This window comes from Triticum aestivum, chromosome 7A (assembly GCF_018294505.1).
Source record: "Triticum aestivum cultivar Chinese Spring chromosome 7A, IWGSC CS RefSeq v2.1, whole genome shotgun sequence".
Lineage (NCBI taxonomy): Eukaryota > Viridiplantae > Streptophyta > Magnoliopsida > Poales > Poaceae > Triticum > Triticum aestivum.
In genome coordinates, this window is record NC_057812.1 from 2831819 (window position 1) to 2903668 (window position 71850).

General features: G+C 46.1%; 4 protein-coding genes and 1 pseudogene across 12 annotated transcripts in view; 4 read left to right on the plus strand and 1 right to left on the minus strand.

Annotated features, from left to right (window-relative positions):
• Window positions 1-25, minus strand: part of LOC123148355 (disease resistance protein RGA5) — a 6552-nt gene extending 6527 nt beyond the window's left edge. For 3 of the 6 annotated variants that reach the window (XR_006473768.1, XR_006473767.1, XR_006473769.1), the window contains exon 1: window positions 1-25. This exon is cut by the window's left edge and continues 242 nt beyond it. The gene's annotated coding sequence lies outside the window, so the exon portion shown is untranslated. The other 3 variants (XM_044567744.1, XM_044567745.1, XM_044567743.1) reach the window with 3 other exon arrangements.
• Window positions 26-13978: 13953 nt separating this feature from the next.
• On the plus strand, window positions 13979-18783 carry LOC123148359 (disease resistance protein RGA4). 4 transcript variants are annotated; one of them, XM_044567748.1, is made up of 5 exons: window positions 13979-15004; window positions 15347-17493; window positions 17606-17734; window positions 17915-18084; window positions 18547-18783. In XM_044567748.1, the coding sequence occupies exons 1-4, from the start codon at window positions 14187-14189 to the stop codon at window positions 18052-18054; spliced, it is 3234 nt and encodes a 1077-aa protein (XP_044423683.1). In that variant the 5' UTR covers window positions 13979-14186; the 3' UTR covers window positions 18055-18084; window positions 18547-18783. The 4 variants fall into 4 exon arrangements, with proteins under 4 accessions (XP_044423683.1, XP_044423681.1, XP_044423684.1 ...); XM_044567746.1 differs by having other exon boundaries at window positions 13980-15004; window positions 17873-18084; XM_044567749.1 differs by having other exon boundaries at window positions 13981-15004; window positions 15347-17481.
• Window positions 18784-41775: 22992 nt separating this feature from the next.
• Window positions 41776-46391, plus strand: LOC123148354 (probable leucine-rich repeat receptor-like protein kinase At1g35710). The gene is made up of 2 exons (XM_044567742.1): window positions 41776-45585; window positions 45884-46391. The coding sequence occupies exons 1-2, from the start codon at window positions 41802-41804 to the stop codon at window positions 46237-46239; spliced, it is 4140 nt and encodes a 1379-aa protein (XP_044423677.1). The 5' UTR covers window positions 41776-41801; the 3' UTR covers window positions 46240-46391.
• A 2754-nt stretch (window positions 46392-49145) lies between these two features.
• LOC123150039 (F-box/kelch-repeat protein SKIP11-like) lies at window positions 49146-51942 on the plus strand (annotated as a pseudogene).
• A 10605-nt stretch (window positions 51943-62547) lies between these two features.
• LOC123148363 (LRR receptor-like serine/threonine-protein kinase FLS2) lies at window positions 62548-65623 on the plus strand. The gene is made up of 2 exons (XM_044567754.1): window positions 62548-65127; window positions 65270-65623. Exon 1 carries the CDS (start codon window positions 62573-62575, stop codon window positions 64460-64462), a length of 1890 nt encoding a protein of 629 aa, XP_044423689.1. The 5' UTR covers window positions 62548-62572; the 3' UTR covers window positions 64463-65127; window positions 65270-65623.
• Window positions 65624-71850: the final 6227 nt, after the last annotated feature.

The following is a 71850-nucleotide window of genomic DNA, read 5'->3' on the forward strand; positions in this document are numbered from 1 at the left end:
ATAATGAGCTTGTGTCTGTCGCTTGCTTTTAGGACTGTATCTTTCATCCTCAATAATGAGCTTGTGTCGCTTGCTTTTAGGACTGTTCCACCACAAGGACGACACCAAACGTGTCTGAACAGATTTAATTAGAGGAGCATGTCATTCAACGCTACCCGGCCAAAATCATACTGAATGAATTGTATTATTGGTTAAATTTAAAATATTTACACCGAAACATATGAAATTAAACAAAGTTTTAATGATAACAAACTAAAAAAAACTAAGCAATGTACCGGGCGATGACCTCCTAGGCATGGCCACCGGCACCTCCGTCGTCGTTCGGTCGGTCATCATCGCCGTTGTCTTTGTCGTCGCTGTCCTTCCAGCGGCTAAAGGCCTCTCAGGGTTCATGGAAGCCCTGATGAATTACCGTTGCGTGCCTCCACCTAGCAGCAATAGTTGGACACGGACTCCGGCACACGCCACCCTCAACTGCCCTTGTTGGCGAGGCGGTGAGCCAAGGGCTCGAACCTGGCCAACCCCTGTTCCAAGAGTTGGTCGCTAATCCAGCGCCAGCGGCGGTGGACATCTACGTGGTGGTCCTCGATTGATCCTTGGCCCAGTCCAGTAGTACGTACGATGCCGTGAACGCCGCCCGACGTGTCGTGTTGTGCCGCTTCCGGTGCGCTTCCTTGGCTTCTACCTTATCTGCTACTGGTAAGTGAGGACGTACGGAACGTCGTGATTGTTAGAGTTGTGTCGAATATAGTGTACAAGGTAGGTTACAGTTGGATTTGTAGTTGTATTGTGTTTAGATAGGATATGGAGTTGTGTCCTAGTAGGACACTTGTATCCTAGGCCTCTCATATATAGCGGGCTAGACACACGATGTAACCTATGCCAACATAATAGCACCGGAACGCAGGGGAAGCCGGCGGCATGTGCCGGTGTCCAGGGCGACCGGATGCGGTATTGTGACGGTGTCACGGGGAGGAGCGCCCGTAGTCAAGCCCCGGGGATGTAGCCATATCGGTGAAGCTCGTTAACAATCTCAATATCGTGCGCGTGTAATTGTTTGGTCCTCGGATGATCGACGATATGCCTTGGATTTATTCTAACAAGTGGTATCAGAGCAAGGTTGAAGAGGTCCGGAAGGCGATCGAGGTTGATCTAGAGGAGGAAGGAAGCGTCGACAAAAATCTGCAGGAGCGATCGTGATACGGGGGTGATCCTCGGTGAGTTGTGATCAAAGATGCAGAGTTGGTCGTGTTTTGTTCTTCAAGAAGCAATCGGACGCAAAAGGTCGGCGACTCGTGGCACGCAGGCACGAAACCTCGGACGAGATCGATCTGGAAGCGGGTAGCAGCGGAAACTGCTATGGTTGCATGGCTAGCATGGGTCGTAACAGGCGAGCAGGCGTTACGTACGAGTACGTGGAGGCGCTGGACTCCGAGGTACACGTACAGTGCAAACCGAGTTTGTTTTGGACAAAAAGAAACAGGGCCGAGTCCTTGTGTTCAACGTAGAGAGAGGCAACAACAGATCAAATCTACCGGAAGAAAAATCCATCACACGTGATAAGGTGATACATCGGAAAGCACACACAGGGCAAGGTAACAGCCAGTGTTGTAATTAGTGCCAGGGAGCTGCCCATCGCGTGAAGACCAAGAGGTCTTTTTTGGTTGGAGTTGTGCACGTAAGTGCTTGTGTACTTCGGCGTCGTGGGGACAGCTCGGGTATATTTTCACAGGGTTAGCCGTACAAAGAACTATGATGCTTATGGGTATCAGGTTTAAGGTGAAGAAGTTCAACGAAACTGAAAACCTTGGGTTATGGCAGACAAGGGTGAAATATTTGGCGGCACAATAGGGATGTTTGAAAGCGAGTCATGCCAGCTAAGATGGAATTATCATGTGATGGATGGAAATTCGCGGAAGACGATTTGGGAGCCTCGAGCGTGTCATACAGTCGAACAAGTTCGGCTGGGTTGGACTAGATAGTCTGATAGATCGATGCAAGTCGGTTGGTATAGAAGACGGTGTTGGGATCGGTGAAGACAACGTAGGAGCGTGATGTTAATGGTGACCTGCTACCGTTTGAGCACTGCATTGGTTTTCCCTTGAAGAGGAAAGAGTGATGCAGTAAAGTAGCGTAAGTATTTCCCTCAGTTTTTGAGAACCAAGGTATCAATCTAGTAGAAGGTCATGCTCAAGTCCCTTGCACCTACACAAACAAATAAGAACCTCGCAACCAACGCGATAAAGGGGTTGTCAATCCCTTCACGGTCACTTACGAGAGTGAGATCTGATAGAGATGATAAGATAATATTTTTGGTATTTTTATGATAAAGAGTAAAAGTAAAGAAAGCAACTAAACAGTAATGAAAATAACGGGAGATTAATATGATTGAAAATAGACCCGGGGGCCATAGGTTTCACTAGTGGCTTCTCTCAAGATAGCATAAGTATTACGGTAGGTGAACAAATTACTGTCCAGCAATTGATAGAATTGAGCATAGTTATGAGAATATCTAGGTATGATCATGTATATAGGCATCACGTCCGTGACAAGTAGACCGAAACGATTCTGCATCTACTACTATTACTCCACACATCGACCGCTATCCAGCATGCATCTAGAGTATTAAGTTCATAAGAACGGAGTAACGTTTTAAGCAAGATGACATGATGTAGAGGGATAAACTCATGCAATATGATATAAACCCCATCTTTTTATCCTCAATGGCAACAATACAATACGTGCCTTGCTGCCTCTGCTGTCACTGAAAAAGGACACCGCAAGATTGAACCCAAAGCTAAGCACTTCTCCCATTGCAAGAAAGATCAATCTAGTAGAAAAAGATAACCAATCATACATAAAAGAATTCAGAGAAGATTCAAATATTGTTCATAGATAATCTTGATCACAAACCCACAATTCATTGGATCTCGACAAACACACCGCAAAAGAAGATTACATCGAATAGATGTCCAAGAGAATCGAGGAGAACTTTGTATTGAGATCCAAAGAGAGAGAAGAAGCCATCTAGCTAATAACTATGGACCCGAAGGTCTGAGGTAAACTACTCACACATCATCGAAGAGGCTATGGTGTTGATGTAGAAGCCCTCCGTGATCAATGCCCTCTCCGGCAAGACGCCGGAAAAGGCCCCAAGATGGGCTCTCACGGGTACAAAAGGTTGTGGCGGTGGAATTAGGTTTTCATGGTCGCTTCTGATGTTTTGGGGGTTCGTAGATATATATAGGAGGAAGAAGTAGGTCGGCAGAGCCACAAGGGGCCCACGAGGGTGGAGGGCGCGCCTGCGGGGTAGGCGCGCCCCCTACCTCGTGTCTTCCTCGTTTGTTGCTTCACATCCACTCCAAGTCCTCTGGATCAAGTTTGTTCCAAAAATCACGTTCCCGAAGGTTTCATTCCGTTTGGAATCCGTTTAATATTTTTTTTCTGCGAAACACTGAAATAGGCAAAAAAACAGCAATTTGGGCTGGGCCTCCGGTTAATAGGTTAGTCCCAAAAATAATATAAAAGTGTATAAATAAGCCCATTAAACATCCAAAACAGAATATATAATAGCATGGAACAATAAAAAATTATAGATACGTTGGAGACGTATCAAGCATCCCCAAGCTTAATTCCTACTCGTCCTCGAGTAGGTAAATGATAAAAAAAGAATTTTTGATGTGGAATGCTTCTTAGCATAATTCTCAATGTAAATCTTTTTATTGTGGCATAAATATTTAGATCCGAAAGATTCAAGATAAAAGTTTAATGTTGACAAAAAAAATAATACTTCAAATATGCTAAGCAAGCAATTATGTCTTATCAAAATAACATAGTCAAAGAAAGCTTATCTCTACAAAATCATATAGTTAGGCTATGTTTCAATATTGTCGCACAAACGTTCTCATCATGCATAACCCCGATGACAAGCCGAGCAATTGGTTCATACTTTTTAACGCGCTTCAGCCTTTTCAACTCTTACGCAATACATGAGCGCAAGCCATGGATATAGCACTATGGGTGGAGTAAAGTATAATGATGGCGCTTATGAGAGAAGACAAAAAAGATAGAAAGTCTCACATTGACGCGGCTAATCAATAGGCTATGGAGATGCCCATCAATTGATGTCAATGAGAGGAGTAGGGATTGCCATGCAACGGATGTACTAGAGCTATAAATATATGAAAGCTCAACAAAAGAAACTAAGTGGGTGTGCATCCAACTTGCTTGCTCACGAAAACCTAGGGCATTTTGAGGAAGCCCGTCATTGGAATATACAAGCCAAGTCCTATAATGAAAAATTCCCACTAGTGTATGAAAGTGACAAACATAGGAGACTCTCTATCATGAAGATCACGATGCTACTTTGAAGCACAAGTGTGGAAAAAAGATAGTAACATTGTCCCTTCTCTCTTTTTCTCTCATTTTTTCTCCCTTTTTTTTCTTTTGGGCCTTCTCCTTTTTTTCCTTTTTTTCTTTGGCCACTTTTTTTAGTCCGGAATCTCATCCTAACTTGTGGGGGAATCATAGTCTCCATCATCCTTTCCTCACATGGGACAATGCTTTAATAATGATGATCATCACACTTCTATTATTTACAACTCAACAATTACAGCTCAATACTTAGAACAAAGTATGACTCTATGTGAATCCCTCCGGTGGTGTACCGGGATATGCGATGAATCAAGAGTGACATGTATGAAAAAATTATGAATAGTGGTTTTGCCGCAAAATACGATGTCAACTACATGATCATGCAAAGCAATATGACAATGATGAAGCGTGTTGTAATAAACGGAACGGTGTAAAGTTGCATGGCAATATATCTCGGAATGGCTATGAAAATGCCATGATAGGTAGGTATGGCGGCTGTTTTGAGGAAGATATAATGAGGCTTATGTGTGGTAGAGCGTATCATATCACGGGGTTTGGATGCACCGGCGAAGTTTGCACCGGCGAAGTTTGCACCAACTCTCAAGGTGAGAAAGGGCAATGCGCGGTAGCGTAGAGGCTAGAAAATTGTGAAAGGTTGAGAGTGTGTATAATCCATGGACTCACATTAGTCATAAAGAACTCATATACTTATTGCAAAAGTTTATTAGCCCTGGAAGCAAAGTACTACTACGCATGCCCCTAGAGGGATAGAACTGTAGCAAAAGACCATCGCTCGTCCTTGACCGCCACTCATAAGGAAAGCAATAAAAGAACACCTATGTGTCAAAATTGTCGCACAACTTTTACCATGCGTGCATGCTACGGGACTTGCCAACTTTAACACAAGTATTTTTCAATTTCACAATTACTCAACTAGCACACTCTAATATTACCATCTTTATATCTCAAAACACTTATCAAGTATCTAACTTCTCATAATATTCAATGAACTCAATATGGAAGATTAATTTCACAATTAAAGCAAATTACCATGCTGTTTAAGACTCTCAAAATAATATAAGTGAAGCATGAGAGATCAATAATTTCTATAAAACACAACCAGCGCCGTGCTCTAAAAGGTATAACTGAAGCACTAGCGCAAAAATATATAGCACAAAAGATATAAGTGAAGCACATAGAGTATTCTAAAAAATTCCGGATCATGTATGTCTCTCTAAAAAGGTGCGTACAGCAAGGATGATTGTGGCAAACTAACAAACAAAGAATCAAATCACACAAGACGCTCCAAGCAAAACACATATCATGTGATGAATAAAAATTTAGCTCCAAGTAAGTTACCGATGGTTGAGGACGAAAGAGGGGATGCATTCCGGGGCATCCCCAAGCTTTGGCTTTTTGGTTTCCTTGGATTTACCTTGGGGTGCCTTGGGCATCCCCAAGATTAGGCTCTTGCCACTCCTTGTTCCATAATCTATCAAATCTTTTACCCAAGACTTGAAAACTTCACATCACATAAAGTTTTTGGGATCGTGGAAACACTAGCACCCAAATCACACAAAGCATAACATTCATGATCTTTAATTTTAATTTTAATTGTAGGTTTCCATTCATCATAAAGTTTTCTAGGGATAGAAACTTCCAACTCAAGTTTTTCTTCATAAGACTGCATCAAAGCATCAACGATATGTTTAGTAAAAGCTTTATTTTGACTATAAGCATGCGAAGAATTTAGCACGGATTGCAACAAGGAAATACAATCTATCAAAGAGAAATTATCATAATTAAATTCCTTGAAATCCAAAATAGTGGGTTCATTGCTATCTAAAGTTTTAACCTCTTCAATCCCACTTTTACTAATTTTTGCATCAAGATCTAAAAACTCCGAATTTTTGGGACGCCTTTTAACTAAAGTTGACTCATCTCCAGTCTCATCATTATCCAGATTCATATTGCAAAACAAAGATTTAATAGGGGACACATCAATAGCTTTTAGATATTCATCTTTATTCTCATAAAAGTTAGAAGAACACGCTTTCACAAAGCAATCTTTCTTAGCACGCATCCTAGCGGTTCTTTCTTTGCACTCATCAATGGAAATTCTCATGGCTTTGAGAGAATCATTGATATCATGCTTAGGTGGAATAGATCTAAGTTTCAAAGAATCAACATCAAGAGAAAGTCTATCCACGTTCCTAGCCAATTCATCAATCTTAGGCAATTTTTCTTCAAGCAAAGCATTGAAATTCTTTTGAGAAATCATAAATTCTTTAACACTAGTCTCAACATCAGGGGGCATCTTATTAAAATTTCCATAAGAGTTGTTGTAGGAATTACCATAATTATTAGAGGAGTTACTAGGATACGGCCTAGGATTAAAGTTTCCTCTATAAGCGTTGTTACCGAAATTATTCCTACCAACAAAATTCACATCCATAGATTCATTATTATTCTCAATCAAAGTAGACAAAGGCATATCATTAGGATCAGAAGCAACACTCTTATTAGCAAGCAATTTCATAAGTTCATCCATCTTTCCATTCAAAACATTAATTTCTTCTATTGCATGCACCTTTTTACTAGTAGATCTTTCAGTGTACCATTGAGAATAATCAACCATAATATTCTCTAGGAGTTTGGTAGCTTCTCCTAAAGTGATTTCCATAAAAGTGCCTCCCGCGGCCGAATCTAAAAATTTCTAGAAGCAAAATTCAATCCGGCATAGAAATTTTGTATAATCATCCATAATTTCAAACCATGAGTAGGGCAATTACGTATTATTAATTTCATGCTCTACCAAGCTTGTGCAACATGTTCATGATCAAGTTGCTTAAAATTCATAATATCATTTCTAAAAGAGATGATTTTAGCGGAAGGAAAATACTTAGAGATAAAAGCATCTTTGCACTTATTCCAAGAATCAATATTATTTTTAGGCAAAGACGAAAACCAGGTTTTAGCACGAAATCTAAGAGAAAACGGAAATAGCTTCAATCTAACAATATCATTGTCCACATCTTTCTTCTTTTGCATATCACACAAATTAACAAAGCTATTTAGATGGGTAGCGGCATCTTCACTAGGAAGGCCGGCGAATTGATCTTTCATGACAAGATTCAACAAAGCAACATTAATTTCACAAGATTCAGCTTCGGTAAGAGGAGCAATCGGAGTGCTAAGAAAATCATTGTTGTTGGTATTGGCAAAGTCACACAATTTAGTATTATCTTGAGCCATCGTGACAAGCAAGCAATCCAACACACAAGCAAACAAGAAGCAAGTGAAAAAAAGAGGGCGAACAGGAAAGAGAGGGCGAATAAAACGGCAAGGGTGAAGTGGGGGAAAGGAAAACGAGAGGCAAATGGCAAACAATGTAATGCGAGGGATAAGAGTTTGTGATGGGTACTTGGTATGTCTTGACTTGACTTGGCGCACACCTCTGCGGCAACGGCGCCAGAAAGGGTGATGTAGTAAAGTAGCGTAAGTATTTCCCTCATTTTTTGAGAACCAAGGTATCAATCCAGTAGGAGGTCATGCTCAAGTCCCTTGCACCTACACAAAAAAATAAGAACCTCGCAACCAACGCGATAAAGGGGTTGTCAATTGAGGGAGTCCTGGATTAGGGGGTGTCCGGATAGCCGGACTATAACCTTTGGCCGGACTCCTGGACTATGAAGATACAAGATTGAAGACTTCATCCCGTGTCCGGAAGGGACTTTCCTTGGCGTGGAAGGCAAGCTTGGCGATACGGATATGTAGATCTCCTACCATTGTAACCGACTCTGTGTAACCTTAGCTCTCTCCGGTGTCTATATAAACCGGAGGGTTTTAGTCCGTAGGACGAACAACAACAATCATACCATAGGCTAGCTTCTAGGGTTTAGCCTCCTTGATCCCGTGGTAGATCTACTCTTGTACTACCCATATCATCAATATTAATCAAGCAGGAGTAGGATTTTACCTCCATCAAGAGGGCCCGAACCTGGGTAAAAACATCGTGCCCTTTGTCTCCTGTTACCATCCGCCTAGACGCACAGTTTGGGACCCCCTACCCGAGATCCGCCGGTTTTGACACCGACATTGGTGCTTTCATTGAGAGTTCCCTGTGTCGTCACTTTTAGGCCCGATGGCTCCTCAGATCATCAACAGCGATGCGGACCAGGGTGAGACCTTTCTCCCCGGACAGATCTTCGTATTCGGTGGCTTTGCACTGCGGGCCAATTCGCTTGGCCATCTGGAGCAGATTGAAAGTTACGCCCCTGGCCATCAGGTCAGATTTGGAAGTTTAAACTACACAGCGGACGACCGCGGAGACTTGATCTTCGACGGATCTGAGCCACAGCCGAGCGCGCCGCACTATCACGATGGGCATGATCTAGCTCTGCCACCGAACAGTGCCTTGGAGGCCGCACCTGTGTCCGCTCCGGCCCTTAGCTCGGAGCCGACCACACCAATCGAGGATGGGTGGTTAGACACCGCCTCGGGGGCTGCAATCTCTACGGCGATCAAGCCGAACACCAGCCTTGTCCACTGCGAAGCCCGTGACTCCAAAGTGCCGGACTCCTCTCCGGACTCCGAGCCCTCCGCGCCCCTACCGATCGAATCCGATTGGGCGCCAATCATGGAATTCACCGCCGCAGACATCTTTCAGCACTCGTCCTTCGGCGACATTCTGAATTCACTCTGGTCTCTCTCTTTGTCAGGAGAGTCCTGGCCGGACTATGACCGGCAGGATTGGGATGTGGACGATGTAGAAATTCGATCCCCACCCACCACCCACTTCGTAGCCACTATCGATAATTTAAACGACGTGCTCGACTTCGACTCCGAAGACATCGACGGTATGGATGACGATGTAGGAGACGAACATGAACCAAGGCCTATAAGGCACTGGACTGCCACCTCATCTCATGATGTATACATGGTGGACACACCCAAAGGAAGTGACAACGAGGAACATAGGGATGCAACGAGGGATCGTTCACTCGAAAAGCAATCAAAGCGGCGACGTAAGCGCCGCTCCAAGCCCCGCCTCGACAGAGATAGCAGCCATACAGACACAGCCATAGAGCAGGACGAGCTGGCGGACGACGAACATGCCTTCGAGCAACCGTCCGAACAGGGCAACTTGGATAAACAAACCGAACAACCCGTCCCCGGCGAAAACAGCATTCCGGAAGACCTTATGCCGGATAAGCTCATGGAGCAGAAGAACCTCCACAAAAGGCTCGTCGCCACTGCGCGTAGCCTGAAAAAGCAGAAGCGGAAGCTCAAAACTGCGGAAGATGCACTCAGAATCAGATGGAGCAAAGTACTCAACACCGCAGACAAATATGGCGGCAGTCGCCGCACAAAAAGCTATCCGAAGCGAAAGCTACTGCCTGAATTTGATGAGGAGGCCTTAGAGCCCCTACAGTCAAAAAATAAGAAAACCACCCGGTCGGATAGACGACCACATGGCCAGCATGGAGCGGCAAGCGGCGCCGCACACAAGCCGACACGCGATCCACTCAAGGGTTCGCATCAAAAAGATGGTCCAACCAGATCTATCTACGGGCCAAGAAAGCAAGTTCTAGTAAGCAATGCAACACAACAAATATCCGAACATCACGGCACACCCAAATACAGGGGTGCCGCACACCCCCTATGTTTCACCGATGAGGTTCTGGACCATGAATTTCCAGCGGGATTCAAGCCCGTAAATATAGAGGCGTACGACGGAACAACAGACCCTGGAGTCTGGATTGAGGATTATATCCTCCACATACACATGGCCAGAGGAGATGACCTCCACGCCATAAAATACTTACCCCTCAAGCTTAAAGGGCCAGCCCGACATTGGCTCAAAAGCCTTCCCGAAAACACCATTGGAAGTTGGGAAGAGCTCGAGGATGCTTTCCAGGCAAATTTCCAGGGGACCTATGTCCGCCCTCCGGATGCAGACGATCTCAGTCACATAACTCAACAGCCCGAAGAGTCAGCCCGGAAATTCTGGAACAGATTTCTTACTAAAAAGAATCAGATAGTCGACTGTCTGGACGCCGAAGCCCTAGCAGCTTTTAAGCATAGCGTTCGAGAAGAATGGCTCGCCAGACACCTCGGCCAAGAAAAGCCAAGAACAATGGCCGCATTAACAAGCCTCATGACTCGCTTTTGCGCAGGAGAGGACAGTTGGTTGGCAAGATGTAGCACCAGCGACCCAAGTACATCCGAAGTTAGGGATGGAAACGGAAAACCCCTACGCAGCAAGGACCAGCGCCGGAATAAGGGAAACAGCCCAAAGAGCACGGCAGTCGACGCCGGATTCAAAAGCTCGCGGCAGAATCAGAGAAAGCCACCCCTCAAGGATAACAGGGACGAGCTATCCAACTTAAACAAAATCTTGGACAAGATATGTCAAATACACAGCACTCCCGGGAAGCGTGCGAACCATACCCACAGAGATTGTTGGGTTTTCAAGCAATCCGGCAAACTAGACGCCGAACACAAGGGGCTCGACACACCAAGTGAGGACGATGACGAACCCCACAAGCAGAGCACCAGGAAACAAAAGGATTTCCCACAAGAAGTCAAAACAGTAAACTTACTTCACGTGACGAATAGAGTGGCGCCAACAGAGATACGCGCCATATGGCCTATCCCAAAGGAGCCTCGCCAATGGTTGTTAAAACCGATCACCTTCGACCATTAGGATTACTCTAGAAGTATCCGGAATGCAGGCTGGACTGCCCTGGTATTAGATCCAATAATCGACGGACTCCACTTTACAAATGTCCTGATGGACGGTGGCAGTGGTCTAAACCTGTTATACCAGGACACCATCCGCAACATGGGGATAGACCCAACAAAAATTCGCCATAGCAAAACCTCCTTTCAAGGGGTAACACCAAGCCCGGATGCCCATTGCATGGGTTCTCTCCGGCTAGAAGTATGTTCGGCTCCCCCGATAACTTCCGTCGCGAAAAGCTAACTTTCCATATCGCCCCATTCTCAAGTAGCTATCAAGCACTGCTGGGACGCGAAGCTTTCGCCCGCTTTAACGCAATACCGCATTATGCATCTCTTACGCTTAAGATGCCCGATCCACGAGGCATCATCTCATTAAAGGGAAGCATTGAGTGTTCCTCCTGCGCGGAGGATTGCGCGGCTGCCTTGACAGCCCCACAATAAAGCGGCTTCACCAGCCAAAGCACCTAAACGGGCCGTCAAGACAACGGACACGGTTAGACGAGTCCGGCGTAAAAATACAATGGATAAAGGCTTAACAGCCGTATGCCCCTGTACTAGGGGCCCCGCGCATACAAAATAAGAGATAATAAAACTCAATTTTACCGATCTTTGAATCATACTTTGTTTATTTAGCATAACATACGTTTTCGCACGATCTTTTAAACTAAGTTCCTCTCTTTTACAGATGAACACCGTGCTACGCCCGTCCAGGATACGGCACAACGGAGACATAGGTGTAGACGTGCAGCAGGGACCCGTGCCAAGGATTCTTTTCAGATTAAGACCTTGCGTAAACCTTTTTTACTGTCTCTTGTTGATACACATCCCCTGGTTTTTTGGCATAACCGAGGAGGAGGCTGGCGTTTTGGCATGTGGCCACATCAGAATTTTGCACGTACCTGGACACTAGGGGCTTATTACCAAGGGTGTTGTTCCGCCCGCCCTCACAAAGACCGAATACCTTAGCGAGTGTTCGAACAGCCTCTAGGCGTCCAGGAACCGGCCAGACCCGCCATAGGACGCGGCGAGTGCGTAGGACACAAAGGCGACGCTGAGCCTCCCGGACCTCGTGGCGAGCATGTGTAGGGGACCCGACCATGGAGGCGTGGCGGAGCGGGGAGCAGAGCGCGTACGAGTCGAGTGGGCCGGTGGCGGTGGGGCCGCGTTACGCGAGCGCGAGGGCGAGGGCGATCAGGGAGTTAAGCAGAGGCGGGGGTGTGCCATAGGACGATGGTTATTATTACTACTCGAATGGTTTTCAAACCATTTCAGGAACCGGCTTCAACCACAGGTAAGCACTCAGTTTGAGTTCGATTTGGGTGGAAATCAAGTTGGTTTGGTTTTGGTTGGGTTGACATAAATACACACCGAGTTTAGTTTGGTTTGGGTTGCCACGTTTATTCGTGCAGGTTTGATTGAGGTGCGGTTTAGTTCTCAAACTTTTCTCAGATTTAAATGAAACCTATACTATATAGAATGTTACAGTAAGAATACCTACAGCCAGGTTTCCCAAACTGATCGAGCGGATTACTTGGTCAGTGTCTGGTCAAAAAAATGTTTGGGCTGACCGGCACCCCTCAAATCCAGCCCAAATATGCGGCTTGGAAAAGGGAGGCCCAGACGCTCCTGGGCGCGTCCGCCACGTCGGACCGGCTTACCCTGGCCCCGCATATAACCCCACTCTGGACGAACCCTAGACTGAAGTCCATCCCTCGCTCTCTCTCTCTCTCTTCGAGTCCCCCCCTCCGATCTATATATAGTGAGCGATAGCAGTAGTGCCACGTCCGGTAACGGATCTTGTAGCGACTCTGACTGGGAGCCATAGTGCGTGACATGGAGCCGGATGACATAGAGGAGATCGCCCTCTATAGCGCTGCGCTGATCACGACTAGGCAGGGGCAGCAATGAAAGATCGGGGTTCCGTCCCGTCCCCCATCGCCGGCGGCACAGTGCGTGCGACGTCATCGACCACTCTCATCCTCTGCATAGCTTCAGGCGCTCGACACTCCTCCAGGTAGGCCGCCCCCGTCTTCGCCTGTTGTACCAGCTCGGGAGGGTGTCCCCAGCCACCGTTGGGTCCCCAGTGCCCGTGTCAGCGTCTGCCCAATTCTAAGGCGCGAGCTGCAGCGGGCGAGGGATAGGGTTACGGCAGGGAAGGTGCTTGTCGCGCGCCGATGGATCTAGAGGACCCGATCCTTGCGATGGTCCTCCGGCCCTCCCTCAGGACAGTGGAGACAATGCGTGGTGTCTCTATCGCAAAAACACCAAAGCGCTCCAACTCGCCATCAAGCAGTCAAAGGGCTACATGCGGCTACCAAGGTGTAGACAGCTCGGCTGGCCAAGGCGTAGGACTGCGCGGTTCGAAGGATGATTGAAAACATCTTCTCCAAAGACGATCGCGCGGTTGGTTGTCTGCATCCTAACTATGCAGGTGCGTACCCTTTTTATTTATATCCTCTTGATGATAAAATCCACTATTTGTCGAGAAGGAAAGCGAAGAGACATTTTTTGCCCCTTACACCGGACAGAGAGGACTGTTTTGTAAAAAGGTTTGTAAAAATTATGAGGGGCGGTAGGTAGCATCCCATGTGCCTACCGCAGACGTCTGGTCACGGCAGTCCGTCTACGAAATTGCTGCACGGACGACATGTGCTGGCCGACCTGCGGACGAAGGAACAATCCAGCGGCCCTTGCAAAGTCAATCATGCGCATGTGTGGCTGATTTAACCTGTCGTCTTAGAATCGTCCGAAAAAAATCGTGTGTATAGCAAGACTAGTCCGTCTATGCCATGGAGCCAGGCCTATCACTATAATAAAGCCAGCCCATGTGCCTTCCGACAGCGTCGGGTCACATCGGTCCCTGAGACGGGCTGCGGGCATCCAAGGTCTGCCACACAGTAGGCAGTGCAGTGCAGTCACTGTTGTTCTCATCATCACTCACAGCTCGACCACCACACCACACACAATGCAGACAGTGCCACTAATCTGTTCCCGGCCTCTCTCTCTCTAGAGAGAGGATAGAGTGATAGAGTATAATGGAGTGAAATTGGTGTGCGGAGAAGACGATGGAAGCAGCTGCGGTTGGCACCGCCGTCGGCAAGCTCGCGCCTAAGCTCTATGACCTGTTGCTAGCAAATCGCAAGGTGCGGGCGGAGCTGGAGCATGACATCGAGTACATCAAGAAGGAGCTTCTCATGATCTCTGCCGTCATCCGACAAGATGGCGGGAGGAGGAGGGGCGGCGACGACGACGTCCACGGCCGCTGGATCGCGATGGTGCGTGAGCTGGCGCGCGAGATCGAGGACTGCGTCGACACCTTCACGCACCGTGTGGCGCTCGGGTCCGGCACGTCGTGGATCCGTCGGGAACTCCACCGGGTGAAGACGGTGAGGGCCCGCAACCAGTTTGCTGCGGCGATCCACCGTCTCAAGAAGAAATCAGCGGAGGCAGCCATGCTGAGAAAGAAGTACGAGCCAGATTCATCATCCGTTCTCACAACAAACTTCCACACCGGCAACACCGGATCCAGCTGCAACTTGGTATCTGATGATGAGGAGGATCCGGAGACGGACACGGTGGCCGTGGGCATCGACGCTCAGCGGGATGATCTCCTGGAGCTGATAAGGGGACAACAACCCGAGGAGCTCAAGGTGGTCTCCCTTGTTGGGTTCGGTGGAATAGGGAAGACTCTTCTCGCCCGGAAAGCCTACAACGACACGGTTGAGGAAGGGGAATACGCCGTACGGGCTTGGGTTCGTGCTGCGGACAAAAGCTCAAGGTATGTTCTCAAGGAGATACTAGGGCAGCTTGGAATTGCAGGCAGCAGCTCCTGCCATCTCAGGAAGCTCCGCGCAAGCCTCAGAGAGTGCCTCGGAACCAAGAGGTGGTACATACCCCAACCATTTTAATTTGCATAAAAAATTGTTATATTACTCTTATTTTGGGGAAAAATATATCAAGGTGTATCATATTGTTTAAGTGTAAGGTGATCTTAGCATAAACACTAACCATCAATACCATATCTCTAGCGTTGCTTCTATGACGACAATAATTCCTATTTCAATTCTTCCTTTCTTTCTCTTTGATGATAATTCCTATTTCTTCAATTCTTCTTTCTTTCTAGTTGAAACAGATCCCTATTATAGTGACACAAATATACTTGCTTTCTCTGAAGATCGAATATCTTGTAATAGTTCTTATGATTTGTCAATCTACCTCTTGTCAGGTTCTTCATTGTGATTGATGACATACGAGCTGCATTTTGGCACGATATAAAAGATGCCTTCCCTATTGTTCCCGGGGTGAGCAGCATAGTTATGGTGACGACAGCCATTCAGTCCATAGCAAATGCCTGCAGCACCGCTCATGGTCATGTCTATGTGATGAAAACTCTTGCCGAGGAACATTCAAGACAGCTGTTCTTCAAAGAAGCTTTCTTGGAAGATGCACCGGCACCTGGTGATCGCTCGCAGCTTAGTGCTTCACAAGCACTGACCAAATGTGATGGTCTACCCCTTGCTCTTGTTACCACTGCCCAGTTCTTGCAAAGTAGAGGGAATCCAGAAAGGTGGGCAAATCTATGCAAATACCTTGGCAAACATTTGGAGACAGAAAATACCTTAGCAAGAATGAAGCGTGTGCTCGTCCATAGCTATACTAGCCTTGGTAGTGAAGATGTCAAGACCTGCTTGCTATATCTGAGTATTTACTCAAGTGGCCATCCAATCAGAAGAGGAATTCTGATAAGGAGATTGTTAGCTGAAGGACTCATCAATGAAGACAATAGACGCAGTCCCCTCAGTGTTGCTATTGACTGTTTTGATGAGCTGGTCAATCGGAGTATCATTCAACCTATTCATGCCAGCGGTGCAGAGGTGAAGAAATGCCAGATTCATGGCATGATGCTCGAGTTCATCCTGCACAAGTCCATGTGTGAAGACTTTGTTACATCATTGTATGATAAGGATCCCCTACCTGGGAGTAATATCCGTTGGCTTTCACTGCACAATAAAACAGTTGAAAGGTCCAAAACGAATCCAAAGAGTTTATGTCTTGTCCGGTCCCTGACAGTCTTCGGCAAGGCGCACAAATCTGTCTTGGACTTTTCCATGTACAAACTGTTGCGTGTCTTGGATCTAGAAGAGTGCAATGAACACTTGGATGACAAGCATCTCAAGGAGATATGCAATCTGTTGCTGCTCAGATACCTAAGCCTCGGGGGCGCTGTTATGGTTACTATGCTTCCCAAAGAGGTCAAGAAGCTTCAATTTTTGGAGACATTGGACATAAGAAAAACCAAGATAGAGATTCTGCCCACACAAGTCATGGAGCTGCCATGTTTAGTTCATCTGTTTGGAAAGTTCAAGCTCCAACACAATGTCGGAGACCGGAGAATGGGTAAGCTAAAGACTTGGTTATCAGAGAACAGCAAATTAGAAACGCTGTCTGGATTTGTTGTGGACAAGAGCCAAGAATTGCCACAGCTCATGGATCATATGGAGTACCTGACAAAGGTGAAAATATGGTGTGAGTCCACCGGCACCAATGCCTTTGCCAACAACAACTTAAGTCATCTCTCAAAAGCCATCAAGGGGTTCATCCAGAGAGGCACCCAACCAAACGAAGCTCGTTCACTCTCGCTGAACATCAACGATGAATGGCCCCAAGACTTTCTGGATTTCTCCCTGGATAAGGATTACTCCTACTACCTTACCTCACTCAAACTACGAGGGAACAGAATATGCAGCCAGCTGCCTCTGTTTGTTACCATGCTGGGTGGTCTCACTAAGTTGTGTCTGTCATTCCCTGATGATCATAAGCTCAGTGGTAACTTTCTAGATTCCCTGAGTAGAGTGTGTGGCTTGGAGTACCTAAAGCTGATTGCAACTCAACTGGACAAGCCTGTCATTGGACAAGGCGCACTCAGAAGCCTACAATGCCTATGCGTCATGGTAGAAGTCATGACTGAGCTGGAAATCCAAGAGGGAGCTATGCCACGTGTCGAATCACTCCAGCTGCTATGTAAGAACATGAATGGCTTTAGTGGGACGACGATCCAGTGCCTGCCACGTCTTAAGGAGGTCGTTCTCCATGATGGACTGAGCAACCAAACAAAACAGGACTGGAAAGAAGCAGCAAAGAGACACCCAAGATATCCCAAGCTCTTCTTCGTCACGAGAGAAATCGTTAATGAGCCTACTGCGAAATTTATCCCGGCGGCAACAATTACTGATATGATGGCCCAAGAGGTTCCTGTGGGAAGTAAGCTTGCAGAGAATTTTGATAGCCCTGAGATACCGCCTACTGATACGACGTCATCAATGACAACGCCTCCCGGTGCCATTTCGAATGGAGAGTCCGGTAAGCAAGCTTGTATGTGCATCTTATTCTGGTCAATTGCTACTTTGGTTAATTCTTGGGGTTTGTTGAGTTATATGTAAACTCTCTCTTCACACAGGCACATGACATTTTTTTTATTGTGCAGTACCGATTGCTACTTCTGAGCTGAAAAATGAGCCTGCTGTGGAAATCCCCATGGCACCAGCTGCTACTACTAATATGACATTGCCGGTGAATGATGAGGCTTCTGCTAATGCACAACAAGAATATTCTGGTAATTCACTAAGTGTGTATGTGCATCTTTTTTTTTTCTTAACTTCTACTTATGTTAATTCTAGAGGTGTGTTGAGTTGTACATATACTCTCTCTTCAGCACACACGTGACATTATTTACTTATTTTTAATTGTGTAGTACAAGTTGTTACTTCTGAGATGGGGAGTGTGGTGGCTGCAGAAAACCATGTGGCGCCAGTTACTACTGATAATGCGACCTTCTCGGTGAATAGCGATGCCTTTGCTAATGCACAACAAGAATATTGTCCAATCAACAACATGGAAAGTTTTAAAAAGAAGATTGAAGGGGTGGCTATTTGAGAGGATCAGCAGATGGAAGATGGCATACAGGTAATAACAAATTCCATTTGTCTAATTGTTTTTCTACTGCTCTCCTAGTGGTGTACCTAGTAGAACCGATGTGAAGTTAGAAAGCACTACCTAGTGACCTATAAAACATCTTATATGTATTTACAGAGGGAGTACTATTCTTGAGGTAAATAGAACTATTCAGGTGATTACTGATACCGAAGCTGGTAGATTAGTGTTTTTATAGTGTGATAGTGTGCCTCTGAATGGGGTTGATCTAGAAATGGTGGTGTAGATAGTTGTAGTGTTGGTGCAGCTGGTAGATTAGTGTTTCTATATATTTGTGGAGTGTGGTAAAGTGCACACTGAATATTCAGGTTGCTCTGTTCAATTTTGTTTGTAGTTCACTTGTAAACTTTGCCGGAGCAGTTGCTTCAGTTTGGACTATAATGAACCTGTAGTGCATTGTATGATCAGTTTCTAATGATGGATTGCATCCCTCAGGTGGTGCTGGCTGTACTGCTAGAGCTATGGGCTCTGTCTCCTGAAGATGACGTGCTTCCAACAAGTTCCTCCTCTTGGTACTTTGGCTTCAAATAATACTACATGAGTTTGTTCTCATGCATGTCAATTCGGTGGGCTTTCTGCCTTTACAGAGCTCACCATGTATTGTATGTTGTTGGACACAATATGTATTTGGTCATTCATTCAGTCACACAAAGTTATACTATGTTCCTACAATTTGCAGAGTTTTTTTTTTACTTTTTTTGCTTCATTTTCTGGTTTACCACACAACCGCCACGCAATCAAAGCCACTGTGTGCACAGAGGGATCAGCAAGATTTTGTCTGCCTATGCCTGAACTAAAAATTAGCAGAGCATTTGGATGTCATAAAAAGAAAAGGCAGACTCCTCTGCCCCAGCGACTCCCAGCACCGAGGGAGACGCTGGCCGGCCCCTCACACGAATGGCGGATTCCATCCATTCTCTTTTGGAGCAAAGAGTGCTCCGAATTGAAATAAATATTGCGAGAACCAAGACGACCCCCAACTGAATCTCAAAGACATCAGGAACCCTAGTTTCTAGCTACAGATCGAAAACTTACAGGACAACCTGCGACGACTCCACTCGAGCCCACGGACGGGACGGGGCCGGCGTTCGGCGACCACCGCGCCACCGGCCACCGGCAGAAACATTGGCTCGCCGCCTCTCCGGCACATCTCTCTCACGCCTCCTCTGCTCCGGACAGACGCCCGCGTGAGCTCGTGCAAATCGCCGCGCTGATTGGACGGACACCAAAATTCGGCCGCGATTTGAATCTTTTTTCTTTGAAGCGACTGATTTCTGCTCTAGCAAATCTTGTTTTTCAGTGTACGCACAGATGTATTATGGCCAGCACTAGGCGCCCGGCGTGCCTGCCCAAAGTTTCGGCCGGTGGCGCCCCAGCCGTCGGATTAGCCCCTTCCGAGCCGCTCGATTCTTATCCCCTCAGGTCGTCTGCAGCGCGCGCTCCTCCCACTCGCCGCCGCTGCCGCTGCCGCTGCACCCTGGGCGGCACACCGAACCAACCTCCCGTTGCTCGCTGCATCCATCTCACGCGCTCCCTGCATCTCGTTGTCATTGCACCCTCGCTGACATCTCGTCCCTATCTAGTTGTGCAATTTCTAGCAAAAACATGATTCCACCAAAAGAAATTACATGGTTCCAGCAAAACATTAGAACGGTTCCAGCAAAATGACATGTTCACAGCAAAAACATTGATATGCTTCTAGCAAAAAAAATACATGGTTCAAGCAAAAAAAATATGATATGGTTCCAACTAAAAAAAATGATATGGTTTCCGACAAAAAAAAGGTCAAAATGAGACATGCCATCTTGCTGTGGTAACTCCTCAACTTGCCTGTGGTAGCAAAAAAAAAGGTCATCGTTCTATGGTCGCATCGTCGCCGTAGCCTGAAGCATGACGCCCGTTCACCGGTTGCGGCTCCCCCGGACGCCGCAGCTCCCCACCATCCATGATTGCAGTTCGCCTTTCGGCCGCAGCTCCCATGGACGCGGCTGCAGCTCGCCGTTCCGGGCCTCGGTGGAGAAGAGGATGTAGCTCCGCATCCATGTACGCAGCTCCTGCTCGCATCAGCACCGGCGTCCCTCGGGCTGTATCAAGAGCAGAGAAGCCTCGGCAAAGGTTTTGACGTCAACGCCTGCAAGAGCGGTGAACAGAGCACATGTGAGCTGAGCTGTATGAACCGTGGATCTGAAGCTTGTCGCTTTGAGGAATGAAGATAGGCTTGTGTACCAGGATGGATCTTATCGGCAACCTGCAAGTAAGCGCTCCACGGGGCTTTTTCTTAGTCTTTCCCGAATACGCTTGCATTCACGGTGAGGCAGGTCGTTGATCGATACTACATCGGCAAGCTTACTTCATGATTCAAGCTGCACTCTGAGTTATAATGACGGTACATATCTATGTAAAAACAGCCAGTACCAACCAAGCAGACTATATTTGCTTTCCAGGTATAATTCGAACTGGCCTTGAATATGCCTCGACAATTGACTCCAATGAAGCTGCATCTTTGACAACTGGTATCATCCTCTCATTTGTCCCGAGAACAAGGGTCAGCCTCTGCAACAACATTTTCAACACGCGCTGCAGAATCCAAACACTGAACTTTTTTTCATGAAGGACACGCAGCCTGCCAAACAAAAGGCTCAGATAGATGAACCAAATCTGAAGAATCATCAGACAGAAGGAATCTTTTAGCAGAAAATTCAGACTTCTAGAGGATGCCCAGGCAGAAAGTATGACAAGCCAAACCGAACATGCTTGTTTCTGAATTTGTGTATACAGAATCTGAAGAATTCTCAACAGGAGTGTTGACCGTGAACTGTTCTTCGGGCATCCCAGTGTGCTTACCTGCGGGAGATCCCTCGATGATGATGTTGTTTTTTTTTTTGCGAGGAAAAAGAGAATTCATTCATCAAACGGCGGCCAAGTCTGCATTACATAGGTTAGGTAACTCGTCCGGTCCTGACCGAAGCCACACTGCAGTGCGCTTCTTTATTCTACCATAGTTTGCTAAAAAGTGGCTAACAACATTTTGTTCCCGCCTAACATGCTTGAATATGAACTTCCTATTATCCTGATGAAGTAACGATTTAATCTCCTGGACCATCATCATATATGTTGATCTGTTGTCTCCCTGGTCAGCGGTCATCTTAATAAGCTCTGAGCAATCTGACTGGATAATGATTGGCAAAGTTGACCACTGGATGGCTAAGGAGACGCCTTCCACACAAGCTGCTAATTCAAATTGCAACGGCGTTGCACAGTGTTGTAACTCACGGCAGGAGGAGTATATAATTGCACCACATTCATCTCTAAGACTAGCCACAATGCATAGTAACATACACATATCCCTAGACTATGTTACTACCTTCATAGCGGGTAGTAACATAAGTGTGGTAACATGCAAAGCTTCATTTATTAGGTTATAGACTCATATTGCATTGAGACATGTGATGTTATAGTAACTAGCTAAGTTACTGCAACTACCTCTCTCCTCATTAACTCATTGCCACATAAACAAATTTGCTGAGTTGGACTCGATATTACTGTTGAAGTTACTCCCACGGTGGCTAGTCTAAGCACCATGCCAGCTACTGCTGTGTTCTCCACTTCCGAAAAAGAACCATCAATGCTCAACGCCACCCAGCCCGCCGACGGAGGCTCCCAGGCAAGCTTCTTCGGCTCCCAGCGCACATGTGATAATGGGCTGTTCTTGCTTAGTTGACCGGCTCCCATTTTACCTTTGACATGGTCAGCATGAGGGCTGGCTTGTACGACTAGCAGGGAGGTAATATAACTGAAGAGAAACCGGGTCGACACCTTGATGGGTGACGGACGTTTGTTGTGGACGGTCTCATTGCGCACATGCCAACATCTCCATAGTGTCATCAACATACAGAAGCGCCCTTTTTCTGACAGCTCCGCTAACACCTGGAGGAGCCAATCCGTCCCTGTGTTCACTAGCCTCCGGACGTCTGGAATATCCCATTGTTTGCCATTACTCGCCACAGCTCGACTGTTCGTGGGCACCTACATAGAGCATGGAATGTGTCCTTCGGTTCGGTAGCACACAACGGTGCTTATTAGTCCAAGTGGGTAAACAATCAGTAGCCACACGCCACGCAAACACACGCACCTTCGGAGGAGCAGGGCACCTCCATAATAAAGCACAAACGGCTCGTCGCCCGTCCGGTGCCCTGCTCGCCACGACTGAAGATTGACGAAGACGATCGTCGAGAGCTAGCCGATACGCGCTCCAGACAGAGAAAATACCATTCCATTCTGGTTCCCATGCCAGGACGTCCGCACCAAGCCGAGGCGAAGTGCGAATTTTGATTATTTGATTAATATCTGCAGGTAAAAAATATTGATGGAGGAGGTCAAGGCGCCAACCACCTCTCTCGTCCAGAAGCTCAGAAAACTCGCCTCAACCTGCAGCGTCCCTGTTTCGTGATTGGTTTGCCATAAATTGGTATCCATCGATCTCTTCATATACGTAGGGACTGTCCGTTGCCAACTCTCCAGATGATACCACGTTTTATAAGTTCCAGTCCATGCACTATCGATTGCCACGTTGGTGAAGTACTACTAGGGAACACCGTGTCCTCAAGATTACCTGATGGAAAGTACTTGGCCTTCAATACTTGAGAGCATAGACTGTCCGGGAAATTCAGAATACGCCATGCCTGACGTGCTAACAAAGCTTGATTGAACAGCCGGAACTCCTTGAATCCCATTCCGCCGTGTGACTTGGGTTGAATCAGTTTCTCCCATGCTCACCAGTGCTTTTTCCGTCTTCCCTTCTCCACTCCCCACATAAATTCCGAACCATCCGCGTGAGGTCATCGCATGTTGATACTGGAAGCCTGAATACACTCATCAAATAAGTTGGCAGGGCTTGAGCAATGGATTTGATAAGAACTTCTTTTCCACTCTGCGCCATTGACTCGCACCATGTAACAAATCTCTTAGTAAACTTCTGTGGGATGTTCTGGAACCGTCCCTTGGACATGCGCCCCATAGGTGTGGGGAGGCCCAAATATTTCTCCTCAAAGCTAACATTCTGAACATCAGGGATACGGATCACATATTCTTTATCTCCCTGTCGGCAGTGTTCCCCAAACAAAATTGAGCACTTCTGTGGATTAATAAGTTGTCCTGTTGCACTAGCAAACATATCCAGAACACCTTTAACCTGCAATGCTTCTTGTTCTGTAGCACGAAAAAATAGGAGAGTATCGTCCGCAAAAAAGAGATGGGAAATCCCTGGTGCCCGCGGGCACACTTTCAGTGGCGTAATATGAGACTCCCTCGCCTTCTCCTTAAGCAGTGCTGCTAGGCTGTCCGCAATAAACAAAAATAAGAATGGTGATAAAGGATCTCCCTGTCGTAGCCCTCGCGACGGTGCAAATGAATCCGAGCAGGCTCCATTAATTTTACAGTGTATCTCACCGAGGTGACACATGACATTATCCATTTCACCCATCGATGATCGAAGCCCAACTGTTGCATCACTCGCTCCAGGAAAATCCAATCCACCCGGTCATACGCCTCGGACAAGTCCAGCTTATAGGCACAAAATTTTTTGTCCAGGTTTTTCTCATGCCGAATAAAATGAGTACACTCGAAAAGCAATGAACGCATTATCTGTAATGAGTCTGCCCGGGACAAAGGCACTCTGCTCTGGTGAAATTAGCTCACCAAGCAGGGGCCTCAATCTGTTGACCAGACACTTTGCAATCACCTTATAAATCACGTTGCATAGGCTTATGGGACGGAAATCTGACAACTTACTTGGTTCATCAATCTTTGGAATCAGCACTATGGTTGTCATATTCACCACCTCTGGAATGTGTCCTGACTCAAAGAATAACCGCACAGCTGAGATAACATCCTCCTTCATGATAGCCCAGTGTTTCTGGAAAAATCGAGCTGGAAAGCCGTCCGGACCCGGTGCCTTTAGAGGCCCAATCTGAAACTTTGCATCACCTATCTCCTTATCAGTGAAGGTAGAGCAAAGTCGTTCATTCATCTCATCAGTGATAGGTCGAGCAAACAAGGGCACCAGCCACATTATCAGTGATAGCTCGATGATGATGCTGTTAATTTTGTCTGTATTTCGAGCTCAGGGCCTGGATTGCAAACTTCATCTTCGTCGTGTTGCTGATTCGACTCAGTGGGTTATCAGCAAGCATTGTGAATGCGGAAAGTAGTGGACAAAGATGCACAATCAGAACTGATGCATGTACAGATACATACTGTAAGTGCGCTTCCTCTGCTTTCTGAACCCTTGCCCATGGCTTCCTTTGCTTTTGCCCTGCTTTCTCAATTTGTATATGTTTGCATAGTACTCGAGCTCTGGACAACAGTCACATAGTACATCAATGGCACTTTCTCAATTTGTATATGTTTGCATAGAACAAAGTCCATGTCTGAATGAACCGTACCTTAGAACAGAGAACCTCGGGATGGTCTTGTTGTAGTAAGTCGAGTGGCATGACTAGAAGAGTGATGCCGCATGGTTGGACTCGGGGTCATCCCACTCGAGTCTGTCCTACCTCTCAACCACTGGCTTGGAACCTTCATGTGACACGGCTGGTAGCCGTCTCAAGCCCCAGCTATCCCCGGGGCTGACCGTCTCCAATGCTGGCGCGGATAGGTCTCCTTGCATATTTGCTCTAGGTGGTGGACATGATACAATTTGATCTGCTTTAGCTTCCTAAATGTGACACCATATGCTACTCCCTCCGTTCCTAAATATTTATCTTTCTAGAGGTTTCAAATGGTGACTACACACGGCGCAAAATGAGTGAATCTACACTCTAAAATATGTCTATATACATCCGTATGTGGTGACCATTTGAAATCTCTAGAAAGACAAATATTTAGGAACGGAGGGAGTATATTTTTAACATGCTTGTTGTCGTCTAGTGGAAAAATGAATATATCGGAGATTACTTCTTGAGTGTGACACCAATACTTAACCACACTCCACAACTATTTAGAAACAGGACCACTTATTCCTTTTGCACCCTGTTTCTAAATACTTGTAGAGTGTGACTAAGCGCACACTGAACATTCAGGTTGTTTTCTGTTTCTTCCAATGATTTGTCTAGTTCAATTTCTCAAGTTTACTGGATATGGTAGAAATTTGATGGCTGTTGGATTAGTTGCTCAAGTGTAGACGATAAGGAACCTCTGTTATCAGTTTCTAATTATTTGATGGTCAGCGCCAGCGTTGATCGAGAAACTCAGACCCTGAGGCTGATCGAGAAACTCAGACCATGCCCCCACCTGAATCTCGATAGCATCAGGATTCATGAACCCTAGCTTGCAACCACAGATCCAACACTTACAGATCAAGCTGCCATGCGTCTGTCCACTCGAGCCCAGGAATGGGATGGCGCCGACACCGGCTCCCGCTCCTGGCGAGTGGCGACCTCTGCCATTGCCGCCGGCAGAAACTTTGGCTCGCCGCCTCTCCGCCATCTTTCTCTGACGGCTCCTCTGCTCCGGAGAGACATCCCCACGGCCGATGGCCTGCGCCGACACCAACTGAGCAAAAACAGAGTATTCAACTGCTCTGCTCTCCAAACAAGTGCATATTGGTAAGTTTTTCTTTTCTGGTGGCTCTGCTTTTGCTCTGTTTTCTGAAGTCTGCTTTGCCTGTAGTTTGCTTTTGCTCTGTTTTCTCAACTTTGAATACTTCCCTGTAGCTTGTGGTTCAATTCATGCGTGAGGTCGTCTTGGGCCCTGACAATTTTCCTCCTTCCGGCCACAACAGGAACCCTATCAAGCCGCCGTAAGTGCCGCCGCTCGAGCACTGGGCCAGTTTGGTGCCGGTGCGCGGCACCCTCCGCCCCCATCGGCTGGCGAAACCGTTTTCTCGCCGCCCCTCCGGCATCTCTCTCTCTACTCCGCTGCTCCGGAGAGATGCCCGCATGTCGTGACACGCCGCGTTGTCAACACTGGCATGCAAGGTGCCACCGTTATAGCTGGGGAGACACGCTTCGCATGTGTTTACGTTCATTATTTGACACAGCATGCAAATTGGAAGCCTTTACAAACATTGCACTGAAATATGTGAATGGACAAGGAAAGTAGCGGCCTCCTTTAAAAACACTTAAATCTTGTATAATGCTAGGTCCTTAGAAAAAATAAACCCGGTTTTTTAAAGCATCAGTGCCGATTTCTACAGAAAAGGATGCCTAATTAAGTGGCTATACTATACAAATAAGCATCCGTGCTTAAAGAAAGACTGGTTTATTTTCCTAAGCACCTTCCCTAAGAACATTTACAAATCTAGGCGCTTATATAGACGCTTGTAGAGAAAAAAAAATACGAAAAGATTAAATATTCACGTGTCTAGGACGCATCTAGATGTGACATAGTTAGGTGACATAGTTGTCCACTTTGTTTGTGGTCTATTTTTTTGTCCTAGTTTTTTTGTTTTATGTTGCTGCATTTTATATTTGTGAGAGTTTAGATGCGACATCCTTAAAAAACATCTAGATGTGAATTACTCCCTCCGTCATGGTTTAGAAGGCGCGCTTGGAAATTCTCTGGGATCTAGGTGGTTATCTATTGGTTGTGAGATGGGCTAAAAAATAGCATTCACACTACGCATGCATATAGAAATAGCATATCGGAGTACTAATTAGCTACTAAAAATAAATGCAATGCGCCCTAAACCTTGTCTATTGTGGAAACGCACGCAAACTTAACTATGCCTTCGAAACTGTGACGGAGGGAGTAGACAAACTGATTCACGTAAGCATTCCCTCATTCAATGCTAGCAGCTAATACGGACGCTAACAAACTCGTAAAATAGCTGCCGCTGCATTCAAGATTCTATCTTGTGCAACAAAGAAAATCTCCAGGCGTGACTCCTCCTTTGCGCCGATGCCAAGGCACACTCCAGGATTAACTGACGTGATCCCGGCGCCTCCTGCTAGCGCCCTACATTGAAGATGCCCTAAACATCTTGCATTATAGAAGGCCTTAAAACGCATAACCTGGTGGTGCGGTGAGTGTGGTGTGTGACTACTGATGCGTCCATCCAGGCAACCGCTCCACTGCTCATTCAGAGCTCATAGCCTCACTCCATCCAGTTGGTAGTTCTTAATTTCTCATAGTTTTGAAGTACAATAAGTTTTGATGCTTCTCATTGCACTCTAATGATTGTCATCACCCTAGTTCGCCTGTATCGCTGCATGTTGCCATCAGTTACTTCCGAGCAGGAAAACAAACAAGGTAAGTCTTGCTTTCCTTTTTCAGATGAGAACACATACATATCGTGGTATCAAAATATGTTATGTGTTTGAATTTTGAGTATAAAAGTTTGATGCCTTGCATGGTGTTCTTATGATCTGTAGTGGCTTCTGCTTGACCATAAAATCATGACCAGACAACTAACATTATATTTTCTTTCCAAAAAAGAACATCTCATTAGATTCTAAATGCATACCTAAGGTTTTTTAATTTTGAGATATAATATTTCAGCTTATACACTTAACTCTAAAATTTCTATAAATATGCTTACCAAATAATACACTCAAAGATACTATTAAAATATTACATAGATTTTATGCTTTGAAATTATCTACCACGATATTTAGATAATAAAATATACACGAACACATACATATACACACTAATATATAAACTTACACACTGTATAATTTATACTAGTGTCACAAAATAATTAATCCAAGGAAAATTATGTACGAATGCATATTTTAAATTTGGCAGAAGCAAAAGATTTTGTGATACGCAACTTAAATGTAAAATAATATAACTATATTAATAATATTATTATGTCGTTTACTATATTTATAGTAACAAAAATAATATTTAGTAATCATCATTTGTTCAAATAATTTTTAAAATATAAAAGTTAAGTACAAAAATGTGTACTTTAATTCATTCTGAATAAAAAAAATTGTAACTGTCTTCGGATCGATCCTCATGTGAAAAACCACATATGAATATTGAGATATTAATTAGTTTTGCCGTAAAATAAGTTAAACATTGTGTAGTATCACTACTTAAATTTACAAATAGTAGTGTTAAATACTATAATGACAAAACAAAAACACTAAGTAAAGATATTTTCTTAGTGCATATCCTAGGAAATTGTAATAGTCTCACTATATTTACTGAAAATACATAATCAAGCCATTGTTTCACTTGGGTTTATGTTTATAACAAGGTTTGAATTCTGTTTTGCAACTTTTGCCAGTCGTGCGCGAAATGCGAAACTCGATTTAAAAAAAAGTCTCAAAAATTTCAGACAAAAATCACAAACCAAAAATTAATTTTGGAATTGACCGGAATTCAAATAAAATTTGACTAAAAATCAAAATAAAGTAGAACACCAAATTAATATCATAAACTTTAGCAAAATACGCATGTAAAAATTATATTGCATAATCTATGCGTCAAAACGTTACGCATCAGATTGAACACTCCAACGGTAACCCTTCAGAAAGGAACATCATAGATATGGGTTGCATGACGCCGGCCGAGCCTAGTTGGATGCGTCTCACTCAATTTGTGAACTAACCGTGTGCCTAAGCTTCCCATATATGTACATTATATCGCAAAAGACGGTTGAGTACCCCTCTAGATGGAAAAGAGTGAAACCGCATTTCTGACACATTTTTTTTGTCATAGGGGGTCTCCATCAGGAACAACGGTGAAATCAAACACATACACAAACACATAATGCACCCACCATATATAACCTATTTGTCCAGAGCGGTTGTACCGCAGGTGCCAGCCATTGTAATCCTTCATGACATTGATGAAAATGTCTCACGTGAATTTGATCCACTACCTGCAATATGAGTATCGACAAGGAACCGGGTAGGGTAGGCTCTTTAGAAAACATAGATCGTCCATGAGCGTTGCATGTGTAGCACAGGCAAAGAAAAGGCGATCTTTCATGCTACGATTTGTTCATATTAGGTGTTTTGGGATTACTTCCAGGACTTTCAGAATGAACTTTTTGAAGTTACTAATGATGACGGGCCAGAGATGAAATCTGATATGGCTCCATTAGTTCTTTGTGTTATGGAACGTAGTAGAAAACAAAAATAATTCCCTACGAACACCCAGGAACAATATGAAAATGCAAATAGGGTTTGGATCAACGATCGTTACCGACTCCGGAGTTGCTGAGGAAGTAGATCAGTTGGTGAAGATTGGACTTGGAATCCCTCGATATGTTATGAAGATCCCATGAATCGCCCTCAAACAAACCCTTGAATGAAAGACCGAAAGCACGACCTCTCTACTTGGTTGCAAGCGTACGGTCTTAACGATCTGGCAGAGCTTCCCCATCCAGGGCTAATCGTCGTCGGAGAATTAGAGGGAGAAGATTAGAACCACACTAGACTTCTAATTATTAGGATTAGAGGAACTAGGTCGATCTTTAATTAGTCAACTAGGACTAAGTAGAACTAGAACTAGATGAACTAGAGGATGCTCCAAAACATGTGTATAAAAAGGGCCAATACCTCAAGTATATATAGGTTAGGAGAGGACAGAGGGTGAAGGAAATATGCCCTAGAGGCAATAATAAAGTTATTATTTATTTCCTTATATCATGATAAATGTTTATTATTCATGCTAGAATTGTATTAACCGGAAACATAATACATGTGTGAATACATAGACAAACAGAGTGTCACTAGTATGCCTCTACTTGACTAGCTCGTTAATCAAAGATGGTTATGTTTCCTAACCATGAACAAAGTGTTGTTATTTGATTAACGAGGTCACATCATTAGTAGAATGATCTGATTGACATGACCCATTCCATTAGCTTAGCACCCGATCGTTTAGTATGTTGCTATTGCTTTCTTCATGACTTATACATGTTCCTATGACTATGAGATTATGCAACTCCCGTTTACCGGAGGAACACTTTGTGTGCTACCAAACGTCACAACGTAACTGGGTGATTATAAAGGAGCTCTACAGGTGTCTCCAAAGGTAGATGTTGGGTTGGCGTATTTCGAGATTAGGATTTGTCACTCCGATTGTCGGAGAGGTATCTCTGGGCCCTCTCGGTAATGCACGTCACATAAGCCTTGCAAGCATTGCAACTAATGAGTTAGTTGCGGAATGATGTATTACAGAACGAGTAAAGAGACTTGCCGGTAACGAGATTGAACTAGGTATTGGATACCTACGATCGAATCTCGGGCAAGTAACATACCGATGACAAAGGGAACAACGTATGTTGTTATGCGGTCTGACCGATAAAGATCTTCGTAGAATATGTAGGAGCCAATATGGGCATCCAGGTCCCGCTATTGGTTATTGGCCAGAGACGTGTCTCGGTCATGTCTACATTGTTCTCGAACCCGTAGGGTCCGCACGCTTAAGGTTTCGATGACAGTTATATTATGAGTTTATGAGTTTTGATGTACCGAAGGAGTTCGGAGTCCCGGATGAGATCGGGGACATGACGAGGAGTCTCGAAATGGTCGAGACGTAAAGATCAATATATTGGACGACTATATTCGGACATCGGAAAGGTTCCGAGTGATTCGGGTATTTTTCGGAGTACCGGAGAGTTATGGGAATTCGCCGGGAGAAGTATTGGGCCTTGATGGGCTTTAGTGGGAAGAGGAGAAAGGGCCTGCTGCGCCCCCCTCCCCTCTAGTCCGAATTGGACTAGGGAAAAGGGGGCCGGCCACCTTTCCTTCTCCTCCACTTCCTTCTCCCTTCCTCCCCTCTTGGTGGACTCCTACTAGGACTTGGAGTCCTAGTAGGACTCCACATCCTGGCCGCGCCTAGCCTTGGCCGGCCTCCTCCTCCTCCTCCATCCTTTATATACAGGGGCAGGGGACACCCCATAGACACACAAGTTGATCCACGTGATCTTATTCTTAGCCGTGTGCGGCGCCCCCTGCCACCATAGTCCTCGATAATATTGTAGCGGTGCTTAGGCGAAGCCCTGCGACAGTAGTACATCAAGATCATCACCACGCCGTCGTGCTGACGGAACTCTTCCCCGACACTTTGCTGGATCGGAGTCTGGGGATCGTCATCGAGCTGAACGTGTGCTAAAACTCGGAGGTGCCTTAGTTTCGGTGCTTGATCGGTCGGGCCGTGAAGACGTACGACTACATCAACCGCGTTGTCATAATGCTTCCGCTGTCGATCTACAAGGGTACGTAGATCATACTCTCCCCTCTCGTTGCTATGCATCACCATGATCTTGCGTGTGCGTAGAATTTTTTTGAAATTACTACGTTCCCCAACAGTGGCATCCGAGCCTAGGTTTTATGGTTTGATGTTATATGCATGAGTAGAACACAAGTGAGTTGTGGGCGATATAAGTCATACTGCCTACCAGCATGTCATACTTTGGTTCGGCGGTATTGTTGGATGAAGCGGCCCGGACCGACATTACGCGTACGCTTACGCGAGACCGGTTCTCCCGACGTGCTTTGCACATAGGTGGCTTGCGGGTGACTGTTTCTCCAACTTTAGTTGAACCAAGTGTGGCTACGCCCGGTCCTTGCGAAGGTTAAAACGGAGTCTATTTGACAAACTATCGTTGTGGTTTTGATGCGTAGGTGAGATTGGTTCTTGCTTAAGCCCGTAGCAGCCACGTAAAACTTGCAACAACAAAGTAGATGACGTCTAACTTGTTTTTGCAGGGCATGTTATGATGTGATATGGTCAAGACATGATGCTAAATTTTATTGTATGAGATGATCATGTTTTGTAACCGAGTTATCGGCAACTGGCAGGAGCCATATGGTTGTCGCTTTATTGTATGCAATGCAATCGCGCTGTAATGCTTTACTTTATCACTAAGCGGTAGCGATAGTCGTGGAAGCATAAGATTGGCGAGACGACAACAATGCTACGATGGAGATCAAGGTGTCGCGCCGGTGATGATGGTGATCATGACGGTGCTTCGGAGATGGAGATCACAAGCACAAGATGATGATGGTCATATCATATCACTTATATTGATTGCATGTGATGTTTATCTTTTTATGCATCTTATCTTGCTTTGATTGACGGTAGCAATATAAGATGATCTCTCACTAAATTATCAAGAAGTGTTCTCCCTGAGTATGCACCGTTGCCAAAGTTCGTCGTGCCCAGACACCACGTGATGATCGGGTGTGATAAGCTCTACGTCCATCTACAACGGGTACAAGCCAGTTTTTGCACACGCAGAATACTCAGGTTAAACTTGACGAGCCTAGCATATGCAGATATGGCCTCGGAACACGGAGACCGAAAGGTCGAGCGTGAATCATATAGTAGATATGATCAACATAACGATGTTCACCATTGAAAACTACTCCATCTCACGTGATGATCGGTTATGGTTTAGTTGATTTGGATCACGTGATCATTTAGAGGATTAGAGGGATGTCCATCTAAGTGGGAGTTCTTAAGTAATTTGCTTAATTGAACTTAAATTTATCATAAACTTAGTCCTGGTAGTATTTTACAAATTATGTTGTAGATCAATAGCTCGCGTTGTTGCTTCCCTGTGTTTATTTTGATATGTTCCTAGAGAAAATTGTGTTGAAAGATGTTAGTAGCAATGATGCGGATTGGATCCGTGATCTGAGGTTTATCCTCATTGCTGCACAGAAGAATTATGTCCTTGATGCACCGCTAGGTGACAGACCTGTTGCAGGAGCAGATGTAAACGTTATGAACGTTTGGCTAGCTCAATATGATGACTACTTGATAGTTTAGTGCACCATGCTTAATGGCTTAGAATCGGGACTTCAAAGACGTTTTGAACATCATGGACCATATGAGATGTTCCAGGAGTTGAAGTTAATATTTCAAGCAAATACCCGAGTTGAGAGATATGAAGTCTCCAACAAGTTCTATAGCTAAAAGATGGAGGAGAATCGCTCAACTAGTGAGCATGTGCTCAGATTGTCTGGGTACTACAATCGCTTGAATCAAGTGGGAGTTAATCTTCCAGATAAGATAGTGATTGCCAGAATTCTCTAGTCACTATCACCAAGTTAGTAGAACTTCGTGATGAACTATAATATGCAAGGGATAACGGAAACAAACCCCAAGCTCTTCGTGATGCTGAAATCAACGAAGGTAGAAATCAAGAAAAACATCAAGTGTTGATGGTTGACAAGACCACTAGTTTCAAGAAAAAGGCAAAGGGAAGAAGGGGAACTTCAAGAAGAACGGCAAGCAAGTTGTTGCTCAAGTGAAGAAGCCCAAGTCTGATCCTAAGCCTGAGACTAAGTGCTTCTACTGCAAAGAGACTGGTCACTGGAAGCGGAACTACCCCAAGTGATTGGCGGATAAGAAGGATGGCAAAGTGAACATAAGTATATTTGATATACATGTTATTGATGTGTACTTTACTAGTGTTTATAGCAACCCCTCAGTATTTGATGCTAGTTCAGTTGCTAAGATTAGTAACTCGAAACGGGAGTTGCAGAATAAACAGAGACTAGTTAAGGGTGAAGTGACGATGTGTGTTGGAAGTGGTTCCAAGATTGATATGATCATCATCGCACACTCCCTATAAATTCGGGATTTGTGTTGAACCTAAATAAGTGTTATTTGGTGTTTACGTTGAGCATGAATATGATTTGATCATGTTTATTGTAATACGGTTATTCATTTAAGTAAGAGAATAAATTGTTGTTCTGTTTACATGAATAAAACCTTATATGGTTACACACCCAATGAAAATAGTTCGCTGGATCTCGATCATAGTGATACACATAATCATAATATTGAAACCAAAAGATGCAAAGTTAATAATGATAGTGCAACTTATTTGTAGCACTGCCGTTTAGGTCATATTGGTGTAAAGCGCATGAAGAAACTCCATGCTGATGGGCTTTTGGAATCACTTGATTATGAATCAGTTGATGCTTGCGAACCATGCCTCATGGGCAAGATGACTAAGACTCTGTTCTTCGGAACAATGGAGCGAGCAACAGATTTGTTGGAAATCATACATACTGATGTATGTGGTCCGATGAATATTGAGGCTCGCGATAGGTATCATTATTTTCTGATCTTCACAGATGATTTGAGCAGATATGAGTATATCTACTTGATGAAACATAAGTCTGAAACATTTGAAAAGTTCAAAGAATTTCAGAGTGAAGTGGAGAATCATCGTAACAAGAAAATAAGGCTTCTACGATCTGATCGCGGAGACAAATATTTGAGTTACGAGTTTGGTCTTCAATTAAAACAATGTGGAATAGTTTCACAAATTCGTGCCACCCGGAACACCACAGCATAATGGTGTGTCCGAACGTCATAGCCGTACTTTATTAGATATAGTGCAAATCTATGATGTTTCTTACCGATTTACCACTATCGTTTTTGAGGTTATGCATTAAAGACAGCTGCATTCACGTTAAAAAGGGGCACCATCTAAGTCCGTTGAGAGAACACAATCTGAACTGTGGTTTAGCAAAAAACCAAAGTTGTCGTTTCTTAAAAATTGGGGTTGCGATGCTTATAAGAAAAAGTTTCATCATGATAAGCTCAAACCCAAATCGGAAAAATGTGTCTTCAAAGGATACCTAAAGGAGACAGTTGGGTACACCTTCTATCACAGATCTGAAGGCAAGATATTCATTGCTTATAATGGATCCTTTCTAGAGAAGGAGTTTTTCTCGAAAGAAGTGAGTGGGAGAAAGTAGAACTTGATAAGGTAATTGTACCTTCTCTCTTATTGGAAAGTAGTATATCACAGAAATCTGTTCCTGTGACTACTACACCAATTAGTGAGGAAGCTAATGATGATGATCATGTAACTTTAGATCAAGTTACTATCTCGTAGATAAACCAGAGTGAGATCTGCACCAGAGTGGTACGGTAATCCTGTTCTGGAAGTTATGTTACTAGACCATGACGAACCTACGAATTATGAGGAAGCGATGATGAGCCCAGATTCCGCAAAGTGGCTTGAAGCCATGAAATCTGAGATATGATCCATGTATAAAAACAAAGTATGGACTTTGATGGATTTGCCCGATGATCGGCAAGCCATAGAAAATAAATGGATCTTCAAGAGGAAGACGGACGCTGATAGTAGTGTTACTATCTACAAAGCTAGAATTGTCGCAAAAAGGTTTTCGACAAGTTCAAGGTGTTGACTACGATGAGATTTTCTCACTCGTAGCGATGCTTAAGTCTGTCCGAATCATGTTAGCAATTGCGGCATTTTATGAAATCTGGCAAATGGATAAACAAAGCTGCATTCCTTAATGAATTTATTAAAGAAGAGTTGTATATGATGCAACCAGAAGGTTTTGTCAATCCTAAAGGTGTTAACAAAATATGCAAGCTCCAGCGATTCATCTATGGACTGGTGCAAGCATCTCGGAGTTGGAATACACGCTTTGATAAGTTGATCAAAGCATATTGTTTTTTACAGACTTGCGATGAAGCCTGTATTTACAAGAAAGTGAGTGGGAGCACTACAGCATTTCTGATAAGTATATGTGAATGACATATTGTTGATCGGAAATAATGTAGAATTATTCTGCAAAGCATAAAGGAGTATTTGAAAGGAGTTTTTCAAAGAAAGACCTCGGTGAAGCTACTTACATATTGAGTATCAAGATCTATAGAGATAGATCAAGACGCTTGATAAGTTTTTTCAATGAGTACATACCTTGACAAGATTTTGAAGTAGTTCAAAATGGAACAGTCAAAGAAAGAGTTCTTGCCTGTGTTACAAGGTGTGAAATTGAGTAAGACTCAAAACCCGACCACGGCAGAAGATAAATGTTTATTATTCATGCTAGAATTGTATTAACCGGAAACATAAAACATGTGTGAATACATAGACAAACTTAGTGTCACTAGTATGCCTCTACTTGACTAGCTCGTTAATCAAAGATGGTTATGTTTCCTAACCATGAACAAAGTGTTGTTATTTGATTAACGAGGTCACATCATTAGTAGAATGATCTGATTGACATGACCCATTCCATTAGCTTAGCACCCGATCGTTTAGTATGTTGATATTGCTTTCTTCATGACTTATACATGTTCCTATGACTATGAGATTATGCAACTCCCGTTTACCGGAGGAACACTTTGTGTGCTACCAAACGTCACAACATAACTGGGTGATTATAAAGGAGCTCTACAGGTGTCTCCAAAGGTAGATGTTGGGTTGGCGTATTTCGAGATTAGGATTTGTCACTCCGATTGTCGGAGAGGTATCTCTGGGCCCTCTCGGTAATGCACGTCACATAAGCCTTGCAAGCATTGCAACTAATGAGTTAGTTGCGGAATGATGTATTACAGAACGAGTAAAGAGACTTGCCGGTAACGAGATTGAACTAGGTATTGGATACCGACGATCGAATCTCGGGCAAGTAACATACCGATGACAAAGGGAACAACGTATGTTGTTATGCGGTCTGACCGATAAAGATCTTCGTAGAATATGTAGGAGCCAATATGGGCATCCAGGTCCCGCTATTGGTTATTGACCGGAGACGTGTCTCGGTCATGTCTACATTGTTCTTGAACCCGTAGGGTCCGCATGCTTAAGGTTTCGATGACAGTTATATTATGAGTTTATGAGTTTTGATGTACCGAAGGAGTTCGGAGTCCCGGATGAGATCGGGGACATGACGAGGAGTCTCGAAATGGTCGAGACGTAAAGATCGATATATTGGACGACTATATTCGGACATCGGGAAGGTTCCGAGTGATTCGGGTATTTTTCGGAGTACCGGAGAGTTACGGGAATTCGCCGGGAGAAGTATTGGGCCTTGATGGGCTTTAGTGGGAAGAGGAGAAAGGGCCTGCTGCGCCCCCCTCCCCTCTAGTCCGAATTGGACTAGGGAAAAGGGGGCCGGCCACCTTTCCTTCTCCTCCACTTCCTTCTCCCTTCCTCCCCTCTTGGTGGACTCCTACTAGGACTTGGACATGATCTTGCTATGCATCACCATGATCTTGCGTGTGCGTAGATCTACAAGGGTACGTAGATCACACTCTCCCCTCTCGTTGCTATGCATCACCATGATCTTGCGTGTGCGTAGAAATTTTTTTAAAATTATTTCGTTCCCCAACAGAGGGGGCGCCACAAGGGGGGAGTCTCCTCCCTTGGCCGGCCAAGGAGGAGGGGGGCCACCTCCAATTCGGCCTCCATTTCCCCTTTCCATGGGGAGAAGGGGGCGCCACCCTTCTTAGGCCCAAGTGGCCCAAGTGGTCTTCCGCCATTTGGCCTTTTAAGACCCGTTGATATTTAATTAATTATAAAAGTATTTTATTATTAATTTAACATCACCGTAAAGATTTTTGACCTATATATTATTTATTGGGAATATTTGGTATTGCCCAATAAACTCTGAAACCCTTCCAGTGACCCCGAAACGCGTCTGCTTTCTCTCGGAACTATTCTGAATATTAATAAAACAATTCTACAAATAAATCCTCGATGTTCTTGTCCTACTAAGACTCAGCAGATCGTGAATATCTTAAGCTTGTGACCCCGTAGGTTCGATAAAACATAGACATGAACGAAACTCCTTCGTTCAATGACCAATAGCAAAACTGTGGACGTCCATATCGATCCCTATGATTACACGAGTGACATTCAAGTGAATCATTGGTTATCATGTGATGTTCCCTTTGTTTTTTGATATTTTACAAAACCCGAGGTGTGCCGGTATCCTCCTGAGTCATGCACATGCTCACTATATAGTTACCCTCGTTACCGGTTTTGTTCTTCTTTCTCGTTGAAGTGTTCCGGCATCCCCGTGACGTAGTCACCTGTGTCTGGCGAGACGATGATAGTTGCCATCACACCGAGAGGCCGACACTCAGAAGCCTGCAGTGCCTATTTGTCGTTGTGGAAGTCCTGGCCGGGCTGCAAATACAAGAGGGAGCTCTGCCTCGCCTCGAGTTCCGCCAGCTGCAGTAAGGATACAAATGGCTTTAGCCGCACAATCCAGTCCCTTCCACGTCTTAAGGAGGACGCCGTACATGATGCAGTGAGTGATGAAACAAAATAGGAGTGGAAAGGAGTGACAAAGAAACACCCAAGACATCCCAAGCTCTTGTTTGATGAGACAAAGTCGATGGGAAGTTGAAAATGAGCCGGCGGAATCATCAACATCTCCCGCCCGCACCATTTGGCGGTCCCTGCTCTGCTTCTCTCAAGTCTTGCTCCCCTGCTCCTCCTATATATGCTGCTGCTGCTGCTGCTGCTCTGTTCCGCCGCCCAGCCAGACTCTCTGTGTTGGCACCAATCAAAGTAAATCCCTTTTTCACGCGACAAAGGACCTCATCACCATACACTTTCCCCTTTTTCTGTTTTCTCGTTCTTAATTATTTTTATGACTTCCAGAAATTTCTCTAAATAAGTCTAAACAGCTTCCAAACAAACTTTGAAAACAAAAATCATAGCTCTTAAAATGGTAATCATATCAGGCACCGTGGGCGGCTCGCCGCGGACATTGTCACCCACTAGAGAGCGAAATCAAAGTACAAGTATCTTTAACGAGTATATACATTTATATTTTTGCGCTGAACGAGTATATACATTTTTCTTAAAAAAAACAAGTATTTTAAAATGGAGCGAGTAACCATGCATGATCAGTTGTGAAGCTTACCTACCGCCACCGGAGGACGGATTGCAAACTGAATGCTCCAGCGACTTGACAGCATTATCATCAGCGAGCCGTGAAGGCAGTATGCTTGCGGAGCTAGCTTTCCTCTGTTTTCTTTAACTCTGAATACTTGCCAGTCACTTCCTCTGTTTTTGCTCTGTTTGCTGGGTACAGACAGAGCACTAACAGATTACAGTAGTTGTAGCTTGACGTTTCAGGCTCCGGTGGACTCGACTTGGGGCCTGGCAGACAATCTTCATCCTTCCGACCACGTAGCGGACGGGGATGCTCCCCAATCATCACCCTAATGTCGGCTGCTACCCAACACTGCCAGGTCAATCAGCTACGACTCCACTCGAGCTCTGTGACAGGATGGTGCCTGCGACGGAGCCGTTAGCTCGCCGCTTCTCCGGCTTCTCTTTCTCTCTCGATTCATCTGCACCACAGTCCAAAGAGATGCATGTGTGTCAGTGGCAGGTGTGCTCGCACGAAACACAACGTGGATCAGAGTCGGACGGCCACTGAAACTCGGTTGCTGCTCTTCCATGCCTCTTCTGTTTTCAGGGAATCCACGGAAACTTGGAGTACCATATAATTACCAAAGCACTCATGATACTATCATTTCGTTTTTCAGCAACCAAACACAAATCTTCTGTGCTTTGAGTGGATAATATTGTGGTGCTGCCATCATAGTAGTACTGATATACTCTGCTTTGTGATGCTGGCTTCCTGTCATTTCGGCAGATCCGTGACTTGAATTTACTCTAGTAGGTTTCATTCACATGATGAACTGTAAGTTTTTTTTGTTTGCAGGGAAAACTGTAAGTTAAGTCACTTCCCAACACATTCTTTTTCCTGTTGAAGATTGTTTGGATTCTGAAGAAGAAATAGTTTGGAAACCAGCACATTCAGCTTGGTTTATCATATATTCCCCTGGGGCCTCCTCTTTTAGTCTGAATTTCCTGCAAAAAAAGGAAGAATCATTCAGTGGAAGATTGTTCAGATTTGCTTCAGCACCTTTCTTTTGGCAGGATGTATGTCTGTCAGTTTTTAAAAAGATGTTTCGTATTTGGCTTATGCGCCCTGCTCAAAAAATTGTTTGGTTCTGTCCTTCGGTTGAAGATTGTTCAGACTCTCAAGAAAGCAAATAGTTCAGTTGTGAGTAAATACCCTCTCCAAACTACTACCTGAATACCATCGTCTACACCATTGCACCGTGTCACACTCACAACTCACAACCACGCAATGCAGCTTGCAAGTTGAGACCACCAAAATTAAACCGATGAAGATACAACAAATTCCCATCCATCACATAGTTCATATTACCTACTCCCTCCGATCCAAAAAAAAAGTGTAAAGCCACGACACTTTTTTTGGATCAGAGGGAGTACTATATACAGATATATCCTGAAGCTAAGAGAGAATCGGCGATGACGACTGAACAGAAAGGCTGAAAGTATAGCTGTTTACAATTTTACAGCAGATGGCATAGAACAACGAGGGAGGCAACAACTATTGCTTTTGAGCAGGCTCTGTGGTCCAGTAATTGGTTAGTTGGGTTGATCCAAAAGCTCAAGGCACAAATCTGGGTGGGGGTGTACACTCTTTGTTGGCAATTGGAATTGCCGCGATGATTTTGTTTTTAGGAACTTTTGCATTTCTGCCCTTTGTTCAGTCCCGCTAATCTGTTTTACCCCTATTTTTCAGCGCTTCTCAGTTTTGACCCTTTTCCGTTAAATCATCTCCGTAATGCCAAACACTTTGCAGCAGTCTGTGTAGCTGTAAGTAGTGTGTTGTGTACACCTGCAGCAAATCAAAGTGTTGGAATAATCTACCTACAGCATTGCATTGCCGTGTGAGAGATGCAACACAGCCATCCACAGATCGGTATGCACATTGCTCCAACACGAATGACTTGACCGCTGGCTGGAGCTGGCCGTAACTCTCATCTAATGTATACTCTCCGTCAGGCACACATGGAAGGTTCTGCCGACTCTCATACGGTCTGCATACGGATAGACGGCCATGGACAAAGGTGTGCTGGACTATTTAGTGAAAATCGTTCATGGCGCGGTTGTGTTCACGACTTCACGGTCGTTGCGCTCGAAAAAACATCGTGGCGCTGTATTATTCCACTTCATGAACACACTTACGTAATTTTAGACACTCCATTATATTTTTGCGTAATAAAGTAGATTACTTAGTAAAATTACCAACTGGTAAGCCTGTGTATGAAAAGTTGAAAATAATAAACTATGAGCAAGCGCAACATATGCTGTTAGACGATTTTAGCACAATATATTGGTGCGGTGAAGAGATGAAAAAATTTGGTTACTTCTCCACTGCACAGGCCTTCAGGAGCAGAAAATCTGGAAGGCTTGCATATATCTGCATCATATATACTGACTGACTGCAAATCTTTTACAGACACTATTTTAATCTTGAATGATTCATAGTCTTGTTCAACCGCATGATACACTTGACCCAGGATCGGCATTTAGTTTTTTACAAACTAGTACTACCTCTGTCTCATAATATAAGACGTTTTAGTGTCAGAAAAACGTCTTATATTATGAGACAGAGGGAATATTATTTTAGTCTTGGATGCTTCAAAGTCCGTAGCACAATTTATAGTTTTCCGTTCTCTGGGTTAAGCAACAAGAGCGACAGCACTAATTCTGCTACCTGGTTCGGTCTACGTATCCATCTAATGTTTGGAAGCTACGTGCCTACCTTATCACCATCCCAGTATTGGAAGCTAGTACAGCATTGTCGTGCCGTGTGAGACATGCAACGTATCCATCCGCAAATCAGTATGCACATGCCTCCGACACGAATGACTTGACCCCTAGTTGGAGCTGACGGTAACTCTCATGCCTACTCAACATCAAGCATGGCATGTTCTGCAGACTTCCGTGCCCACGGTTGTTCTCTTTTTTGACATGTATTCTCCATTAACATAGCACTCAGAACATGCCTACTCAACATATGTTCTCGACTATTTAATCTGCTGCCATCAGCACTCAGAACCACAACAAGAGCCAATTCCAGCCTAGCTAGCTAGACACGGAGATGGAGCCCCCACCCAAAATGCTTGCCTCTCTCAAGATAACCATACTGATGATGATGATGGCCTCCTCTGTCGCACTTGCGTCGGTAGCAGCGGTGCCCGGAGGACAAGCAAGAGCGCTCCTCGTCTGGAAAGCAAGCCTCGACAACCAAAGCCAGCATGCCCTGCGCTCCTGGGGAAACATGTCATCGCCCTGCAATTGGCGCGGCATCACTTGCGGTACCGATGTGCATCGGCGCCGGCGGCGGCCGGTGATCAGTGGCATCTCTCTGCGCGAGATGCGACTAGGTGGGACGCTGGAGTCCCTCAATTTCTCATCCTTGAGGACCCTGACACGCCTCGACCTCTCGCACAACCACATCGCTGGGAGCATTCCACCCAGTATTGAGGTCCTCGGAGAGCTCCGCGCTCTCCTTCTGCAAGGCAACCAGATAAGAGGCTCAATCCCACTAGGTCTAGGAAATCTCACAAAATTGCGCGTCTTAATGCTTCATGAAAATGAAGTCTCTGGTGAAATACCAATGCATATAGGCAATATGAGTAATCTTGAGACGCTCAACTTCTCAATCAATCACTTAGTTGGTCATATCCCTTCTGAAGTAGGCCACCTAAAGCGCTTGGTTAGGCTAGATTTGTCTAACAATAATCTTTCGGGCTCGATCCCAAGCAGTGTACATGACTTGACCAAACTCACTACCTTATACCTTTACCGCAACCAACTTTCTGGACACATCCCTCAAAAACTTGGTCATTTGGTCAACTTAGAGGACCTGGGACTTAGCTACAACAAGCTGATAGGTTCCATCCCAAACAGTTTAGGAAATTTGACAAAACTCACTACCTTGTACCTTGACGTGAACCAACTTTCCGGGCAAATTCCAGGAGGACTAGGTTGGTTGTTGCAGTTAGAGATCTTAGATCTCGATAGCAACATGCTAACAGGTTCCATCCCAAACAGCCTAGGCAATTTAACAAAGCTCACTATGTTGTACCTTTACAGTAACCAACTATCTCGCCATATTCCTCAAGAACTAGGTTATTTGGTAAACTTAGAGGAATTGTCTCTTACAAATAACGCACTAACAGGTTCCATCCCAAACAACCTAGGAAATCTAACAAAACTCGCTAGCTTGTACCTTCCTCATAACCAAATTTCCGACCACATTCCCCCAGAATTAGGTCATTTGGTCAACTTAGAGTACCCGGAGCTTAGCAACAACACAATAAAAGGTTCCATCCCAATTTGCCTAGGTAATTTGACAAAACTCACGACCTTGTACCTTTACTGTAACCAACTTTCTGGGGAAATTCCACGAGAACTAGGTTCGTTATCGAACTTAGAGAACTTGGATCTTAGCAACAACACACTGACAGGTTCCATCCCCAACAACCTAGGCAATTTAAAAAAACTCACTACCTTGTACCTTTTCCAGAACCAACTTTCTGGGAAAATTCCACGAGAACTAGGTTACGGGGTGAACTTAGAAAACTTGGCTCTTAATGAGAACACACTCTCAGGTTCCATCCCAAAGAGTTTAGGAAATTTGACAAAATTGACTACCTTGTACCTTAGCCAAAATCAACTTTCTGGGAAAATTCCGCAGGAACTTGGTCATTTGGTTAACTTAAAGGACTTGAACCTTAACTACAACAAGCATATAGGTTCCATTCCAAATAGCCTAGGAAATTTAACAAAACTCGCTATTTTGCAGCTTGGCGAGAACCAACTTTCGGGGAAAATTCCACAAGAACTAGGTAGGTTGTTGAACTTAGAGCTCATGGAGCTTGGCAGTAACACACTAACAAGTTTCATCCCAAATATCCTAGGGAATTTGACAAAACTCACTACCTTACACCTTTCCTACAACCAACTTTTTGGACACGTCCCTCGAGAACTTGGTCATTTGGTCAACCTAATGGACTTGAGACTTAGCTACAATAAGATAATAGGTTCCATCCCAAATATCTTAGGAAATTTGACAAAACTCACTAGCTTGTACATTGGCCAAAACCAACTTTCCGGGCAAATTCCACGAGAACTGGGTTGGTTGTGGAACTTACAAGCCTTGGCACTTGGTCAAAACACACTCTCTGGTTCCATCCCAAATAATATAGGGAATTTGAGTCTACCTATATTGGATCTGGCTTTTAACAGCCTCTCTGGTACCTTGCCGTCTGGACTTTGTGTGGGAGGTCGGCTACAACATTTTGCTGTTGCAAGCAACAACTTGGTTGGACCCTTCCCATCAAGCTTGCTAAGTTGTTCAAGCCTAGTTTGGCTTCGACTTGAAAAAAATAACCTCAAAGGAGATATCACCAAGATGGGAGCTTATCCAAATCTTGTTTATATTGATATCAGTTCAAATAAACTATTTGGTAAATTATCTCATCTCTGGGGCGAGTGCTACAAACTTACTATGCTACGTGCATCAAACAATAGAATAATTGGAGTAATACCATCAAGCATAGGGAAATTATCCAAGTTGGGGATACTTGACATTTCGTCAAACAAGCTTGAAGGACAGATTCCACCAGAAATTGGTAATGTAACAATGTTGTTCAACCTGAGACTTTCCAATAACTTGCTCGAGGGAAATATACCACAAGAAATTGGATCACTAAAGAACTTGGAGTACCTAGATTTATCATCAAACAATCTAGTTGGGCAGATACCAGGATCAATTGGGCGTTGCCTAAAGATCCACTTCCTAAAATTGTGCCATAACCAACTCAATGGTACCATTCCTATTGAACTAGGAGTGTTGGTAAACCTACAAGATTTGTTGGATATAAGTGACAATTCAATTGATGGTACTATTCCAAGTCTACTAGGTGGTCTTGGTATGCTTGAAGTTTTGAATCTTTCTCACAATGCATTGGACGGTGGCATTCCACCATCATTTCAAAGCATGAACAGCCTCCGATCCATGGACGTTTCATACAACAAATTGGAAGGGTCAGTGCCATATACTAGACTTTTTGAAGAAGCTCCTGTCAAATGGTTCTGGCATAATAACAAATTATGTGGTGTCGTGAAAGGTTTGCCCCCTTGCGATCTTCCTCAAAGTAGTGGACAAGGAAATAATTCTAGAGCTATTTTACTAGCTATCATACCGACCATTGTATCATTTGTGTTTCTCACTACACTAATAACATGGCAATGCAAAAAGAAGAAACCCCAAGCAGAAACTACAAATGTAGTACAACAAACCAATTTGTTTGCCATCTGGAATTTTGATGGGGAAGATGTGTACAAGAAAATTGTTGATGTCACAAACAATTTCAGCGAAGCTTATTGCGTTGGATCTGGAGGAAATGGATCTGTGTATAGAGCTCAGTTACCAACAGGAGAATTATTTGCAGTGAAGAAGATACATATGGTGGAAGATGATGAGCAATTTAACCGTGAAATACATGCGTTGATGCATATTCGACATCGCAACATTGCAAAGTTACTTGGTTACTGCTCTGCACCCCAAGGACGATTCCTTGTGTATGATTACATGAATGGAGGGAGCTTAGCAGCATCTTTGAGGGGCAAGGAAACTGCAAATGAATTAGGTTGGATGAAAAGGTTAAATATTATTTGGGATGTTGCTCATGCTTTGTCTTACATGCATCACGACTGCTTTGCACCGATAGTCCACCGTGATATAACAAGTAGCAATGTTTTGCTTGATGTCGAATTTAAGGCATGCATCTCGGATTTTGGTCTAGCGAAGATCCTAGACAAGGATGCATCAAGCTGCACGAGTCTCGCCGGAACAAAAGGATATCTTGCCCCAGGTAAAACTATATCTTTATGTTGGTTACATCAACAATCTTGCCACACTAATAAAGACCATGTCATGTTTCTATCTATTTTATACGGCCTACATTAGCATTCTACATAAATATACATTTTCCTCTCTGCATGGAGTACATATTTTAATCTGCGGGAATGACATTAACCTTATTATTATCTTAATGAATATGAGTCCGAATATTGACGCACCATTGGCATATTTTTAAGGAAGCCATGTCTTTTGCATTACTGTAAAACAGATGGCTATCAAAATTAATTTTGGTGTTTATGTTTCTTCAGAACTTGCATACACAACTAGAGTGACAGAGAAGTGTGATGTTTATAGCTTTGGAGTGCTGGTTCTAGAGTTGTTCATGGGACATCATCCAGGTGATTTTCTTTCATCCATGGACAACAACAGCCAAAGTACATCACTTGTAAATTTCCTGGACACCCGACTCCCACTTCCTGAAGCTGAAATCGCCCGCAAAATATTCAAAGTAATTTCGGTCGCGGTTTGGTGCATAGAACCTGATCCGGCACACCGTCCGACTATGCAGCAAGTGATCAAGGCGTTCTCAACAGCTGAACAGTCACCTGCTAACAATGTTAATTATCTCCACACGGCCATTGTCATCCCCGCCTGCTGGTCCTGACTCTTGAATGTTCATTCAGTTGGCACACTATTGTTTCTTCCTATGATTATACAGAGACTGTCTGTATGACATAATTAACCTGTATGGTAGTTTGTTTTCTGCATTATGCTCATGACCTGTAATAGTACCATATACCATTCGTTGCTGCTGGTTGGCAATCTGGTACATATACATAAATATTTGTATGGCATAGCTCCTGCTATTTCTTTGGAACATTGATAAATATCCATTTGCATCCTCTGTCAGACATCTCCTTTTGGGTCGTTGTAGCCATTACAAGATGCTCAAGTCGTTGTAGGCATTACATTAGATTCCAGAAGTACAAATCTTTTCCTATACTGGCTCAGTTGTCAAGATATAATCAGGTGGTTTCTCTATGGTATCATTCAACGTCCCACACGTGAAAAAAATTACAATTGAAAGTATTGTAGCGATATTGTACCGCAGAAGTCATATCTATAACATCCATTCATTACTACAGGAGGTAGGCGGGTTCGGTTATGTCCCCAAAGAGCTGCTTGACTGTCTGTTGCGCTTAGAGTCAGATTATAGAGCTGCTGCCCCAAAAGTGTGGGCTTTCAAATTCTTATAAGGGAAGCCAAAAAAAAGAGGTGTGATAGCTCCCTGGTGCCTAGGCACCCTCTACGAACAGTAAAATAAAAAAATAGAAAAAAACTCTGAAACTTAGCAACATCAAAGATGGTAAAACTTTGTAGGTCTTTGCATGTTTTCATGCCAAAATATCATGTTGAGAAAGGTGTACAAACGAGTTTCAGATTTCAGTGCTAAAAGTGCTCAAAACTTCACGCACTGAACTCTTTTTCGTGTGTAGAGCTCCTCGAATGGTTTTTTGGCATGAAAACTTGCAAGCACCTACAAAGTTTGATCATCTTTGATGTTGCAAAGTTTCAGAATTTTTTGACTTTTTTTCTATTTTTTATTTTACTGTTCATAGAGGGTGCCTAGGCACACGGATGCTGAAAATGCACTCTCACAAAAAATTGTAGTTCAATTTTTTTTTCGATAAAGGGCGCTTTTAATAACTCAAAGAGTTGCATCAAGGATACAGAGCATAATGAGCATATACACCCTGCCTGCATAACTATGATGCATGCAACAAAAAAGTTTGTATGATATTAAAATTGCATGAAGACAGATGATAAGCTTCTGCCAAAAATATGTCAAAATGGACCTTGGACAAAATATATATCCAATAATATATGTGGCGAACTTTGTTGTTGCAGCAGAAAGCCACGAAATTAAAGTGCTTGAAAATAAACACATGTTGCAGCATGAGTACAAAGAGGGGTAACTTACTGGTATAAATTCAGTTCGGTATCATTGAGCAAGGTGCAGCAGCTCCTCCTTCACCATGTAGTCAGTCATACCTGCACACGCTTCAATAACCTTTGAACAATCTGATTCAACGATTATTTGGCACCCCTCTGCAACGTAAAGCAAAAGTGGAAGCAAAAAGAGAAGGAAAAAGAAAGTAAAGCAAAGTAAGCTAGCAGTGCGCGCAGTGGTAAAAGGAACCAGTCCTATCACACATCCCACTCATCCCTCACTCTCTCCACGCTCTTCATCCGTTCTGCGACTGCATGCTCCACTGCTTAGCAGCAGCCATGTCTTGCATCTCCTTCTAGGTCAGAGAGAAATTGCGTGTGATTAGCAGGCGGCTGGACCAGGCGGATTCCACAGACGGACGGAATTCAACTCGCGATCTTCTAAGTGTTCGACGAGATTTTGTACTATATTTTGTATGAAATAAAAAGGTTGTGTGGTGATAATCTGTACCAAAATCTTTTTCTCCCTTTCCTAATAACTTCAGGAGGAGCCTATGATTTTGTGTGGAGCAAGGAGTGCCCATGGCTATTGCATATGTATCATACACGTGCACAGTGTACGTACATTGAACATCCTGACCGAAAGATTTTTTTATGGGCTAATGGCCGGTTAATTAATTAGCTAGCCCAAGTTCTCAATGTATGTGTACGTTGGGGTGCAATTGCAGTGCGTGGCCATGCATATTGGAATTGGCGCATGGCAAAAATACACACGTTGCTAGCACATGCATGCAGCAAGACTTGATTAAGCTACGTATAAGTACATGATCAAGACCTGGTACATCCAACATGTACGCGTACGACCCGGCTGGGTTGTACGTGATCCCAAGACTCGTAAGCTGGTGTACGTAGCCGGCATACGCATCCGTACCCAAATACCCGCGTACCGGCGGCCGGTGGGGAAGCGTACGCACTCGAATACCGGTAGATGTACACTACGTGCGTCCCGGCCGGGTCCCTTGGCAGCCATATGCACGTATGAGACCACCGTGTACGGGCGTGTGCGCGACCCGTAGCGATAAGCACCATGAGATGGATAGATGACATAAACGCGTTTTCTTGAACGGAAAGATCGGAGCGCTGAACCGATGCTTCGCACCATCGTATCCTTTTTGTCTGCCTATAAATACACAGGGCCTCCAGCCAGGGAGGGGCCAGACGCACGCAGGAGGCACGGGAGGAGGCACATATCCATCCATCTACCCACACGCACCGGGGAAGAAGGAGGAGCCCAAGGCTGCTCCAGACGCACGCAGCGGGAGTGCTCGCGCAGGCGGCCGAGACTCCTGTACGCAGCCAGGCGACGCGTGGAGCCGGTGACGAAGATCGACATCATGCCGATCGTCTTTTCCCAAGGTGAGAACCGATGCTAATCTTTCCTAGCCCTCCTCTCTACATCCCGATGGTAGCGGCTGGAGCTGCGGCTGCACGGCCGGAGATGGAGCCGGCTGCCGATGTTGGCCCTCGATGCTCTTGAAGACGACATGCCGGGGTTGCTGGACTCATCACCGGCGACGACATGCTGGGGCTGCCCTTTGTATAACCCCCGGCGAACACTTCATGCCGGACTCACCACCGGCGACGACGCGTCAGGGTTGTCCTTCATGTGCAGCCCCCGGCGACCCCTTCACGCCGGCGTTGCCCTTCGTGTGCAGCCCCCGGCAGCCCCTCCATGCCGGACACACCATCGGCGACAACGTGCCGGGGATGGGTGCCCTCGGCACACTCTCCGCGCAAGGCGACAACTACCACGAAGACGGCAACAACGTGTCGGGGCTGCCGCCCACGGGCGCCCCCGACGCAATCTCCACACATGATGACGATGTATTGGGGCCGTCGATCGTGCACGGTCTCCGGCGCACCCTTCGTCGCCGAGTCTGCCGGCAACACCATCGTGCCGGGACTCGGCAGCACGCATCGTTCGACCCGACGCCATCTAGTGCGCCACCCCTTCTACCTACACCATCGACGGCGCCAAGGCGAGGCACCGCCGCATCACGAGGCCTTACTCGCCTGTCTCATCGGTCCATGGAGGCGCCATGGACTGGTCGGGACTCGTTGACACGTGTTGTTCGACTCGGCGCCATCCAGTGCGCCACCCCTTCTACCTACACCATCAGCGGCGCCTGGGCGACACTTCGCCGCATCGCGAGGTCTCCTTCGCCGCTGTCTTGCCGGTCCATGGAGGCGCCATGGGCTGGCCGAGACTCGGCGACATGGTCCGTTCGACGCGTCGGCGGCGGCGCGACGCTCGACGAGTCACGACGACTCGTCGTAACCATGGAGGCGGCGCGGCGCTCGATGAGAAACGATGACTCGTCGTAGCTATGGCGGTGGAAACAACATCCCGCTGCGGCCGGGACACGCTTAGGCATATCTTGCGGCCTCCCTCTTCGTCGGCACGAACACGCGTCACACGGTACTATCCGCGGGAGGGGCCCGAGGAACGAAGCAAAGACCGAAAAGACGACGACTGCGCAGCTTAATCGGAGGTGTCTCACGGTACTATCCGCGGGAGTAATTAACCGGGGGCTTTCCGAGGCCCCCGGGAATCAGGAGACCATGATCGCTTGATCACTTTGGCCGCGCCAGCAGGCCCCACACATTTTCTTTTCCTCTTCTTGTATTTGTGTACTTTGTACACTGGCACGCCCGCAACTTTTTGTTCCCCGGTGCAAAGGGAGACGCTTATACGAAACATCTATCTTTTTTGTATGAGCTTAGTCTTTCCTTTTTCGTGTCAAACACTGAGTGAATTCAGACCCAGCGTCCCAGCCAATCCGGTCAGTACTACACTACTACTACCATGTTCACTGTTAAACCAAGCTAGTAGCAAATCTATATGCCCACCTTTAATTTAATTGGACTTGGATTCTTCAGTTTAACCTGATTTTCAACTCTTCATTCATGCTCTAATGGAGCTAAACGGATGTCGTGTCAAAATATGCCAAAGAGGTTGAACTGTGTCGCATGCCAAAATTCTATGAATTTTGGAGAAAACATATTGTAGAAACACTCTTTAAAAAGGAGAAATTTTACCGATTTGCAAAACTATTAACTCTTGACTCTTGTCAGATAGTGAGGGCAGAGCAGGAGCAGGCACACGTTGAAGCCGCGGGCACCCATGGAAACCCATAGCCTTCTGGTCATCGTCTCGGCGACTGGGTTCATGGAGGGCAGCAGCACGTCGTCTCCTGGAGCGATATCCTTAGTGGGATAGGCCGTAGCCTTTTCATCAAATGCCTCCTACGGCTGTCCAGGTCCGACTATGGCTCTGTGGCATGCTTGAACCGTGACTTCAATTTGCTGGTCCGCAATGGGGAGATCTACCGCTTGCGTCGCAACAATGGCGTGGCGGAGTACTGGCTCTACTTCTCCTGCAACCCTCTGGAGTGGGATGCTTACGACCCACACCGTGGGCGCTGGATCCAAGTGCCCAAGATACCACCAGACGAATGCTTCCTGTGCTCTGACAAGGAGTCCCTTGCTGTCAGAACCGAGCTGTTGGTGTTTGGGATGGCACACATTGTGTACAGATATAGCATCCTAACCAATTCATGGACAAGGGCTGATCCGATGAACTCGCCGCGGTGCCTGTTCGGATCGACAAGTGTCGGTGTCGGTGAAAAGGCATATGTTGCGGGGGGCAGCGATTCCTCTGGAAGAATACTGAGCTCCGCGGAGATGTATGACTCGGAGACACATACTTGGACACCCCTTCCTTGCATGAATAAGGCTAGGAAGTTGTGTTCTGGCACATTCATTCATGGATGGAAAGTTCTATGTGATTGGTGGTGTTACCAACAACAACAAGGTGTTGTCATGTGGTGAGGAATATGACTTGGAGCAGCGGTCTTGGAGGGTCATCGACAACATGTCCGAGGGCCTCTATGGACTTGCTGGTGCTCCTCCACTTATTGCCGCTGTCAACAATCAGCTTTATGCAGCTGATTATAGTGACAAGGATGTGAAGAGATATGACAAGCTGAATAATAGGTGGATCACTCTTGAAAAATTGCCTGAACAATGCGTGTCAAACGATTCTTGGGGCATTGCTTTCAGAGCCTGTGGTGACCGGCTGATTGTCATTGGAGGTCCTAGGACTTATACTGGTGGCATGATTGAGTTCATTCCTAGATCCCGGATCAGCAACCGCCTGTGTGGAATTTGGTTGCTAAACGGTCATCCAAGAGCTTCGTTTATAACTTGGCCGTGATGGGTTGCTGAGTCCGCTGAATAAAGATCGAATGCAGTGGATATTTATGAATAAAGATTATCCTCTGACCTTCTTGAATATTTGTGTTATTAGCTTTAATTCTGGTCGAGTTGCTAATAATATTTGTGTTACTTTTTTTTACTGCTTATGTGTAATGTGATACAAGATGGTCCTCTTGATCTTGCTTGTTATTGTTTCAGTTTTAACTTTTAAGTCGATGGTCAGCTTGTGTGTTCGATTTCCATGAACTGATACTTCTGTTAGTCTATCTTTGGGGTCGCGTTTGACTGTTTGAGTGCTTTTCTTTTCTGTCGGGCTGAACAAATCAGGAATACTAATCGAAATTTGGAATTATGTTTCTTATGGAACCTTCTCTAAGTTTGTTGTGGGTTCAGGGCTCGACGCATACAAAAGCAAGGCGTCACCCTTGACGCTGCTCAAAGAGGTCTTGGGCCTGCTGTGGCATCTCATGTCACCAACACTGGTACGAAAACACACGACACCAGTTGAAGAGAAAATCCCTGAAGAAACATGTGTTTTTTTTTGGAGGAATCGACATGCGTGTTTTTTAGTCACTAGCTGTTATATTTTGTTGTGATTTGGATTCCAGTAAGGTTTTGACGCTCTTCTCGGTGTTCTCATGATCTTTCGTCTTCAATTCCCTACTAGCATTTCTGAACATCAAGTTCAGTGTCTAGCTTTGCCCTCTTCCTGTTGAAGACTGTTCGAATCCTGAAATAATAAAATTCTAAATTCTCGGGTCGAAGGACAAGCCACTGGCCTCCCCCTGGCATTAATAATCTCAGTTCATTAGCATTGTTATGATGATGATGATGTTTATTGTGACCTGCAACTTTAAGTTTCCTTCCGAAGTGACTGTTTCAGACTATCATTAAGAGAAAGAAGAACAGGTTCAGTCTTTGCCGGCCAGCCCCCAAGGCTGTTCAAATTCTGAAGAGACCAAATGGCCCAACGAAACTGAGGAGTGCATTTCAACATTATAGATAAACATTACCAAAGCTTTGGTTATTTTTATAATCTCCTCAGTGCACTACGTTCATCACCCAAGGCAAAATACTTCACAACGTATTGGAGATGATACCGATCGTACCTAGTGCCCTCCAACGCCTTGTTCAGCTCAGCATAGTCAATTCGGAGGCTCCCCGGTTGAGTTTCTCTCTACTGCAGGGCCATGGCGTCCTTCTCTGGTAGCAAGAAGCTCAGCTTCGACTGCATCAGGATACTTATCCCCTAAATCTGAATATTTGTAGAGTGCTAAAGAAACAAACCTACGGAGCACTTATTCCATTTGTGCCCTGCTTCCAAATATTTGTGGAGTATGGTTAAGTACTGGTGTCACACTCAAGAAGTAATCTCCAATATATTTATTTTCCCACTAGACGACAACAAGTATGCCCAAAAGATAGCATCTGGTGTCACATATGGAAAGCTGGAGCAAATCATGTTGTATCATCTCCACAAGCTAGAGCAAACATGCGAGGAGACCTGTCCGCGCCAGCGTCGGAGACGGTCAGCCTCAGGGGCTGCTAGTGCTAGAGCTTGAGACTGCTACCAGCCATGTCACGTGAAGGTCTCAAAGCCAGTGGTTGAGTGGTGGGACAGACTCGAGTGGGACGGCTCCGAGTCCAACCATGAGACTCGAGTGGGACGTCACTCGACTTACTAAAAGAAGACCATACTGAGGGTCTCTGTTCGAAGGTACGGTTCATTCAGACATGAACTTTGTTGTATGCAAAGATATACTACAAATTAAGCAAGTGTCGTTGATGTACTATGTGACCCTTATCCAGAGCTCGAGTAAGTTTTGCGTCTATGTATATGCTCCATAGCTTGAGGGGGGTCGTCGCGGCTTAGTCTGTAAGTGTTGGGTCTGTGGCTAGTTAAGTTTCCTGATGCAGTAGATTCGGCTTCGTAGATCGAGTATCTAATATCACGCAGTATGGGTGTATTCTCCTTGCTAACGAAAAGAGAGTTATCAGCCGCCATTAACGTGAGAAGGCAGCATCTCCGCCCGTGCTCTGGTCGGCAGTCTAGTGCGACACTTGAAACCTCAAGCTACAGGCAAGTATTCAGAGTCCAGAACGCAGAGGAAGCCACAGGCATGTATCAGGGTTCAGAAAGCAGAGCAAATCAGAGGAAGCACAAGTGCAGTACGTATCTATATATGCATCAGTTCTGATTGTCCACCTTCTTCCACTGCTTTCCGCCTTCACAAAGCTCGCTGATAACACACTGAGTCGAGTCATCAACCGGACGAAGATGAAGTTTGCAATCCAGGCCCTGGGCTCGAAAGACAGACAGAATGAATTAACAGCTGTCAGGCAGCCGCCGCGCTCGTTCCCTCTCTCTCTTTCTCTCGCTCACGATGAACACACAAGAGACAGTGGTTTTTGCGCAGCGCACAACTGATACTGCTTTTTTGTTTTCTTTCTCCTCTTATTCAGCTCGTCCTAACCAGCCCGGCCGATGTGCACGCCGCAGCCCCGTTCGTGTTGAACGTGCCATCCCACGTTCGCGGAGTGGGCGTGCTCACCGCGGCCAACACCTACATCTAGTCACGTCCGGTGCGCACAGATCGCACACTCAACGTCTTATGCATGCAGAAAGCAAAAAAACCGGGCCGGGGAAGCCGGGCCAGCTACGGGTTGGGTCAGGGTTTATCTAACAAATGCCTCCCTAAAGCCTGAACCCCTACTGAATCAGAACGACACCAATTTCTTCTCGAAGCTCCTGGAACTTGGCGCGCCCCAACGCCTTTGTCAGGATGTCAGCGAGCTGCCCGTTGGTGCCGATGAACTCTACCTCCACACGCCCTTCTTCGCTGCACTCGCGCAAGAAATGGAACCTTGTGTCGATGTGTTTGCTGCGGTCGTGGAAAACGGGGTTCTTGCTGAGGGAGATTGCTGCCTTGTTGTCGATCTTCAGTCTGACCTGCTCGGCCTCTGCGTTCTTCATGTCTCCGAGCAGCCGCGCGAGCCACACGCCCTGGCAGGCCGCCATTGCGGCGGCGATGTACTCTGCTTCGCAGGTGGACAAGGCCACCACTCGCTGCTTGTGTGATTGCCAGCTGATCAGACTCCGGCCGAGGAAGAGGAGGACGCCGGTCGTGCTCTTGCGGGTGTCGACATCGCCCGCCATGTCGCTGTCGCTCAAACCCACCAGAGTTGCCTCGGCTGCCCCTCTAGCGTAGAAGCAGCCGTAGTGCTGCGTCCCGGCTACGTACCTAATGATTTGTTTGACGGCGGCGAGGTGCTCCGTCGTCGGGGCCTCCATGAACCGGCTCACGTAGCCGACGGAGTACGCTATGTCTGGGCGCATGTGCATCAGATAGCGCAGTGCACCAACGACGCTCCGGTACGCCATCTCGTCCGTGGCTGGTGCAGAGCTCACCCTGCTAAGCTTGAAGCGAGCTTCCATGGGGGTATGAGTCGGATTGCACCCCACCAGGCCGGCCTTCTCGATGATCTTGCCGGCGTACGCGGCCTGGTTGAGGGAGATGACGTTCGCCGTGCTTCACCTCGATGCCAAGGTAGAAGCTTAATAAGCCCAGGTCACTCATGCGAAATTGCTTCTGCATCTCCTCCTTGAACTTGCTGATCTCGTCGTCGTTGTTCCCCGTGATTATGAGGTCGTCCACGTACACGCCGATGAGCAGGCGTGCTATTCCGTTCCCGCGTCCATAGACTACGTGCTCCGACAGGCTCCTGGTGAACTCAAGTCCGAGGAGGCAGCGGTCCAGCTTGGCGTTCCACGCCCGCGGAGCTTGTCACAGTCCGTACAGAGCTTTGTCCAGACGGAGCACCTTGTGTTCTTCCCCGTTGATGGCGTAGCCCGGTGGCTGCGTCACGTACACTTCCTCCTTCAGATCGCCGTTGAGGAAGGCGCTCTTCATGTCCATGTGGTGGACACGCCAACCCTCGTGCACGGCCAGAGCGACTAGCAGGCGAACGGATTCGAGGCGCGCCACGGGACCGAACACCTCCTCAAAGTCGACGCCCTGTTTCTGGACGAATCCCTTGGCCACCAAGCGCGCCTTGTGCTTCTGAACGTTGTCGCTGGCGTCGCGGTTGAGCTTATACACCCACTTGAGCCCAATGGCCTTGTGGCCTGCAGGCAGCTCAGTGAGCCGCCAGGTTTTGTTGGCGATAATCGAGGCCATCTCTTCGTCCATGGCGCGGCGCCATGCACCTTCTTCCTCTGCTTCTGCAAAGGTCTTGGGTTCGTCGATCTCGCCAAGGTAGAGCTCGTCCTCGTGGGCCAGCATGACATAGTCCTCGTACTACCGGTTCGGCTGCACAATCCCGTCGCGGGCGCGAGTCGTCATGCTGTGTTGTGGGTGTCGTGGCTCCTCGTTGTGCCCTTCAGTGTCGCCGGCGGGCTCGGCCGCGGCGACTGGCCTTGAAGGGGTGGCGCACTGCGGGCCGGGGGAGCCCGCGCCGCCCGTGCTCCCCTCCTGTGGCGCCTCGGAGTCTGCCACGCCGTTCTCCTTCAGTGGCGCGGCGGCATCTTCCGGTTCTGTGCTCGCCAGTGGACACGTCGTTGTGCGCGTCACGGTGTAGGAGAAAGTGTCGACGGTGAACTCCACGCCCGCTGGTGCCGCCTCGTTCGCCTCCCAATCCCACCGTGCGCCCTCGTCGAAGATCACGTCGCGAGAGACGTGTACACGGTTGCGGGCCGGGTCGTAGACGCGGTATGCCGCCGTCCCTGGTTCGTACCCGAGGAAGATCATCGGCGTGTTCCGATCGTCCAGCTTCGCCGCATGGGGTTTCACCTTCTTGACATGGGCGACACAGCCGAACACGCGTAAGTGACTCACGTCGGGCTTGTGACCGTGCCATACCTCATACGGTGTTCTGCCGTCGACGCTCTTCGTCGGTGATCTGTTGAGGAGATAAACGGCGGTGGTGACTGCCTCCCCCCAGAAATGCGCCGGAACCCCCTTCGCCTTCATCAAGCTCCTCGTGGCGGCGACGATCGTCTGAATGCGCTGCTCCACCACCCTGTTTTGTTGCGGTGAGTAGGGCGCCGTCAGCTGGCGCCCCATGCCCTCCTCGGCGCAGTACGTGGTGAACGTGGTGGACGTGAACTCTCCTCCTCGGTCCGTGCGGACCAGACGCAGCTTCCGCCCAGTTTCCACCTCAACTCCGGCCTTGAAGTGTTTGATCGTCGTCGCGGCTTCGTCTTTCGTGGTGAGGAGCGTGAGCCACATGTAGCGGCTCAGATCGTCGACGAGGAGGAGGAAGTAACATTTGCCCCCGGCCGTGGCCGGCGCTATCGGGCCGCACAGGTCACCGTGGACGAGGTCCAGCAGGCCATCTGCTCGCCCCTTCGCCGCCTGCGGGAACGGAGCCCTCCTTTGCTTCCCCGCCAAGTAGCTGTCGCAAAGCTGCTGGGCGTGCTCAATCACCGGCAGACCCCGCACCATGTCGTGCCGCGAGAGCCTGCGGAGCGCGTCGAAGTTGAGGTGCCCGAAGCGTTCGTGCCACCTCCAGGCTTGCTCCCCGGCATGCGCAGCGAGGCAGACCGGCTGGGTGGCGTCGAGGGTGACCACGTACAGGCGGTTCCGGGCGTGCTCTACTCAGATGAGGAGCCGCTGCTGCTGGTCGCGCAGGCGCAGGACGCCATGCTCGACGAGGACCTGGCAGCCGTTTTCGTCGAGCTGGCCGAGACAGATGATGTTGCTGCGGAGGCGGGGTATGTAATACACATCAGTCAGGGCTCGATGCTCACCATTGCGACACGCGAAGATGATCGTGCCGCGTCCTTGGATCTCCACGACGGATCCGTCCCCGAACTTTACCGTGCCCGCGATGCCAGTGTCGAGCTCGGAGAATGCGCCCTTGACGCCGGTCATGTGGTTGCTGGCTCCGGTGTCGAGGAACCAGACGTCGTCGGCGTGGGCCTCCCTGGTGAGGAAGACCTGATCCTCGACCAGTGTCACGCCCGTAGGCGTGTCCATCGCTCGCCCGTTCCTCGGGGCGTCGCCGTGCGCCGCCTGGACCGCGTCCGGCGGCTGCACCGTGGCCATCAGCAGTGCGGGTCCCCGCTCGTGGAGGGTGCAGGCCCTCACCAGCAGAAGCCCCGCGTCGTCGTCGTCGATCCTGGCAAGGTTCGCCCTCGGTTGGAGCTGTGGTTGGGCCGCCGGTGGCTGCGCCTGCGCCGGCTGGCCCTGGCCCTTTCGCTCCCGTCGCGGTTCCTTGCAGTCTCTGGAGAAATGCCCGAGCTTGTTACAGTTGTAGCATTTCACCTTCGTCATGTCGCGCCCCCGGCGCTGTCCGCTGCCGCCGCCCTGTGGCTTGCCCTGACGCTGACCGCCGCCAGATGAACCTTGTCCCTGCTCCAGGTGCCCCTTCGGGCGTTCCACTCCTGTTCCGTGAGCAGGAGCTGCCCGCCGTGGCCTTTCACGTCGACGCCGTAGCGTTCTTCGGCGGAGCGGAGGCGGCCGACGAGCTCCTCCACCGTCAGGTTCCTGAGGTCGAGGAGGGTCTTGATGGCACAGGCGATCTGCATGTATCGGGCCGGCACGACGCGCAAGAACTTCTGCACCACACGCACCTCTTCCACGTTGTCGCCCAGCGACCGAAGATTGTTGATGAGGGTGGTGATGCGCATGGCGAAGCCGTCCAGGGTTTCTCCGTCCCTGAACGTGATCTGCTCGAAATCAGATCGGAGACGCTGTGCCGTGGCCTATCGGACGCGGGTCACGCCCATCCGCATCGTGTGCACGGCCTCCCAGGCCTCGTAGGCGGAGTTCTTGACGGCGAGAACGCCATGCATCTCCGGGGGCACAGCCCGGATCAACGCGGCGAGCGCCGCCATGTCCTCGCGGTCGGTAACCATACCTGCGCGCGTAGGTTGATCTGCATGACCAACGCCCACTCGATGTAGTTCGTGGAGGTCAGGGTGGGGTAGACGATCGTGCCGCCGTGCCCGGCGGCCTCCCGGATCACGCGCTCATGGACGACCACCTCGCCCGCGTTCCTCCTTACGCGACTGCGCCCGCGGCTCCGGCCCCGCGTCTCCGTGCGCGCCTGTGGCGTTGCCTCCCCGCCGTGTGACTGGGCAGCCGTGGCTGATGCCTCGTCGGCGCCGGCCTCTTTGCTGCCCACCATGGTCCCTCGTCGACGGTGGCTCTGATGCGAATTGTTAGGCAGCCGCCGCGCTCGTTCCCTCTCTCTCTCTTTCTCTCGCTCACGATGAACTCACAAGAGACAGTGGTTTTTGCGCAGCGCACAACTGATACTGCTTTTCTGTTTTCCTTCTCCTCTTATTCAGCTCGTCCTAACCAGCCCGGCCGATGTGCACGCCGCAGCCCCGTTCGTGTTGAACGTGACATCCCACGTTCGCGGAGTGGGCGTGCTCACCGCGGCCAACACCTACATCTAGTCACGTTCGGTGCGCACAGATCGCGCACTCGACGTCTTATGCATGCCGAAAGCAAAAAAACCAGGCCGGGGAAGCCGGTCCAGCTACGGGTTGGGTCAGGGTTTATCTAACAACAGCATCATCATCAAGGGATCTCCCGCAGGTAAGCAGGCCGGGATGCCCGCAGGACAGTTCACGGTCGACACTCCTGTTGAGAGTTGTTCAGATTATGTATTACACAAATTCAGAAACAAGCACGTTCGGCTTGGCTTATCATACTTTCTGCCTGGGCCTCGTCTGGAAGTCTGAACTTTATGCTCAAGGTTTCCTTTGGTCCGATGATTGTTCAGATTTCGTTCACCAATCTGAGCTTTTTGTTTGGCAGGCTGCTTGTCCTTAACGAAAACATGTTTAGTATTTGGATTCTGCAGCGCGTGTTGTAAATATATGTGCAGGAAGTACCTTTCAAGGTTCTCGGGCGACGTTTTCCCAAAAATAGATGCTGATATAGTCCTTGCGATTGATGATAGGTACTTCCTGCACATATATTGCCACTGTTAATCAGATGCTAAATTGAAAACATGAAATGTTGGTAAATCCGGTGAAGCTTGATTCTGCTAATGATCGTTTTTATTTTCACAGATTGGACAGCCTAGTGGGTCTGTTCGGAGCTGGATGTCAGCCAAGTTTTTCAAACGATCCATTTGGACTGAGAAGGATCTCTTACGGAATGGTAATTAAGGGGAGCTGAAACAGCAAATATCATTAAATGTATAATATTTTTATACAGGTCCAAGTATTAGTTGATGATATCTTTTATACATGTTCAAATATTCATTGAGAACAAGAACTTTGACCTCACGAAGGCCTTGACATTGGTGTCACAGGTACAGCCTATGAGAATAGACAGTGACGTTATAAATTTATTCTTAACCTGTAAACTGCAAATTTATAAATGACGTAGTACAATTTGTAACACGGAGACTGGAACAACTTTTGGTATGTATCTCCTTGACCTGTCATAACAACTTTTGTTACACATAGTGATAAGGCTGTTCTTCTCCAAGATTCTTGTATTCTACCGTCTTGGGATGTACTGAGGATAGAAATATAAGATACCCCCTCCGTTCTATAATTCTTGTCGTGGTTTTAGTTTGGATTTAGCATTTTAGAGCTAACTTGGAGCTAACTTAGGTCATTTTGGAGCTAACTTAGGTAAATTGATCATTTTGGAGCTAATTAGGCTTATTATGTCATTTGAGGATAAGAAGCTAACTATATGACATATATGAGGTTACCAAGATTGTTATGCCATTTCAAACCTAAGTAAGCTAATTATGCCATGTTTTACATAAGTAAGCTAAGTGTATGTCATTATTGAGCAAACCTAGGTAACTAGGCATATTAGAGATAACTTAGGTCATTTCTGAGGAAACAAAGCTAAGTATAAATCATTTTGGAGCTAAGTAAGCTAATTATGTCATTTTGGAGGAAGATTAGCTAAGTAAGCTAATTATGTCATTTTGGAGGAAATAAAGCTAAGCCTAGGTCTTTATGCATTTGGTAGGCAAAACACTAGAGAAAACTTACCGTCATCACGGAGGTGAAGGACCGGTCGGGTTTACGCCAGTGCCAGACGGAGAAGGACCGGTCAGGCTCGGGGTTGCGCCAGTGCGAGACGGAGAAGGATCGGTCGATGCTTGTCGGGAGGCATGTTGCACCAAAGATTATTTGCAATGTCTCGTTAGCATGATGCAACTGAAATGTGAATACTAGTAACTAATGACCATTCAAATGAAACTCACCGTGTCTGCTATACCAATCTTAGGCATCGGCGGAGGGGTCTGACCGTTTTTCTCGCACACGGACTGCACATTTTGTTTTCATGAGTCAGTCATATTAGTTAGTAATGAAACGGACATTACATGCATGATTTGGCTAATAAGCAGGAGAAACTTACCACGAGGAGCTCGTATAGGGCCCGGTGAGACGCGTCGTTCCGGTTCCTCTCCGCCTCCAACATACTAGCCGTCCTCTGCTCCATCTCGATCTCCCTCTCCTTGGACTGCCTGTTTGCCTCCGTCAGAAGCTCCTCGGCCCTAGCCTCGATGGCAAGGTCCACTGGCTGTGGTCGAGGTGGTATCTTAGGAAGAGACCTCGTTTGGCGCTTCTTGATCTCCGGGAGACTTCTAGGACAACGTATCAGTCCATCCACAATGGCTACCACGTTATATGGAGAGACACACATATATGGAGTAGCTCACTGGCAAAATAACCACGTTAGATGAGTTGAACTGACGATGTATTATGTAGAGAACAGAACATAGAGAGTCAGTACTAGAGAGCAGAGTATCCTTGGTGGCCATCCCTTGAGAAGACTACTGTATTGACTGACGTGGCAGAGTAGAGGAGGATGGATGGTTCTGCCATCGGGCAGGTTGCCCGGCGGCGTCTGGTCTCGGCGGCAGAGTTCGAGTAATGGCTCCATCACGTCTCGTTAGTTTGCATGTCGAAGTATGATGAGTATTTTGTTTGCTTCGTGTGATATGACTATTTTCACCTATTAAATCCTTATAGGATTCGATTGTTCATACCCCTGTACAGAAGAGAGAAGGCAAAACAATGCGCACCTAATTTCCAGATAAAGAAAGTAGAGAGGCAAAATAATAATGCTATATGAGTTGAACTGAAGTTACTTTGAGCTCCCACACCAAAGAACGTTTCCCAAACTGACGATGCAGAGAAAAGAAGACACAGATTTTCTCTAGTCTTGTTCAACCGCATGATACACTTGACCCAGGATCGGCATTTAGTTTTTTACAAACTAGTACTACCTCTGTCTCATAATATAAGACGTTTTAGTGTCAAAAAAAACGTCTTATATTATAAGACAGAGGGAATATTATTTTAGTCTTGGATGCTTCAAAGTCCGTAGCACAATTTATAGTTTTCCGTTCTCTGGGTTAAGCAACAAGAGCGACAGCACTAATTCTGCTACCTGGTTCGGTCTACGTATCCATCTAATGTTTGGAAGCTACGTGCCTACCTTATCACCATCCCAGTATTGGAAGCTAGTACAGCATTGTCGTGCCGTGTGAGACATGCAACGTATCCATCCGCAAATCAGTATGCACATGCCTCCGACACGAATGACTTGACCCCTAGTTGGAGCTGACGGTAACTCTCATGCCTACTCAACATCAAGCATGGCATGTTCTGCAGACTTCCGTGCCCACGGTTGTTCTCTTTTTTGACATGTATTCTCCATTAACATAGCACTCAGAACATGCCTACTCAACATATGTTCTCGACTATTTAATCTGCTGCCATCAGCACTCAGAACCACAACAAGAGCCAATTCCAGCCTAGCTAGCTAGACACGGAGATGGAGCCCCCACCCAAAATGCTTGCCTCTCTCAAGATAACCATACTGATGATGATGATGGCCTCCTCTGTCGCACTTGCGTCGGTAGCAGCGGTGCCCGGAGGACAAGCAAGAGCGCTCCTCGTCTGGAAAGCAAGCCTCGACAACCAAAGCCAGCATGCCCTGCGCTCCTGGGGAAACATGTCATCGCCCTGCAATTGGCGCGGCATCACTTGCGGTACCGATGTGCATCGGCGCCGGCGGCGGCCGGTGATCAGTGGCATCTCTCTGCGCGAGATGCGACTAGGTGGGACGCTGGAGTCCCTCAATTTCTCATCCTTGAGGACCCTGACACGCCTCGACCTCTCGCACAACCACATTGCTAGGAGCATTCCACCCAGTATTGAGGTCCTCGGAGAGCTCCGCGCTCTCCTTCTGCAAGGCAACCAGATAAGAGGCTCAATCCCACTAGGTCTAGGAAATCTCACAAAATTGCGCGTCTTAATGCTTCATGAAAATGAAGTCTCCGGTGAAATACCAATGCATATAGGCGATATGAGTAATCTTGAGACGCTCAACTTCTCAATCAATCACTTAGTTGGTCATATCCCTTCTGAAGTAGGCCACCTAAAGCGCTTGGTTAGATTAGATTTATCTAACAATAATCTTTCTGGGCAAATTCCACGAGAACTAAGTTGGTTATTGCAGTTGGAGATCTTAGATCTCGATAGCAACATGCTAATAGGTTCCATCCCAAATAGCTTAGGAAATTTGACAAACCTCACAACCTTGTACCTTCGTGGTAACCAACTTTCTAGGCAAATTCCAAGAGAACTAAGTTGGTTATTGCAGTTGGAGATCTTAAATCTCGATAGCAACATGCTAATAGGTTCCATCCCAAATAGCTTAGGAAATTTGACAAACCTCACAACCTTGTACCTTCATGGTAACCAACTTTCTGGGCAAATTCCACAAGAACTAGGTTATCTTGAGAACTTAGAGAAGTTCTCGCTTTGGTACAACACACTAACAGGTTTCATCCCAAACAACATAGGAAATTTGACAAAACTCACTATCTTATATCTTCAAGAAAACCAAATTTCTAGACACATCCCTCAAGAACTAGGTCGCCTTGTGAACTTAGAGGATTTGAAGCTTGGTAGTAACGCACTAACTGGTCCCATCCCAAATTGCCTAGATAATTTGACCAAACTCACAATCTGGGATATTTACGACAACCAACTTTCTGGACACATCCCTCGAGAACTAGGTTATCTTGAGAACTTAGAGGAGTTGTGGCTTTGCGACAACACACTAACAGGTTCCATCCCATACAGCATAGGAAATTTGACAAAACTCACAGCCTTGTATCTTTACAGCAACCGACTTTCTGGACACATCCCTCGAGAACTAGGTCACCTGGAGAACTTAGAGGACTTGGAGCTTAGCAACAACGCACTAGCAGGTTCCATCCCAAACAGCCTAGGAAATTTGACCAAACTCACATCCTTGTGTCTTGACAGCAACCAACTTTCTGGACACATCCCTCTAGAACTAGGCTACCTTGAGAACTTAGTGGACTTGAATCTTAGAAACAATACACTAACAGGTTCCATCCCAAACGGCCTAGGAAATTTGACCAACTTCTCAACCTTGTATCTTGACAGCAACCAACTTTCTGGACATATCCCTCGAGAACTAGGTTATCTTGAGTACTTAGAGGAGTTGGTGCTTAGCGACAACCAACTTTTTGGCCACATTCCCCGAGAATTAGGTTATTCAGTCAACTTAGAGTACTTGTCTCTTAGAAATAATTCACTAACAGGTCCCATCCCAAATAGCCTTGGCAATCTGACACATCTTTATAAATTGGACTTTGGCCAGAACCAACTTTCTGGGCAAATTTCATGAGAATAGGTTGGTTGTTGAATTTAGAGTACTCAGAGCTTAGCAACAACACACAAACAGTCTAGAGTATATTGTAGAATTATCTTTCTGGGACAAGAAGTAGAAGGTGCACCGTCCTCATCCACCCCTCCGGGCTCCTCCTGCTGCTCCTCTCCCTCCCTCAAGGGACCAAACCCCTGCGCAAGCCGGACCCATCTCTGACGACTCCAGCTCCACCGCCGTGGTGCTGCTGCACAAGCTCATTCTCACGGCGGCCGCCACCGCCTCCTCCTCCTATGCGATCGTCCTCACCGACGGGTCACTTGACGCCGGCGCCCGGGGCGCTGACCCTCGCCGCCGTCTTCAACAGCCGCGCCACCGACGTCGTCGTCGAGCTCTCCTGCGAGGACGCGCGCCTGGGCCATCCCCGAAGCGCCGGCCGCGTCCAAGGACAGGGCCGACCTCAGGAGGCTCCTACCCGGGTCCTCCAACCTCGCCTCGCGGCCGCCGGCGTCCCTACGGCGGTCTCGTTCTCAATGCTCCGGTACTGAAGCTCGGGAACAGGGATGCCACTGGCCGTGCAGCTTGTACGGTGGATGTGCAACCCCAGCGCCGCTCGGGCACTGCTTCTGTGCTAATTAATGCTGCTTTGCTTAGGGAACGGGAAGAGCGTTCTTCGCGTGGATCAGGTGCAGTTTCAATGTGCTTTTTATAATTGAAAAGTGATGGTTTTTTGCTAATGAGACCGCTATTGAGATGGGTTTTTTGCATTTAACTCGCTCACCTGTCATGATCTGCTCCCTCTAATGCTACTGAGCTACTCTGGAGCAGGAAGGCATAGCCAGTTTGTGGCACCGAAGGAAGCAGCGGCCCGGTCACCGCTACGACCCAACCACCTGGGAGACATGTAGGAGAGCAGGCGCTAGTTATCAGAGAGCCTGAAGCCTAGTGTGGGTGTTGTGTGTTTTATTCAGACTAATGTACCTCTCTTCTCCTCACCTTCTCCCCTCCTCCCCAATTCCTTCCCCGATCCTCTTGTATCAACTCTAAAACTCGAATTCTGAGGACTGCTGAACGCGACACATAACATCACCGCCATGACAAAAACGTTGTTGAAGAAATCTTCCAGGGGCTGTGTCAGAAGAAGGGAGGCCTCAGCGAAGGTTTTAACGTCGCACTAGTAGAAAAAGGGTCAAACGTGAAGCACATTAGTGCCGATTTGCATTAGAGCCGGCACTAATGTGTATATTAGTGCCGGTTCATGGCGGCGATCAATAGTACCGGTTCGTGGCGAACCTGTAGTACCGGTTCGTACCACGAACCGGTACTAAAGAGGCTGTGTCAGCCTGCGGTCAGGCTATGGCCCCACCATCACCATTTAGTGCCGGTTCGTACCACGAACCGGTACTAATGACGTTGTGGCAGGCTGTTTTTAGTCCCACCTCGCTCCCCTAACAAGCCTTTTACCATCTTAAATATGTTATTTCTCAAACTATCACAAGCACTTGATCTTCATTAAACTCTATGTGTAGAATTTGTGGCCGCAATATGAGTCTTCATCGGTTTATAAATCGTTGATGACTCATATTGACAATTCAGATTGTACACACAAAGATTATTGATGATCAAAGTATTTTTTATGTTATAAGATCATATTGACAATTTAGACTGTAAAGAAATATAAGATCATGATGTAAATGCTCTTATATTTTTTGCGTTCAGTATGCACCATTCAAAGCGACGCCATCAACTTTCAACCATTTCTGCCTCATTTGCTATTTTTCATGCATTCAATGATTTGTTTTGAGAACTAAATGACCTGGAAATTGAAAAGCACTACAAATGAACTCTGAAAAAGTTGAAACTTGGCATGGTATCATCATTTCACCCACATAGCATGTGCAAGAAAGTAGAGAGGCTTACGGCTAAAACTGGATGCACTTCGTTTACAAACTGAACAATCTCTTTCGAAATAGTCAGGTTTCTGACGAAATTAAACTCATCTGTTACAAAGGCATTTTATTTTTTAAAACTTATTACAACTCCAGAATTTTTGTGCGTTCAGTATGCACCATTCAAAGCGACGCCATCAACTTTCAACCATTTCTGCCTTCATTTGCTATTTTTCATGCATTCAATGATTTGTTTTGAGAACTAAATGACCTGGAAATTGAAAATCACTACAAATGGACTCTGAAAAAGTTGAAACTTGGCATGGTATCATCATTTCACCCACATAGCATGTGCAAGAAAGTAGAGAGGCTTACGGCTAAAACTGGATGCACTTCGTTTACAAACTGAACAATCTCTTTCGAAATAGTCAGGTTTCTGACGAAATTAAACTCATCTGTTACAAAGGCATTTCGTTTTTTAAAACTTATTACAACTCCAGAATTTTTGTGTATTCAGTATGCACCATTCAAAGCGACCCCATCAACTTTCAACCATTTCTGCCTTCATTTGGTATTTTTCATGCATTCAATGATTTGTTTTGAACTAAATGACACTAAATTTTGTGCAGGCATAGCACTACCTTTAGTACCGGTTGGTGGCTCCAACCGGTACTAAAGGGTGACCAGTACTTTCTTAGTAAGCTGTTTTTTAGTCCCACCTCGCCAAGAGAGAGGGACTAGGAGCGGTTTATAAGCCCTGAGTGCAGAGACGATGAAGAAGAGGCTCAATGCTCACGTTGCTTAGCTTCAAGCCTTCAGGAATATGGTAGATTGCACGGAGCTACGCGCAGTGCAATTTACGCTATTCCAAAAGGCTTGAAGCAAATTAACGAAGCATTGCACCTCTTTTTTATTTTTAATAACTTATTACCACTCCGGACTTCTTGTGTTATGACAAAAACTAATTGCACGTCGGCATTTCTTTTTTTTAACTTTGGTTATAACTCCAGACTTTGACCATCAAGTTTTGCAGAAAAGAAAAAATAGCAGAAAAGAAAAAAAACTATGGCTGAAAAGAAAAAAACTATATAGAAAACTACTCAGAAATAAATAGAACAAAATAAATATAGCAGAAAAGAAAAAAAACTGCTCAGAAATAAATAGAAGAAAAAATAAAGCAGAAAAGGAAAAAATTATATTTGCTATTTTTCAATCGTTTACAAAATGACCGTGAAATTGAAAATCACTACAAAATGAACTCTGAAAATGTTGAATTTTGGCAAACTAGATGAATAAAACTACTCACAAATAAATAGAAGAAAATAAATATAACAGAAAAGAAAAAACTATACAAAAAACTACGCAGAAATAAATAGAAGAAAATAAAGCAGAAATGAAAAAGACTATAAAAAAATTGGGGCGCTGCCCTGTGGGCCTGCTAGGCCACGTGCGTGCAATTACAGGCCTTAATGGCCCAGCAGACTCACAGGGCAGCACGCAGAGTTTAGGCCCACAAGCCTGCTTAAAGAGGAGTTCGAAAGGGCAGCCGCGGTTGGGTTTATAAACCAGTGCGGCTGCCCTTCGCCAGGCGAGGTGGGACTAAACTTTGGGGTGGCAGCGCGAGTCCTTTAGTACCGGTTGGTGGCTCCAACCGGTACTAAAGACCACCCTTTAGTACCGGTTGGAGCCACCAACCGGTACTAAAGGCCTGCTCTTCCCGCCTCTTGGCCTGGCCTTTAGTACCGGTTGGTGGCTCCAACCGGTACTAAAGGCTCACCCTATATATACAACACTTACGAAATTTCAGTTACATCTCCTCACTTCTTTCGTCGACCTCTCGCGCGCCGCTCCCGTCGTCGCCGCCCGTCGCCCATCATTGTCGTCGTCGTCCCCGCCGCCGCCTCGAACGCCGCGCGCCGCCGTCCGTCGTCGTCCCGCGCCGCCGTCCCGTCGTCGTTCCGCGCAGCCGTCCGTACGTATCTCCCTCTCTCCTCGCGCGTACCCGGCCGCCGCTGCCGTCCGCCCCGAACGCTGCGCGCCGCCGTCCGTCCCCGTCGCCGTCCCCGCCCCGTACGCCGCCGCCCCCGCCCCGTACGCCGGCGCCCCCGCTCGTACGTACGGGCCGGCGGCGTATGGGCCGGGCCGCACACACACACACATATACCACACACGCATACACACACATACACACGTACGTACTAGTTTATTTTTAATTGTCGAACTAGAGATTAGAAATTGTCGAACTAGAGATTAGAACTAGTTCAATAATTAATATAACTAGTTTATTTTTAGTAAGAAAATTTAGGTATATGAGATTAGAACTAGTTCAATAATTAATATAACTAGTTTATTTTTAGTAAGAAAATTTAGGTATCTGAGATTTGATGATCTAATTTAAATATTATTTGTTAATGAGTTTTTTTTGTTTATTTAATTTTTTATATATTTTGAGTTTATATAAATGTTAGATTAATGTCGAATGTTAGATGAATTAGATAGAAAAGTTAAATATATAGTAATGTCAATTGAATATATAGTTAGATATATTAATGTCAAATGTTAGATGAATATATATTTGGCTAGATATAGGTGTTTAATGTTTCACCTATATGAACATAGGAAATGTCATCTGATGACGAAAAAGATTTCATTAGTACTACTTAGAAAGTGTTTAATGGACTTAATTAGAACTAGGGAAACTTGTTTATTTTTAGTAAGTACTACATTATTATATTTATAGTAAGTGCTTAGTAGTTGAACTAGTTGATTTAATAAAACTGGTTCATTTCACTATAGAAGTAGTTTATTTTTATCAAGAAAATTAATAGAACTAGTTTATTTTTTTTAGTTAAAGCAATTATTCCCGCATCGACGTGGACGATGCCTATCCCGCATCCTCGTCGTCGAGTCGGCGGAGGACGACACCTGCTTGACCAGATGGGCCATGTCCGGGACTGGGCTCCGCCGGGGTGGTACTGGGAGGCGCTACCTTCCGGGGGGCGTAGCTTGGTGAGGAGCCAGCCCGTCGTTGACCCGATCCTTATTTGGTGGCGGTCGCGTGGGCCAGTGACGGTGCCGAGGCTTCCGGACACCGCGGAGGTGGTACGTCACCGTGTCAGCGAGGAGGACGAGCACGTCCGTCGCTACATGGTTGCGTTGGAGGGCAGGTTCGAGAATACCTGGCAGGTTCTTCAGGGATCTCACTGGAGCTATGATCCTATGATGGTTCCTTCCCTTTGGGTGTCCACCGCCCGCGCCGATACCCGTTGGGCGCTACGGTTGTAGCTGTACTGGCGATATGTATGATATATAGTATTCGACGTGTATTAGTGATAATATTCGATGTACGGACACATGGAGATGATGTAGTTTTTCTTATAATTGAAGGCATCCTAATTTGAATACTACTTAATTTTGCGATTTGATTTTTCTTATTGAATGCTCAAATTGGAGAGCACTATGCAAGGCATATGCATATGATTATTTGAATAATAATGATCTAATTTAGTCTTTCAATTATGAACGTATAGGAAATGTCATCATCGGAGGACGAAAGTCTCCCGGGGGAGTGCGACTGGTGCCACGACGATCGAGGTGAGTGCGACAGGCCTCACCTGGACGATGGTCGGCGCTTCAGCATTAAGCTCAAGGAGACCTTCGAATTTGAAACGGTACGCAATGACGACAAGTGTTTTTTTTTCATAATTAAGCATGACTTCAACTATTTCAACGTGTAATTTTCATCGTTTACAATTCGAGTATAGTTTATCCCATGCCATGCAAGACGCTATGTCTTGGAGAGGATGGATTTTGAAGACCATGAAAATTTTGAAACGAAGAAAATTCACCTAAGGACCCATCATGACGTGGATTTTGAAGTAAATTTGTATAATGCTGAGAGCGTAACCTATTTTGGTTGCAAAAATTGGGAAGCATTTTGCAAATTGTATGGTTTTGATGAGGGTATGCTTGTCACCATGGATCTTGGTGATCCTGAAATCGAGCAAGACAATATGGACATTTGGATCCTTGTTGATACTCCTCCAGTTCTACCGCTATGTGAGTTTCTCAAATATAGTTAATTATTAATAGAATTTATATTGTTCATTTTAAAATAGTTGACAGCTTATTTCCATTGACAGCTTATTTTGAAGTATCAAAAAATGTGCAGAAGATGGTAGATAGAACTTACTACACCGATGACTCTGAGTTAACTTACAAGGAGAAAACTCATCTGGTTGGATTTTGTAATGATATTGAGAATTACAATATCTACAATCGAACTCCTCAACATTATGGTCAATACGTGCCACTAGTGCACGTGTTGAACTACGGTAACTATCATGGAGATACCCTGGTAAGTATTTTTACTATTACGACATGCGTGCATCTTTTTGCATACTTCTAAAACTAGTACATCATTGCTAACTACGAAGTTATTACTATGTTTTTCAACAGCTTATCTCAAAGGATTGTGTGCCTCATTTGATGTATCAGAATGGCGGCAGCGTTCGTGTTTTGAACATATATCCAGGTCATCCTACGAATCTCAACTGTCCATACCGGATTTCTAAAAGAAGTGGAGACATGACAATCAAAGGATGGAAAAATGTATGGACAGTCGTAAGGAGCTTCTTGGAAGCAAAAGGAAGCGAGGCGCAAGAATTGGAGACAGGATGATCTCCATTCTTCATAATAGAGAGTCAGGGTCTATATTGTTTTATGCTATTTTACCTTAAGTGTGTTTAGGTCCGATCCTACCTGATACTGATGATCATGTGCTAAGAACAATTATGTAGGGTTGGGTTCGATGACTATGAGGATGATGATCGTATGACTTATTATTAAAAATGAGTAGAAGTTGTATGATGATGCTTGATTAATTAGCTAGTAGGACTTGTTATTATATATGATGATGTATGATGCGAGCATGCATGAGTTATTATATATATATATATATCTACGGGTGAAATGAAAAAGAATTAAAATGAAAAACACAAAATTAAATGAAAAAGAAATCATAAAACCAAAAACCCCCCCAAACATTTTAGTACCGGTTGGTGTTACCAACCGGTACTAAAGGGCTCCCGGCCCCCGGAGCTGGCTCGTGCCACGTGGTTGCCCTTTAGCACCGGTTCGTACTGACCCGGTACTAAAGGGGGGTGGGGCTTTAGTGACCAAACTTTAGTGCCGGTTCCTAAACCGGCACTAAAGTACCTTACGAACCGGTGCTATTGTCCGGTTCTGCACTAGTGTGGACGCCTGCAAGAAATCATGGTGAGCATAATATATGCCAACAGTATGACCTGCACAACTGAAATTTGTCACCCTGAGGACTGAGAATAGTAGACTTGTGTACCAGGATGGATCTTATGGGCAGCCTCGAGGTTTGCGCTCCACAAGGCCTTCTCTTCGTCCTTGTCAAATCAAATATGCTCTACAAGGCCTCTTCCACAGTAAGGCAAAAATGTCGAGGCAGTGGCCGCCGATACTCCTCTGTTGGTGATGGGCAAGCCTGGT

What these genes read in the sequence shown, in the direction of transcription:
- LOC123148354 (XM_044567742.1), top strand. Translation starts at nt 41,802, where the DNA reads ATGGAGCCCCCACCCAAAATGCTTGCCTCTCTCAAGATAACCATACTG. An exon ending in AAAAGGATATCTTGCCCCAG is followed by an intron (nt 45,586 to 45,883) that starts GTAAAACTATAT and finishes ATGTTTCTTCAG; the next exon opens with AACTTGCATACACAACTAGA.
- LOC123148363 (XM_044567754.1), top strand. Translation starts at nt 62,573, where the DNA reads ATGGAGCCCCCACCCAAAATGCTTGCCTCTCTCAAGATAACCATACTG.
- LOC123148359 (XM_044567746.1), top strand. Translation starts at nt 14,187, where the DNA reads ATGGAAGCAGCTGCGGTTGGCACCGCCGTCGGCAAGCTCGCGCCTAAG. An exon ending in GAGTGCCTCGGAACCAAGAG is followed by an intron (nt 15,005 to 15,346) that starts GTGGTACATACC and finishes ACCTCTTGTCAG; the next exon opens with GTTCTTCATTGTGATTGATG. An exon ending in AGAGTCCGGTAAGCAAGCTT is followed by an intron (nt 17,494 to 17,605) that starts GTATGTGCATCT and finishes TTTATTGTGCAG; the next exon opens with TACCGATTGCTACTTCTGAG.